Source organism: Dipodomys merriami, unplaced genomic scaffold, assembly GCF_024711535.1.
Source record: "Dipodomys merriami isolate MVZ:Mamm:240054 unplaced genomic scaffold, mDipMer1.0.p SCAF_775, whole genome shotgun sequence".
In the NCBI taxonomy this organism is placed as follows: Eukaryota; Metazoa; Chordata; class Mammalia; order Rodentia; family Heteromyidae; genus Dipodomys; species Dipodomys merriami.
In genome coordinates, this window is record NW_027206374.1 from 1 (window position 1) to 72,089 (window position 72,089).

Below are 72,089 nucleotides of genomic sequence, written 5' to 3' on the forward strand. Positions count from 1 at the left end.
AAAGGATGCCCTTGCATATTTGGCAGAACAGTGAACTCATATATGGTCAGAAAAGTGTCTGGCAGTGACTTCTAAAACATGTGGAGTGATTACAGGAAACTACCTGGTACCCACATAGTGCCACAAGAAGAGATGAACTTATGAATTACAGGATATTGAATAATCATAAAGGTCTTGCTTCAGTAGTACAGAGATAAACTTTAATAAACTGTTGTGAAAAAACTAACACATTATAAACCAAGACAAGGAAAATTATATGTATATATATATATATGACTCTACTGTGTGAAACAATAGAATTCAAGAAATCAAATTAAGTAATGTACATACCAAGTAATAAAAGTAATGCAGAAGAATAGCATAATTAAGGTAATCTTTCAACAATACGTATTTTATTTGAAGAGTGCTGTTTATGAATAATTTGCTTTCTTTACAGATTTTGAATGAACAAAAACAACAGCAAGAAACAAAACAAAACAAAAACACTTGATAATAAAGGTGGATGCCAGTATCCCATCAATATTCCTATATAAACAGGAGGCTAAGATTGAAAGATCAAGGTTCACAGCCTTTTGCAGTAGCAATCCATGAAACATTTATGTTCACTTGTGCAGACAAAGGCAGAGTGAAACCTTGGCTCAAGTAGTATAGCTTCAGTCATGAGTGAAAAAAACAAGCAAGAGTTTGAGGTTTGGAGTCTAATCTTATTACTACACACACACACACACACACACACACACACACACACACACACACACACACACATATTTGAGGCTTGGAGTCTCTCTTTACTACAGAGAATAGAGGGAGGGGGAAGGAGAGAGAGAAGGAAAGGAAGAGGGAGAGGGATAGAGAGGCAGAGGGAGAGAAAGGGAATATTAAGCTTATAAAGTGAATCTATTCTATAAAAATATCATTTTCAAAATAATACATCTGTAAGAATACATGTGAGGATTTCTACAGTTGAGTCATGAGACCTGGAAAGGGATAAGAGATCGAAAAGCCATCTCAAACAGCACTCAGAAGAATGAAAGCTATGCCCTGGAAGGGTCAAACAGTCAAGTGAAGACAGACACATAATTTTTTGCCTTAAATTTATTTAAGTTAGAGCTGTTAGGACACTAAAAGATTAAGGCCTTGGAGATAATATTGTTGTCTGTGTTACGGTTGATATGATTATTGCTCCCTTCTGCACCCTAACAGTAAGGGAGTTACATACACAGTGACAACTATGTATACAAACAATACCTCATGTTAATGACTAGATTATGCCATAGTTTGTGCACATACCTCTAACCACTGACCAAAACCCTGTAATAAAATGAATATAAAGCATATTAAGAAGGATTTTGGGATCCAGAACAATGAGCCTTCTGATCCCCAGGTGTCTTCTTTCCTATCCCTCTCTGTGATTTCTCAGTTCTTTGTCCAGGTATCCCATCATCTGTGCTGTTCTATTGTTGCAGTTAGTGACAGTACTGATATTCAGAACACCTCAAAATAAACTGTGGAAACACACTTTCCCAACTTTTCTTTTTCCAAAGAAGATCCTCAACAGTAATGATATGAACACCTCTAAACAAACTGTTGATACACTTTTTCCCAAAGAAGATACATAAAATTATATGAGCATCTGTACATTTCTGGAGTATTGTTACTTCTGCTAATATAAGAGATGGATAAGTGTCCCTTTTATACATTTGGTATGTGGTTTTGCATAAATTTTCACAAAAATATATACATTGTGAAATAATATGATTTATTTCATAGGTCACAAACTGACTGGAGTGAATGACCCTAAAGTCTTATCTCAGTTGCCTGAATCAGACTTAGATTAATCTGAATTGGTTAATTATTAATATTTCTCCATGAAACTCAACAACATAGAATGAAGTTTGAGGGTCGGGTCATCCCATACCTCTAAGGTTTATATGTGTATTAGAGTAATACACACCTACCCTGCTCACTGCTCACACTCATTGCACACAGAAGTGTTATAATTGTCTTCAGATCAGAAATATGCTAGAGCCTAAAGTAAAATGAGATGAGCTGTACATTCTCAACGCAAGAGGGAGGATCACCCCTGCAATTTTTCTCAGTGGAGAATACTTCCTATAACTTTTACTGACTTAGCTTCGACTCTGTACACTACCATTATTAGGGAGGGTCACACTGAATATGCAGCAACAATACTGCAGCAACCTTAGCTGCCTTTGAATTGTACCTCCAATGTTGAGACCAAGGTCAATCCTGCAATTTAATCACATATTTAATGACATCTGATCATTTCAAGCCCTGGTTTAAAATCCAGCTATCAATGCTCTTACCAGTGTGAAAGGTCTCACTCATTTAGGTTTTTTGTTTATCTTCTTGTATTTCAGATACTGATTAGATGTTGGTTTTTGAGATCGAGCTTTTAGTTTGCATTTGATTTGTGGAGGTGTTAGTGATTCCAGGTGAACTGCATATATTGTAATGTAAATAATTTGATGTTTTGACATATAAATTTAATTTTGGCAATTGAGGAAGTGAATACACATCACTTACAAAAGTTTCTTTATATGTGTTAGTATTGCTTTATTGTGAACTTCCTTAAAAGCAGTCATAGTAGCACATATCCTTAATCCCATCTCTTCTGTCACTGAGACAAGGCTTGAAACGTCTAGATCATTTGTCACTTCATAGTGAGAACCTTTCTACAAAGAAGGGGGAGAGAATAGCAAAAAGAGCAAATTAACCTACCATCAGTTTTGTTATATATTCCTTACACTTTGTCATTAAGACCACCATAATAGTACTTTTTATTATTCCTTACAATGCTCTTTCCCTGTTCTGAGCTATCCTTTATGGGTCTAAAAGAAATTAGAAATATACTTCAGGAAAGTATTAAGCATATAATATGCAATGTTTGCCTAAATTGTCTTGTTATTGGAAAGACACTTGTATTTTTTATTCTGGTAACAAAGATTATAAACTAAGTTACAATTGTATTCCAGATGGAACACAGACTAGAAACATGAAGGGCAGCACTAAAGAATGCTACTGGTACCACTAATATAGTAAATAAATTTAGGCAAACCTCCTTCAGAATAAAAGCCACAGGACAGCCCCAACATTACTTTCATTGTTTCATGTGAAGAATAGAACATTTTTTTTAGTAAAGACAAATTTTCACAGATATTACCATCAATTGGGTAAATATTTCTGAAGGCATTCAGAAAGGATGCTGTGACCATGGTGAGAGAAGCAGATTTATCTGGGACTTATTCAAAACACCATTCCAAGCACTGCACCTGCACTAGAGTATTTATAGTCCTCATGACAGTTCTGCAATTTAGGAAAGGAATTCAATATATCACTCAAAAAGACCTAGCCAACAAGGCCAAGCAAATTTCCCAAGTACCTAAGACTGACCATAATTCAAATCCAGTTTTCCACACGGCATATCTGAGGCAATTTTTTAAATGTCACATTCATTACCTTTTAAGAACTATGGAGTAGATGAAGCCACATTATCTTCTTCATTATGGTTATAATGGCAACAAAATTGCTACAGAATATAAATATTTTTAAATGAAAAGGGTATGGGTAATGACTTTGTATCAAATGATCTTTGTATCAAATAAAGATCGGTTTAATTTCTAGAGATATAGCTGAATGAACATCATACAGCTTTCAATGTTTGTGGAAGTAATTGGTGTAATAGTTTAAGGAGTAACAAATCCATGTCAACGACACCTATGCTTATGAACACAGGCTTTTATCATTAAGTACCTTGAATGCACATGGAATAGTTTGTTAGTGATATATAATCCAAAAGGAATATTTTTTTGTGAATAGGTACTTTGTTGTACTAAAAAAATCTATTCACTGTTCTAAAACATGTATTAATTTAATGGATAGTATTGTTATTACTATAATGTATGTATAATATATGTAATGTTATTATAATATATAAATGATATATGTATAGTATAATTACTGATATTCTATTACTACTATAAATTATATATGTATAAAATTTGTTTTATTATTATACTGTGAAGGATACAAGGAATGACTTTATTTAAATAAACATATTTGTATGTTTTAGGTGCATAAGTTATTTTTGTGCCAGTACTGAGGTTTGAACTATGGCCTGGTGTTTTCCTTGAACCATTTTGCTCAGTGCTAGCAGTTTACAACTTGAACCCCAGGACAACTTCATACTTTTTTCTTGGCTAATTGTCTGTATGAGTCTCAGAGTTATTTTCTGTTTGGGCTAGCTTCAAACAGCTATCTTCAGATCTCTACCTACTAAGTAGCTGTGATTATCCGTGGCATGTTCTTAAGTCATTATTATTGAGTGTTCAATAATATTTTGATATTTCATTTCTAAACCAATTCAGAATAAACAACTACTTATTGGGTAAAACTTTATTTTGCAACAGAAACTGTAAGGACCCTTACTTTAAAATCAGTTTTCAAAGGTATTGCTAGTATAATTCTTTGTCTTACAAGCAGAAAAATTACATAAACATCCCTATCTTAACCGTCTCATTTTCAACAGTATACAAACTACAATATAAACATTCATCTTCCAGAAATCACACCTCTCTAATTGCATATTCACCTTTGATTATTCTCCACATGATTATGAACATCCTCTAAGATAGGCTAAACTTATCCACTAGAGTCAGCCTACCACAGCAAACACATTGTAATACTTACTGAATAAATTTGCTTGTCCTCATCCTTATCAGATTTGCAGCTACTTCAGTAAAGAGTATTTTCTGCTGCTTTGCTTGTAGAAAACATCATCCTGTTCTATCTTCCAGCAAAGAAACTGTGGTTGGCAGGCTTGAGAACTGTTAGATTCAGAGGTTCTTTAGTTTTGAATTTTTCCTTTTCTTTCTTGGTAGGTAAGTTGGAATAAGAAAAAAAATTAAGCAGTGTAATTTAGTTTAAATGAAAAGACATTTATTTGAAAATGTATATGTCTGAGTCAAGCAGAAAAGTTCAGATAAGTTGATGTTAGGAAAATGAACCCTAAGATATGTATTCAAATGTTTTTTTCTTTCAGGTGATTTTTTCTAACACATTTATAAGATTATTTCTTTCTTGCTTTGTATGTCCCTCCCTCATGGTATAACCCCTGCTTTCACTGTATTTGAGGTTGGTATAATTTGTGGAGGGGAAGGGAAAAAACAAATCGTTTAAATAGGTATACAGGTGGATTCATTGCAACAATGAGATGTACAAGTAGTTATGTGGAAAAACGAACTTTACAACTTTGATGGGTGGGGAGACTAGGATTGGGGGAGGGGTGAGGGGAGGATGGGAAGGGATGGGAAAGGGAAACAAAGGAGGAGGCTACAATGCATGATTGGAAATGTACTTATTATCTTGACCATGTAATTGTAACACCCTCTGTACAGTATTTTCACAATAAAAATGAAAAAGAAAGAAAAGAAAGAAAATACTACAAGTTATTGTTATTTAAATTAATTTTTAATTCAAAAAGAATAGGGTTGGGTTTAGTGGTGCTTGACTTACTATTTAGAAGGCTGAAAGTTGAGGATCATAGTTTCAAGACAGACAAGCTAAAATGGACCATGGTACTCACAGAGAAGGTGAAATGGACTATGGTACCCTTACCTTCAACTAAGAACCAAAAAGCTAAAGGTGGATCTGTGGCTCAAATGGAAGAATGCCAACCTTGAGCAAAAAAGAAAAGCAAAAGGACCTGAAATTAAGTCCTAGCTCTAGCACATAGATAATATATATATATACATATATATATATACACACACACTATATGTATATATATGTATGTCAATATGTAAATTATATATGTATATGTATGTATATATAATTATATAATAAATTATTTGCAAGTGTCAACTATATAAAAGCAAGCATTTAGTCTTGCTCTTAAAAACAGAATCATACACAATTATGAATCCCTGTGATTTATAGGAGCCAACATATATAGAAATGTAAATGACTAGATTAGGAAATTAATAGAATGATTTTTGTTATAGAATAGACTGTATGCACAAGATTAGGCAAATGATACTAAGTCTTATAGTACAAGAAATCGCATTTAGATATGGACTATGCCACTCAGTAAACAGGTTGATCAGGAAAATATGATAGCTATATGCATATAAATATGCATATGTGTGTATAAACATTCACAGTGGAATTTTATTTATCCATTATAAAGAATGATAATGCATCATTTGCAAAGAAAGGAAAGAAATTGGGGGAAATCATGTTAAGTGAAATATGGGAAGAAAGTCAAACCCAGGGAGATATGTTTTCTTTTATATAGGAAGGTAGACATGATCAGGATCAATACAATATGCACACTTTGGGGTGGAATCCAAGTATACACATAGTTATGAACTGAAATATGGTTGGTTCAGAGAATTTAAATAATGTAATTCCTTAGACTAGCTAACTAACCTTCCAACAAAATAAACACCAGGAATCAAGTACTCAGAAGTAGGGCTGGGATCAAGGTAGGGAGAAATAGATATATGAAGCAATAAAGTGGGGATAAATGCAATGATCTAACTTAATGCATATCCCATAAAATGAAGAAATTGAGGAAAAGTTGGTAGTGAGAGCATTGGGGAAAATTATGAAAGAGGTGACATTGATCAAGATCCAGTGTACTCATGTACTCATGAATTGAATGTCAACTCCTATGTACATGTTGAAATCAAAATAAACTTTAAAAGCCCAATATTCGGTATGCTTATGGAAATATTACAGTGATGGTGGTTCTCTGAATAACTAACCAAGAACGAAGAGTTCAAGAAAGTAAGTAGCAGAAAGGAAATCATGTTCAGCTGGGGAAGAAGTTTAAGATGGGGCAGATTAATGAAAACAGGAAGGGATAGCAAATACAATCATAATATTAATGATACATATGTAAAAATGGAACCAGGTAACTTGGAGGATGGGTAGTGTTGGGAAAGATGGGGTAGATCAATGTAACACTAATCAAGATGCATTATACTAATAAACTCATTGAATTGAAACCTCTTTGCACAACAACTTTATGATAAATACAAATGAATGAAAACAAACACAAGAATTGAATTTGTATTCCATTTCTTATAGCACAAGTAATATATAGTAAGCTATAATTTGGACAAAATACAAAATTAATAAACTACATGACAAAATAGGAAACTGGAAATATGGGTAATATTGCCTTTGGAAATATACATGCCTTATACATTTCAAAAATATCAATATTGTGATTACTTCGATTTTCTTTTGAAAATAAAGTGATCTATAAACTTTGACACACGATTATCATAATGTTTAATAATACATAATTTAGCTAGATTTCCTAAGAAAACCATTTTTATTTATCTTATATTATAAAATATAAGGAACTGTTATGACACCACTATACTGTAACACAGATACTGAAGGTTCGCTCTTAAATCGCTTCACAGGAGACTGTTACATATAAGCTGCTACAAGTTGCAAAATCCCAAATATAAGTTAAATTACTTAGAAGGAAATGGTAGGAGGACAATTATTATCGTTCACAATCAATATCAGCCTTGGACATCCTGAAAGAGAGTAAGTCAGAGACAAATGTGTTTGTTTCACCAGGCCTCTACTTCCAAACTAGAAGTGTTGGAAAGACCCATCATGTCAACCTACTACTAAAAGCCAGACCACTAGATAGTCAGATCCTCTAAGACTCCTACATGGAAGACTATCTCTGACCCGCATGCTCTTCTTTTCACCAAAGAAACAGTGCATTTAGTAATTTATGTTTTTTGAATTTAGATAATGAATGAACATTTTTCATACAAATCAAGTTTGAAATACCTTTGATATATTTTCCCATGCTTAAAACTAGCAATACAATAAATAATAGTAGCCACAACTTGGAACTTTTATGCATCAATGGAAAAACAATCTTGAAAAAATGGATTCTGGGAAGAACCTATTAAATCCAGGGATGCATCTATTTTACACACAATTGTTCAAGTGGAAGGAAGGCCAACATAGTTTCATTAAAGTAAGAATTAGTCAAAGGTCTGCACATCCACACTTAAAAAATATTATATTTGTTTTAAACTTGCTGATTGTACTCTAGGTAGACTTTGTAGACTTGGTTATTGTTGACAGACAAAATCTACTTGAGTGAGACATAGGAACCTTAAGCAAGACTTCCTGATAAAGCACATGGTAAGTTAGAAGAGGAAACCAGAGTCAAAAAATGAAACTTACTTTTTGTTGGTCACAGCGCATGAACTCAGGGACTGAGTACTGTCCTTCAGCTCTTTGGTTCAAAGCTAGCCCTCTCCAACTTTGGTACAGAGTACCACTTCTGATTTTTTGTTGGGTAACTAGAGAGAAATCTCATAGACCTTCTTCTCAGGCTAGCTTAGAACCCCCATCCTCATATCTCCGTCTCTTGCATATGTAGGATTGTAGTTATAAGCCATCAGTATCCACCACCCCCAAACGGAAACGTTTGAGATTCTAATAAGTTCAATTTTCAGTGAAAACCTCAAAAAGTATGGCAAGGAAAGACCTCCTAGAATTGTTCTTGCTACTAAAGAATTGAAGCTACAGAGTGAGCAACCAGGAAGTTGTCTGTTTGTATAGATGCAAGTCTAGAAGGGTGCCATTAATTTCAGTTATTTTTTTCAATATGATGATCTTCAGTACAAACCTGAACTTGTTGTCACAATGCATCTACCTCTTGGCATGAGCTGAGCCTGGACCTATTCTACCTCAAATGCAAGAGATGCAAAAGAATAGCTCACAGTTTTGGAATGAGTTTCATCAATGTACACCAAATATGCATATACTTCAGTCGAGTTGACCATGCAGATGAATCTGTTTTTCTAACCTTCTTCCATCTTCTATCATTCACCAGCTTTTGATGAATCTCATTTTGTACCTCTTTATTCAACTTCTCAAGATAATTTCTTATTAAGCTTCTAAAATTGTCTTTTCCCCCAATTGTTGCCTTCTTAACATTGCCTCAAATTATAAACTATATATGATTGTCCTGTATGTGTTTACTGATATATTTAAATTTTGGTCTACCATCCACATATTATAGGATATCTTTAACCTGCTATAACTGCTCTGAAAATCATTATGGAGGTTCCTCACCAAAGCAAAAACACAATGCCATAAAACCAAGTGAAATTAAAATTGTGTATATCCAAAAATATTTTTGAAATGAAATAGTAGAAGCATTCACTTCTCTTATATCTCAGTATATGTTTATAGCTATGAATATTACATTTTCTTTATTCCCTCTTTCTGGTACACCTAGGTGGACTGCAGAGATTGATTGTTATGAATGCTCCTGCCATGAACATGGATATTCATGTTGAATCATATTCCTTCAATATGTATCCAAGTTGTTGTAAAGGTCATTAAAATATGTGTCTTTTTTGGCATTGTGTAAACTTCCATTCTGAGCTGCTTATGGGTTGCACTAGTTTATAATGCCACACAACTGAATATTCCTGATTTATTTCAACCTCTCCAGCATTTGTTTTTATTTGTTTGAGTTGTGATAAGTATTCTGATGTGTAATATGGAATCTCAGTGACTTTTTGATACATATTTCCTTTGTGGATAAGAATTTCAAATATTTCATTTATTTATTAAACATTTATATTTGTAATACATTCCTAATCAGTGACTTTCTTTTTTTTTGTTATTTGATCAATTTTTAAGTTTTAGAATTTGTGATTTTTTTTCCCATTCCAACTATTCACCTTAGTAAAAAAAAATTATCACTACAGTGCACAATTTACTAAAATCAAGCGATTGTACATTTATAACACTGTTTTTGTTTTGTTTTTTTTACAACCAGACAATTATTTCAATAAAGACGCCCAACTTCTTTCACTAGAAAGATAGATTGAAAGGATAGTATCTCATATTAGCCCTAAGCTAATCTCAGAATTACCAGTCACAGGGAAGGCCCCAAGAGTTGGGCTAAGTAAAATGCACTTACACAGTAAAAACAGCATTTCAAGTGATCAAAGGGCTTCATAAATTTTTTAAAAGGCACCACCTTCAACAAGCAAATGGTGCAGTTCACAAGCAGACCATAGGAATCTGAACATCCAGAAGATCCAAGGATAAAAGTATACAGAAGGGGGGCTGAGAAGGTGGTTCAGTGGTAGAGCGCTTGCCTTGCATGCCTGAGGCCCTGGGTTCGATTCCTCAGCACCACATAAGAAAAAAGAAAAAAGCCGGAAGTGGCGCTGTGGCTCAAGTGGTACAGCGCTAGCCTTGAGCTGAAGAGCTGTGGGACAGTGCCCAGGCCCAGAGTTCAGGCCCCACAACCGGACCCAAAAAAAAATTTATAAAGAAAGACAACTTTAGAACGTTGACTCAGAATTGGGGGGGGGGACAACCACTAGATACCAAAACTCAATGCTGAAGTGAAGAAGTGTTTTACCCCAAACCTCAGCTGTGTTTGATTCTCTCACATCACACAGACACAGACACACACAGAGACACACACACACACAGACACAGACACACACACACACACACACACACACACACACACACACACACACACACACACACACACACCCCTCATGTACACAAAGAACCCTAGGGGCAGTTGTTTCTGGGACAGTGAAGCTTTTTTATTCTTCCTTTTAGATAATCAAATGTGATGTTGTGGTTGGCTTCACAGCCACCCCACACCTGAGCAGGAGGGAAAGGATTCCTGAGACTGCAGGATGGCCTTGTGTACCCCTGGCTTCCTGTGTAAGATTGTAGTTCGTGGACCCCTAGGCCAAGCTGAACAGCGGGTACAGTTTGGCTGGAGGATGGCACCCCAGAGCTCTGCATGCATGCATGGGAAGCCCTGTGAGCATGTCTGGGATGGCCTTTCAGCAGTGTGGAGAAGTTGACACCTGTAGTTGGACATGGCAGCAGGCAGGAGAATAGCAGGAATCCTAAAGACAGGAGAGGCACAGGAGTGAATGCGCTTTTCCATGGAGAAACCTAGACTACACGAATGAAGTTCCCAGCCCACACAAGACGGCCACCGCTCAGGTCCCCAGATGCCCTATCTGGTCTTGTCCACAAAGCCTGGTCCTGATCTAGAGCTGGAACCTCCCCGGCTGTCCTGGGCTCAGTGCCGCAGGAGCAGTGAACTCCAGATGTGCTTCCTACGCCCAGTCATTGCAACTCAATGATTATAGTCACAATTCTTCTTTCCCTGGTATCCTAGTTTCTGCTACTCTGTTCTACTACCCATAATTCATAGTACCATGGCTCCAGCCACCTGATTCCCTGACACCCCTGACACTGATACTCCATTCCCTAAGTAAAAAAGTGCAGAGTGGGCACAGCCAGTCGACTTTGGTACTCCTGGCATCTTTCAGGCACATTGGGACCAATTATTCCTCAGGTATTTAACATGAGCTACTAACTGCAGGTGGAAAGGGAAAAAAGTTATACGGAGGTGACTAAAATGTAGAGTCATCAACATATCATCGGTTGCTAGGAAAAGAAGGCCTTAAGGTAAAAGTTAATGAGAAGAGAAAATTTTACAAAGAATATTGGGGATGATGAAATAGGTTTAGCTTAGTCTCATACTAGTGATCTGATTTATTTTATGACACAGATATGCAACTTTTGCATTTTAAAAATTGATGAAGATGCATATATGTGGTACTTATATTAATTTATGGAATAGTTGCATATAATTAATGCTATTCAATATTTTATGTTCTATGATAGTTAACTCATGAGTCTACCATTGTCAATATGAATTGAGCTATTAACAAATGGAATTTCACTGTCAAATACTACAAGGAGATTACTGGTGCTAGTACCGAAATGAAAGCTAGTAAAACTGAATAAAGCTACAAGTTTGAAAGGAGGGGGTAGTGTTAAGGACTTCTTCACCATGGAATCTGGGAAGACTAGAATGTGTTTTCTTGAAATACTTGTTTTTTTAACCTTGTTAGAAATCAGAACATTATTATTTATTCTTGCTTTTTGGGACCTTTTTAGTGAATGGTTTACAAAAAATTATCAACATGACTTTGAAAATTCACTGATGTGAATTATCAGATGAACATTATATGCAAAGCTTCCCTGAGATGCAGGCAAGCTGGATTCCTTTTCTATTAAATTAATGAAATAAGCTTAGTTTTGAATGGATGGACAGTCCATGACATTTGTTCCCAAACAAGAAAAGTTACAGGAGAAAATAAAAGAGAAAGGAGACCCAAGCCTCCTGAAATTAGCGGAAATATATAGAAATATAATTTAAAAAATCATGGTTCAAAGTAAACCATGGTTTTAAAGGTTGAAATAATATAGTTAATATATATTGCTGTAATAAAACATAATATTTCTATGTTCTGGTTCTGTTTATATCACTGAAGGAAAATATTAGAAAATAGAAAGTATATGTGGCACATGTTGCTTCCGGTCCCAAGAAGGGGAGTGGAACTTCTGAATGTGTGTCCTGGGAAGGTCCCCATCACCAGCCCACGAAGACCCATCAGAGGTCCGTGTGGTGACCTTGCAGGGGCTCCAGGGTACCACAAGGATACTGCATTGTATCTCTAAAGCCTTCACCTTTGTACTACACTGAGATTTAGGGAGTAAGAGGGTAATGGGGCTTAGAAAAAGAGTTGTGATATTCTAAGAGAATACCTAAAACACCAGTCCACAAATCCACATTTTCAGTAAGGTACCTTTCTACCTGAATATAGGAAAAATACAGTGAACCAAAGAAAGTGGGCCCTAGAACTAAGCAAAAGTTACTAACCAGATATGACTGAGGCAAGCAAATTTAACCTAACACATAAATATGCAAAATCTGCACTGTTTATATGAATACACTTGGAAACAAAATGCAATAGAAGATAGATACCTTGTATTAATACTTACTCAGCTAGGCCACGGTGGCTCGTAACTACAGTCCTATATAGGAAAATTGAGCTTTTGTGAATAACAAGTATACAAGATTCCATTTCACAAATAACCAGGAAAAGATTAGCTGGACCGGCACTGGTGATACATACCTGTAATCCTCCTTACTCAGGAGGCTGAGATCTGAGGATCGTGGTTCAAAGCCAGCCCAGGGAGTAACGTATGTTAGACTCATCTCCAAATAACCAGTAAAAAAACCGGAAGTGGCACTGTGGCTCAAGTGGTAGAGCACTGGCCTTGACTTGAAGAGCTCAGGAACAGCGCCTAGGCCCAGAGGTCAAGCCCCATGACCAACAAAAAAAGCTAGGTTGGAAGCACGACTTAAGTGGTAGAGTGACAAGCAAGCAAGCTGAATCCTTGAGTTCAAACCCTGGTACAAGCTAACAAGGAAGGAAACATATTCCCAACATTTTCTTTTCATTAAGGGAAGGAATGAGGTGGTTGTTCCATCAATCTTATCTAGGGAAATAATCAGTGATCCTTCTGGCAATCCCCAAGATGACAGAACCGATATCTTCTCTTTTTAAGAGAAGTTCTCTCTTCTCTCTCTCTCTCTCTCTCTCTCTCTCTCTCTCTCTCTCTCTCTCTCTCTCTCTCTCTCTCTCTCTCTCTCTCTCTCTCTCTCTCTCTCTCTCTCTCTCTCTCTCTCTCTCTCTCTCTCTCTCTCTCTCTCTCTCTCTCTCTCTCTCTCTCTCTCTCTCTCTCTCTCTCTCTCGTGTGTGTGTGTGTGTGTGTGTGTGTGTGTGTGTGTGTGTGTGTCCATTGTGGGCTTGAATTCAGAGGCTGGGAGCTGACCCTGAGTATTTTTGCTCAAACTAGTGCTGTACCAATTTGAACCAAATTGCCACTTTCAGTTCTGGTGGTTACTTCAAGATAAGCATCTCATGGACTTTTCCTGCCTGGGCTTGTCTTTGAATATCAATCCTCAGATCTCAGCCTCCTGAGGAGCTAGGATTATAGGCCTGAGCAACCTGTGCCCAGCTAAGGGAAGTCCCTAACAGGATGATCATCTGAATGCCAATGAACGATTCCTACCATTCTCTGTCTGATGTACTGTTAGACTCAAATTTTGTCTGAGTACTTACTAATAAGTTGTTTAACCCCTGTGCTTCCATGTAAGAAAGTTAACAGTTAACTGCTCAGAGCAATCCAGAGTTCAGTGAATTAATACACAGAAGTTCTATAAAGAGAAGATGTTGGCACACAGTAATACTTAGGAAATGTTATTTTTTATAACAAAATACAAGTAGTGACAGTTATCCTCACATATTATTGAACATATGGGACAAGGAACATTTCAACTTCCTCTAAGGAAGCAACATCAAAAAAGAAGAGCAACTGTGATTGTCAGTAAAAAGAAAACAGTATCCATCTAGAATTTATATAACTGAGAAGTGCACATTATATATTATTGAAAGCAGCAATGTTAAATCAGTATTAGGCAAGACTGAGATCAGCCAGTGTTACTGTCATTTGATATAGTTTTTCCAACTTTCAAAAGCTTGACAAGGGAGTACAGAAACAAGGATTTCTCAGCATGGTTGTCCAACGTGGCTACTCTATAGGGCAGCACCAGGAGTTCAACTAGATGCTTAGTAACAGCTATAGTCAGCAGAGATTTGTTGACTAGACCTCATGGAGATTGCCATCTCTCAGATAGATCACACAATCGTTAGTCTTTTATGAATGCTACAGTATCTCCATAAATATGAAGGTTAGGATGATGTTATAATTCATTCTGTTACTCACCCTTATATCACCCAACTATATATAAATGTTCATTGGTTCAGAAAGAATATTATGTGTTCCCAGAGGTATCCAGTTCACATAATTTCCCAACATTCATATAAATTTATATCTCTTTAGACAACTCATGGCTTAATTCATCATATTAAATATTAATCCTATTTTTCCAACATATTTTGTAGTTTTTGTTAAGAAAAATAGAAAAAGAGATAGGAGCAGGTTGGACTCTCCATCTTTTCAAAAAATATTTACAATATTTAATATACAAAAAGTAATAAGAATTAAAGATTAATTTTATAGTTGTTTTCCTTACTCTGATGTCTTTGTTTTTAATGGTTTCCTTTGTACAATTTAAATCTATTGTGTTATCCTATTTATTTAGGTCTGATACTTAAAAATGTTGTTTCTTCTTTCCTTGTATATAATTCAGTGACTGTGAACTCAGTTTTTCTCAGGTTTTCATGTGTTTTAGCCTTTAAAATTTTTCAGAAGTTTAATTTAGAAGTAAAACAGAAAGATCCTTGATAGAAGTCAGTACTATATTTTCATGTTTAGTCATTCTCAGAAAGAAAGTCGTCAATGAAAATATGTATTATGCAAAGTTATGATATGCTTGAGTGTCAAATTTCTGTACAAACTGGGGAGATGTTTAGGTTATTATGAAAACTGACATGTGCCATGCATTCACTTGATTTCAATCTCCTCCCACTCCAATCAGTGCCAAATTAAAACATCCTTTCTCTCCCACATCATCTGAATATTTCATATTTCTGATTTTATATCAAAACATACAAGTAAAAGAAGTGAAGTGAGAACATCATGTGTAATAAATAAAAGGATATCTGCTAATCATTTAGGTAATATAACCAATTTCCAACCTCAAAACAAAATTGTTTCTTATAGTGGCATGCAAAATTCAATATATTCTGGCCAGATACAATGGATTGAGGCTTATGTTTGTTTTTTTTTTGTAACACTCAGGGACTTTTACATGCTAGACAAGAGTTATACCACCATGCCATACCACCAGCCCACAGGGAATAACCCTTGCTTTCATTGTATTTGATGTTGGTATGAATTGTGTAGGAGAAGGCAAAAACAACCCATTTAAATAGGGATACAGGTGGACCCATTGCAACAATGATATATACAAGCCATTATGTTGAAAACTATCTTTACAACTTTGGCCGGGCAGAGGGGCAAGATGGGAAGGGATAGGAAGGGGAAACAAAGGAGGAGGCAACAATGCTTGATAAGAAATATACTCATTACATTTCCCATGTAATTGTAACCCCTCTGTATGATATTTTCACAATAAAATCTTTAAAATAGAAAAGAAAAAAGAATGTAGTAAATCTTAAAAGCTGATATAAACTTATAACAGCTCTTACAGCCTCACCCACTCCTTGTCGGCTGGTGGTATGGCATGGTGGTGGACTCTCCATCTTGACAGGCTAGGACTACTTACTGAGAATCAATAAGGGGCAACCAAACTTCCTGGAGGAATGGAGGCTACAAGGAGGTGGGGTTGGAGGTGGACTTTTGTGGAGTCTCAGTCAGGGGGCAGAGGTTATCAAGGAGGTTATCAAAAGGCTATTAGGGCTGAGAGATGGGGACATTCAATCAGCTCACAGTGGAATGTTGGAGGCCAGGCTTGGGTCAGACTGCCCTGCCTGCACATCAAGTCCACACATACCTGGGTTTTGCTTGGTGTCCATATGCACCTGGGACAGTAGGGGGGTGGTCAATCTTTCATATTCCATCCTTAGGTATATAAGAAGTTTGGGACAAGACGGGAGAAGTAAGTCCTTAATATAGGTCTTTGGATAGATAAAAGGATTGGGCTGGAAGAAGAGATCAGGAAAGAGTTGTTATACTCTTCTTGGAGATCCTTCATCTGGTCCTATTGGGGATTTATTATCCAAACTGTTCTGTTTGGAATTTATATTCCATTTGGGATTTTCTAACTGAGGTATCATCCTAGTCGTGAACTTCCCTTTGCTTTTCTTTTGTCAGTCATAGGGCTTTAACTCTGGGCCTAGGTGCTGTCTCTCAGCCCTTCAGCTCAAGGCTACTTCTCTACCACTTGAGCCACAGTGCCACTTCCGGTTTTCTGGTGGTTAATTGGAGATAAGTGTTTCATGGACTTTCCTGCCTGAGCTGGCTTTGAATTGTGATCCTCAGATCTGAGCCTCCTAAGTAACTGGGATGACAAGAGTGAGCCATCAGTGCCCGGCTTTGGTCTTGCACTTCAGATGGGGTCAGGGATGAAGTACTCCTGAAAACCAGGAAGGACCCGGAGGTGGGAGGGGTGGGAGGTGAGTGATCATGGGAGAAATGTGGAGTTATGAGAACAAAGCAGCTTCCCATCAACTTTGAATAGCAAATTAATTCTTCTGATAATCACCAATCATTGTGGCCTTTTTATTCTTATAAGTCACAGTGATAACATTGTTATTTCTATATCTATATCTATATCTATCTATCTATCTATCTATATATCTATATATATATATATATATATATATATATATTCACAGTGATATTTCTATAGTGCTAACCAGATGCTAGGCATTATGTGTACATTCTCTCCCTTACACATACACACACTCCTTATAACAACTCTGTAGCATAAGTACTGTATTATTACCATTTTACAGATGAAGAAAACAGAACTACTGAAGAAAGATTAAATAAATTTTCCAGTCTGGTGAGTGGTGGAGCTACAATTTGTACTCAGCACTCTGCATCCAAGTCTATGCTCTTTAGACACGCTTCCTTAAAAGTTCTAATGGTTTGAAGGTGAAGATGAGTGGAAGAAGTATAGAGAACAGGAAATCAATACTTGTGAAAGCATGTCAGATGTGAGGATAGTAGGAGAGGACAGGTATATGTCTGAGATTAAAAATAGGAGACATGAGGTGAACCCAGGGAAGGCACGGGTGGAACTGCGGGTCCTATGGGGGAATGACCATGTAGGACTGTGTAGGTCAGGTCAGAAACTAAAAAAGAGAAGGAAATCACTGGGGGGAGGTATGCAGTGAGGTAGAGGGAACAGCAGTCTGAATGCCACTTTGGTACACAAGGTGAAAATGCAGGGAGCCATGTGACAGCCAGATGACTGTGCTGTTGGAGGTATGGTACAAATCACACAGAACAGAGGGACGGATTGAATTTTGGAGAGGGAGTCACAAAGGGAGTTCCATAGGTTATTCCTAGGCTTCTACTTTGTGGAAACAACTGAGGAGGCTCAGAGGCTTGTAATGAAAGTAATTTGCTAAATCCTGGAGATGTGGAGTACAAGGAATATATGGGATCAGGGGAGGTGGCCAGAATTATACTGAAGGAAGGACTCAGAGATAATTCTGGAGATATACATGACAGTTTAAGGCACAGGATACATAAGATCCCACAAACGGGCTCTAGAAGAAGAGAAGCTGAAAGAGATGGCATTTTAAAAGACCTACAAGGCAAGGATGAGCCTTTAAAGGAGATGTTGAGACACAGAAGGAAAACCAGTACTGTGATATCAGAAGCCAGTTAGAGGACATGTTTAAGAAATCAATAAAGTCCAATGATTCTGAGAACCAAGAAGACTCAGGTTGAAACATCCATTACATCAGGAGACATGGTGACAGCTTCCAGAACACAAAGAGGGCAAGAGTGAAGTGAGGAATGAAGATGGGGTATGTAAATGAAGAAAGAGTGCACACAACTCAGAAAGAGGGAATCATGAGAGAATGGAGGCTCAAGAGAAGGGTCAGCAGATTTCTGAGTGCCAAGCACCAGTGCCTCACACCTGTAAGCCTAGCTACTCAGGAGGCTGAGATCTGAGAACCACAGTTCGAAACCAGCCTGGGTACACAAATCCTTCAGACTCTTATCTCCAATTAACCAGCAAAAATAGCAAAACTGGAGGCATGGCTCTAGCAGTCATGAGCAAAAATCCAAGTGACAACACGCATCTCTGAGTTCAAGTCCCAGAACCAGCATGAGAATGACTGTGTTTAAACTGTTGATTCCAAGACCAGAGCAGGGAGAAATGAGATGAATACAGAAGGGAAAAACCTGACATATGAAGCTTCTATGAAGTAGAGAGAGAAGACCAAAAGCTCTAAGAGCTGTGAGAAGATGGGCTTTTACCAGGAAGGCAGGAACTTAGGAGATGAGTGGCTATAGACAGGTTTGTACCTTTGACAGGGAAAAAACTGTGAAGTTCCCATCTGATGACTCCCACCTTGTTTATCACACAAAGCTGCACAGGGAGAATGAAAGAGGAGGTGTGGGGCAAAAGGGAAAGGGTAGTGTCAGAGTTCTGAGTAGATAAGAAGGACTAAGCTGTAAGGTGGTAAAAGTGAAACCCTGAAACAGATTGCTATGTGGAACTGAGGACTCATTTTAGAATACTGGGGGTCAAGCCTTGCAGAGATTTCAAATGATTACAGTGCCTGCCTGTGGGTACAGGCACGTAGGACAACTGTGAGAAGTCATCCTGCTGGGGTTTGGCTAAGCGAGATCCCATACGAACTCCAAAGGAAAAGTGGACTTAAGGTATAAACCTGCTAGATACGGACCAGGCACCTAAGCAACAAGAAGTAAAGAGAGAAAAGAGGGACTTGGTGATAATAACAGGAACAGAAAAAAATGAGTTGAACAGCTACTGATGGAAAGAGGTGGGTAAAGAACAGAATATTTGAATTTAACCCATTAATTTCATTAAAACCCATTAGAAGTAGACACAAGTGGGTCATGCTTCATGTTAGCTCTTCAGAAGACAGATACAGAGGATTGCGGTTTGAAGCTGGCCCAGGCAAAAAGTCTACTAGACTCCATCTCCAAAATAACCACCAGAAACCAGGAGGTACAGCACTAGCTGTCAGCAAGCTGAGCAAGAGCTCAAGGCTCCAGTTCAAATCCCAGTACCTAAAAAAACCACTCATTAGCAATTGTGTAGATTTTAAGTCAAAGCCCAGCAAAATAAGAACCAGGAAATGGGTGCTAGTAAGAAGGGAAGGGGGAGGGGAGGAGAAGGAAGGGGTTGATGAAGGGGGAAGGTTGGAGAATGCAGGCAAGAATCCAAGCCACAGAATTGAGACATAATAAGGGAAAGGGTGTGTCAAAAGGGTGTGTGTGAAGATGTGACACAAATCAAGATGCAGAGTACACAAAAACAGCTTTGGTAAATTGCAAAACTTTCCATACATAACCTAGAATTAAGATAAGTAAAGGAAGGGGTGGCTTGGAGAATTGGGGGAGAATGCTGAAAAGGTAACATTGATCAAGACACATTGTATTCATCAACTGCTTTGTACAACTACCTAAAGATAACAAAAATATTTTTAAAAGGAAACTGAGAATGACTATGGTCATAATGCAAGACACAATGCTATCTACTGTTAAGACAGAAAAAAATGGGAATGCAAGTTTTAGAACCCAAATAAGATGATTATGCTAAAAAAATTACTCATTAGATAGCTTGAGCTGGATTGCTCCTTATTAATACATTAAGATGTATGAAAAGATTACAACCTAATGAGGAAAATACGTGAAACACCCTACTTAGTTGGAGACTCTTCATCCAGGACACACAGGGTCTCCTCCACTGAGTCCTCTTCCTTCAAGGCCATTAACTCCACGCCATTGAAAAACAGCAAAAGCCTCTGCAGTCATATGAATGCGTTTACACTAATGCTTTTACAACCATAAGATTGCAAAAGCAAATTTTAATGGCCCATTTCTTCTTTTTCTAAAAAAATGTTTTATTAAATTTTAAACTTAAGAGCATTGCACTGAAGCAAAATTTTCCTACTTATGCTTTCTGCATAGCTGAGATTACAGATGTATATCCCCATGTCTGGCTTGTTGATATTCAGTCTTTTCCCCCAGATAACCTCAAACCATGATCCTCCCAAGTTTCTAGAAATTACAAGTGGGGGTCACTGAGCTCAAATTTAGTGTCTTATTTCTTAAGTGTTTGCTTTTCAAGGAGTTATGTGCACATACAGTTGCCACAGTAAAATGAATTTTTCATCCATATAAATTTCCAGAATATGAAAATTAATTTTATCACTAGAAAATTCCATAAAATAAGAATGGGCTATATGCCAGGCAACAGTGGCTCATGCCTATACTCCTAGCTACTCATAAGGCTGAGATTGAGAATCACAGTTCAAAGCCATCCAGGCAGGAAAGTATGTGTGAGTCTTATCTCCAGTTAATCACGAGAAAACTGGAAATGGAGCTGTGGCTCAAAGTGGTAAAGCACTTGCTTTAATGCACTAGCCTACGTCCTGAGTTCAAGCCCTACAACCAAGAGAGAGAGAGGGGGAGGGAGAATGGACTATAAATAAATCAAAATTCTTATCTTAGAAAATTCCAGCTACTGAATCCTTAAACGACTTGTTTGTCCCCATCTACTCCACATGTTATACTGACATCAAATATAGTGAAAACGGGGGTTACACTGTGGGGGAGGGACATACAAAGCAACAAAGAAATAATCTTATAAATGCATTAGAAATACATGCATGAAAGAAACGAAAACATTAAAATACATATTTAAGGGTTCATTTTCCTAGCATCACATTATCTGACCTTTTCCGCTTGACTCATACCTATACTAGATATTGCAAATAAGGGAAACCATGGGACCTATGCTTCTTTGGGCCTGGCTTACTTCTGTTGCAACAATGAGAAGTACAAAATGTCATGTCAAAACCAGCTTTACAATGCCGGTGTGGGGGGTGGGAGGGGGGTATAATTGGGTGGGGGGAGGGGGGTAAAATTGGGTGGGGGGAGGGGGGAGGCGGGGAAGGGAAGTGAAGGGTAAACAAAGGAGGAGGCTGCAATGCTTGGTAAGAAATGTATCCATTATCCTGCCCATGTAATTGTAGCCCCTTTGTACAGTATGTTCTCAAATAAAATAAAATACAATTTAAAAAAAAAAAAAAAAAAAAGAAAATTCCAGCTACTTAAAGGAGTCATAAACTGAGGTGTTCACACCTGTAATCCTAGTACTCAGGAAGCAGAGGACTGCAATTTGAAGCTAGTCCAGGCAGGAAGGTTTGTGAGACTCCAGTTAATCACCACAAAGGAAGTAGAATGGTGGCTCTAGAGGTAAAGCACTGGTCTTAAGCATCCAGGTCCTGAGTTCAAGCACCATGGTCAACATGAGAGACAGAAAGAGAGACAGAGAGAGGGAAACAGAGAGGACATCATAAATATTATTTTTTTGGTCAGTCCTGGAGCTTGAATTCAGGGCCAGAGCACTGCTTCTGAGCTTCTTTTACTAGCACTCTGCCACTTGAGACACAGCACCACTTCTGGTCTTTTCTGTTTATGTGGTACTAAGGAATCCAACACAGGACTTCATGCTAGCTAGGTGAGCACTCTACCACTAAGCCACATTCCCAGCCTCAACCATAAATATTCTTAAACTACAAGTATTAAAAATACTTCCTAAAAATAAGACTATGTTGGGCCTGGAACTACAGTAGAAGACCAACAAAATGCTGTGGCTTAAGTGACAGAGTGTTTGTTATAACAAGCCAAGTTCAATTCCCAACACTGCTGTAAAAAATTTACAGTCACATATGGAATGCAGCATTTTTTACAACCTGGTTCAGAAAAAAAATTTTCAGTGATGGCTTTTTAAGGTTTAAAAGTACATATAAATTATATTGCATTAATAAAATACATCTCAACTTAAATATTTTTTGTTCTAAGTATGTAGAAACAACATTCAATTTTTAAAAACACTCACAATTAAAAGAGGTATTCGTAAGGAAGGGACCTAAAGGTGCAATGAATGCCTCTGTGCCAGTGAACATATAAAATAATATTTATCAACAGGAATTTCAGGAAATTGCAACAAGTTTTTAATATATTTTTTCCTCTTGTTGATGAAGATGGTGTTTTTTTCTTTTTTCTTTTTGGTCTTTGTTTCTTGCTTTTTGCCTGTTTTTCCTTTAGCTGTCTTTGGTGGGTAATAGGAGGCAAAGCAATGGAAGAACCAATGGTGAAAAAATGCAGCAGTGGTACTCAGTAGACACTAACAGGAAAATGAACTGTGGAACTATACAATTTGTAGGTAGAGATGGGAGAGGGAAACGGAGATAACAAAGGAAGGGGTGAAATTGCCCCCAAAGAAAAAATTCATTACATGCTTATGAAATGGTAACCCTTCTATACAACTCTTTAATAATTAATAACAATTGCTGGGAAGGTGGATCAGTGGTAGAGTGCTTGCCTTGCATGCATGAGGCCCTGGGTTCAATTCCTCAGCACCACATAAGCAGAAAAAGTTGGAAGTGTTGTTGTGGCTAAAGTGGTAGAGTACAACCCATGAGCTGAAGAGTTGAGGGACAGTGCCTAGGCTAAGGTTACAGGCCCCATGACTGACAAAAAATTTAATAACAATTTTTTAACCTCACAGTTTCTTTTTGCCATGAACTTTGATAAAATTCTACTTTAGTTTTGTTTTTCTTTTGTTGTATGGGTTCCGAGTCTTGAATTTAGGGTCTCTCTCTCTCTCTCTCTCTCCCCTCGCTCAGCTTTTTCTCTCAAGGCTGGCACTCTATCACTAGAGGTACACTTTCACGTCCAGCTTTTTATTTTTTTTTCTTGTTTAACTAGAGATTCGAATATCTATCTCAGTTTCATTTGCCTGAACTGGTTTCAAACTTTTAATTCTCAGATCTCAACCTCCTGAGTAGCTAGGAGTATAGATGTGAGCAACAAGTCCCTTCCTTTAAAAAATTATTATATATTAGTTATACAAGGGGAGATTTTGTTGTGACATTTCCACACAATGTTATCCTTCTCCCTCTTCTTAAAACAATTTCAAAAAGTTTCAGTTTTACTTTGACAAAAATCTACTTAACCATATTCATTCTCTTTCCCCTTAGTTAGCCAACCTTCTTGCTAGTTCTCTGCCTCAGCCTCTCTCTCTCCCCCCAACTTTCCATTGATCAACAGTTTTCATGTTATGTTCATATATAATTATAATGTATCTCAAAATTATTCACTCTCTTTTTCCCTTTCCCTTCCCCTCTTAAACAGTCCTGTAGACTCAATTTGTAAATCTGCCCATATACACAAAGGTACAATCATGTCTATGAATATATATGCTCTTTAGGCCTAGCTTCTATATCGGAAACAAACACATATCTTGTGTTTTTTTTTTATTTTTATTTTTAGCTTGGTTTATTATGATGTCCTCTGTTATATCCACTTTTCTGAGAGCGACATGATTTCATTTTCCTTCATGGCTGTGTAACATTCCATGGTACACCTATATTACTTCTTCTTTATCAGTTCAAGAAGATTCCAGGTGTCTGATTCCATCATTTGGCTATTGTGCACAGTGCTGTAATAAACATGAGTTATGCTGGCATCTTTCAGGTATATTGATATATTCTACTGACATACGCCTCATATTGGTATAATGGAGTCTTTGGAAGGGTCTGTTTCTAGACTGATATCCATAGTGGTTGCACTAGTTTGCATTCCCACCAAAAGAGTATAAAGATTCCTTTTCTAATTCATCTTACCACATTTTCTTGGTGGCTGTCATTCCAACTGAAGTAGATTTAATCTTATTGCAGTTTTAATTTGCATGTTCTCTATTATAGCTAAGGCTGTTGAACATTTCCTCATGACTTTATTAGCCATCTTTTTCTTCTTCTGAAAACTATGTAATTAGATTATTTCTGGGTTTTTTTTGCTGTCTAATTTCAGCCCTTTATATAGGATGGATATCAATCCTTTATTTGTTGAATAGCTGGCAGCCCTAGGAAACTCCAAATTGTCATTACAGTGTTTTCAGCATGAACAAGGGATGAACTGCACATCTCTTGGCTTTCACTTCCGCATGGATCCAAAGTTCACATGACAGCACTGACTGCACATTAGCTGATTAAAAACAACAGGAGGGCCTGGGGACTTGCTCAGTGTAAGAGAACTCATCTGGCAAGTGCAAGGATTTAAGTTCAGACCTCAGCTCTGAAAACTACAGAAACAATTAAACAACAATCAAACTCAAAACCACAAAAAGTGAGTCTTACCTGATGCTGGTGGCTTATACTGGTAATCTTAGCTACTTAAGAGGCGGAGATCTGAGGATTGTGGTCCAAAGCCAGGCTGGGCAGGAAAATCAGTGAGACTCTTATCTCCAAAAATCCAGAAGTGAAGACAAGGCTCAAGTGGTAGAGTGCTAGCTTTCAGCATAAAAGCTCAGGGTGAACACCCAGGCCCTATGTTCAAGCCCCAGATCCTTCACACATTAAAATGTCTTACTCTAAGACTGATTTATTAACTATCAACACCTAAATTCCTGTCACAAAGAAACCCAAAATGAATGCCAACACCACTCCTGGAAGCCCCACAAGTGACACAGCCACCTCTTCATACATACATATAGATATTATGTGTATATGCGTATATATGTATATCTAGATACATACATACAATTGAAGTAAGAAAAAGATCATTGAGAATATGGAATTCCAGATTGAGTAACCACTCAAAAAGTTTCTCTTCAGGTTCTATAGAAGAGAATGGTAGTAAAACTAATGTTACATTTGGCATTATTATTTTATACATTTGTCTTTTAGAACAGATACTCAAAGAAGTATAGTTCTGCCTGGCATTGTGGCACATGTCTGTAATGCTAGCATTTAGGAGGTGGCAGTAGTAAGCTAACAATTTAGAGACCAGCCTGGGACACAGAGAACTCCAGGTCACCGTGGAACTGTCTGTATCCAGAATAATACTAACAACAAATAAAAACAAGATTGCATAAAAACTTAGACTCTTTAAAAGAAGAAGAATAGAAGTACAGATGCATCAAGTTTCTAATTTATGGAAAGCTGGTCTTGCACAGTTCCTTGCTCTACATCATCCCTTACCCTACAGTAAATCCTACCACTTGGTCAGCAGACACCATGAAGGTCAACACCCCTGTAAAACCAAATACATACCTACTCTAGCAGAACTGGCAAAGATCGAAAGTATCATTAAACCATAAAGAAATGTCTAACAGGAGGAAGATACAGGAGAAACTTCTCTTGGAGCTGCAACCCACATCTACAAATGACTATAAAGTAAGAAGCAATACCAAGAAGCTAAAAGGACTCTGAAAGGTCTCCAAAAAGTATATAATATGTGGGAATTAAGAAAGCTTATTAAGACATACATAAATATGCCAGGCCATATACTTGTTTGGGCATCAACAAGTATGTAGACATCTGTCACAAATCATTAGCTAAAATAAAATACGAAAAGATCCTTAAAAGCAGTTTCAAATCTAAATGCAACAGAGCAAACTTGTTTTAAAAAGTTATCACCTAGAAGCTGGGCACCGGTGACTCAGGCCTGTAATTCTAGCTTCTCAGGAGGCTGAGATCTGAGGATTATGGTTCAAAGGCAGCCCAGGCAAGGAAGTCTGTAAGACTCTTATCTCTAGTAAATCACTGAAAACTGGAAGTGGCACTGTGGCTAGAGTGCTAGCCTTGAGCTGAAGAGCTGAGGGATAGCACCAAGGCCCAGAGTTCAAGCCCCACAACCAAAAATATAAAGTTATCACCTAGGTCCTTCACCAAAAATATTATGTCAGTAAATCAAAGCCCCAAATCAGTCTCTGCTTAAGGATACATAATTATAAAGCATAATTCAGTGATCACAATTCTCAATAAAAGCAAATAAAGGTACATAGATTTACACTACATCGTAGGCTCTCAGAAGACACACATTCACCCCTTACCTGGTCTCTTTACCTAATCCCCAGGTACAAGCTCCATATCTACCTATGCAGTCTTCAGTTCTAATAGCTCTAGAGAAATGAATAGTATTCCTTTAAGCTACTACTGACGCTCTAGTCAATTTCTACATCAGAAAAAGCGATCATAAAAGTTGTCCCAAGATAGCCTTTCAAAAAGTAATAGCATAATAGCATACTGATATGAATTTGGCTAAATATTCATACATAATGAACAGATTCATATATTATTGAAATTTATGTAGAAAATAGCACATATAAAATGACTTACGTTTTATCATTCCCACTGTATGTTTCAAAATCTTGTTTCCGTGTGTGGTCAAATGCATCAAAACCTCTATTCCTGGGACCGCCTCTCCCTCTGCTTCTCATGCCCCCTTTTGGGCTTCCACATCCTTTCAGCGGCCTGTCTCAATCAAACCTGTCCACTGGTCTAGTCAAAGATGACAATGCAATATGATAAGAGAGCCCAAGCCTCTGCCCGTGTTCTGCCTCATCCAGGCTCCTGTATGGTGTGGTACACTACCAGGATCTGGTGGTGTAATCACCTGCCCGCTTTCCCTTCTGCCCATCCTTGTGCTTTCTGAGGACCTACTTTTTTTCTACTAGACTCCAAGATGTAGTTCTAAATGAATACATCTTTTTAATCATTTTAACACCTTGTTTATTAACTTTTTAAAATTTGTATAGGCTTTCCAAAACATTTTCCCTAAAAACAAATTACTTATTTAAAAGAGATCCTGGCTGGGCGCCGGTGGCTCACGCCTATAATCCTAGCTATTAAGGAGACAGAGATCTGAGGATCAAAGTTCAAAGCCAGCCCAGGCAGGAAAGTCTAAGAGACATTTTATCTCCAATGAACCACCAGAAAACTGAAAGTAGAGCTGTGGCTTAAAATGGTAGAGCACTAGCCTTGAGCAAAGAAGTTCGCAGAAAGTTCCCAAACCCTGAGTTCAAGCCCCATGACTGACCAAAACAAAAACGGATCCTGAAATCAAGTAATCCGGATTATTAATAGCTTCAATACTTGCACCAGTAAATTATCCTACCATTCTCTCATGGCTAAGAAAAGCCATTCTTACCACAATAAAAAAAAAGATCGAATTTACAATTTTCTTTTTTTGAAAACAAATGCAGAAATGAAGATTAATCTTACATTTTTCATATAAAACATTATGCTAAATAAATTCTCTACATTGGCTTTTCTACCTTCTAACAAAACCCAAACCAATTTTAAAACAGAACATTTTTTTCTGATTTAAAATTCTATTCTTTTCCAATTTTCTTTATTAGCATTTAATGTAATTTTGAGAAATTATTTTTTTTTAATTGTATTTTATTTTATTTGAGAACATACTGTACAGAGGGGCTACAATTACATGGGCAGGATAATGCATACATTTCTTACCAAGCATTGCAGCCTCCTCCTTTGTTTACCCTTCACTTCCCTTCCCCGCCTCCCCCCTCCCCCCACCCAATTTTACCCCCCTCCCCCCACCCAAATATACCCCCCTCCCCCCCCCACACCGACATTGTAAAGCTGGTTTTGACATGACATTTTGTACTTCTCATTGTTGCAACAGGTCCATCTGAATCCTTAAACGACTTGTTTGTCCCCATCTCCTCCACATGTTATACTGACATCAAATATAGTGAAAGCGGGGGTTACACTGTGGGGGAGGGACATACAAAGCAACAAAGAAATAATCTTATAAATGCGTTAGAAACACATGCATGAAAGAAATGAAAACATTAAAATACATATTTAAGGGTTCATTTTCCTAACATCACATTATCTGACCTTTTCTGCTTGACTCATACCTATACTAGATATTGCAAATAAGGGAAACCTATCAAAATTCCTTACGTAAATTATACTAGACATAGAAATACAGAAAAAAATCATAGCACATTATGAATTGTTAGAATATAGTCCAAAGGCTAATAATTTTTAAAATAATTTTTATTGAGATTCAGTGATTACATAAAATTCACAAATTTCACAGTATTGTGGGATAGTAATACTTAAAGTCATATACACATTTTAACCTTTACAAGGCAAATTGTCATTATCATGGTCTATAAAGTTTGTGAATTCTATAAGTTTTGACAATACAACTATTTCTTCCAAATCGGTTGATATGTACCTTTCTTTCCTTTTGTTTAGTGTAAGCTGCTCCCTCTTTCCCTCTAATTCTCTCCCTTCCATTGCTGCCCTTGAATTCCTTAGTTCATTTTCATTCAATGTCCAATGTAGCTGATGTGCCCCTCTGTTATATAGTCTCCTATTTTCCTCTGATTCTGTGTCCTGCTCCTAGCTCCCCTCAGATGTGCACATATATATGGTAAATATATATGGTACATATATATGGTACATATATATGGTATCTATCTATCTATCTATCTATCTATCCATCTATCTATCTATCTATCTATCTATCTATCTATCTATCTATCTATCTATCTATCTATCTACCATATATAAGGTCGAGAACATGGAGTCATTTAGGAATGATATGACAAATTAAGTAGAGGTCCTTTGTTTCTTGAATCCTGTTTATTTTGTCATATCTCTTTGCATTTTGGATTTAACATTCACATATCAGGAAGCCATGTGCCAATTGTCTCTCTGATCTTGGCTTACCTTGCTTGAAATGATTTATTCTAATTCTATCAATTTCTGGTGAATACCATTATTTTATCCTTTCTAATGCCTGCATATTTCACTGTATGTATGTACTACAAATTTTTGATACATTCATCTGTAATGAGGCATCTGGGTTGTTTCCATATCTTAGCTATTGTGAACAGTGCTGCAATAAACATGGAGGTGCATGTGTCCTTGTATCCTGGTTCCTGTTGCTCAGGGTAGATGCCTAGGAGTGGTATGGCTGGGTCATATGGGAGGTCTATATTTAGCTTTCTGAGGACCCTTCAGACTGCTTTCCAAAGTGGTTGTGTTAGTGTACATTCCCACTAGCAATGCAAGGGTTCCTCTTTCTCCATATACCCTCCAGCATTTGTCATTGGCTGACATTAGGATGTGTTCCATTCTGACTGGTGTAAGGTGGTATCTCAGTGTTTTTATTTGCATTTCCTTTATGGCCAGGGATGATGAACATTTCATGTGTTTCTTTGCCATTTGTATCTCTTCTTCTGAGAAGTTTCTCTTTAGCTGCTTTCCCATTTAATATTTGGTTGTATTTGGGAGGATTTAGTTTCTTGCGTTCCCTGTATATAATGGATATTAGGCCTTTCTCTGATCTATTGCTGGTGAATATTTTTTCCCATTTACTTGGTTATCTTTCTAGTTTGGTTTCTATTTCTTCATCGATGCTGAAATTTTGTTTTAAGATAGTCCCATTCTTCGAGTCTCCAATTTGTTGTGACCCGGGGACTTTGTTCAGGAAGTTCCTGCCTGTGCCTGTAAGTTCAACTGTCTCTCCTACTCTGTCCTGCAATAGTTTCACAGGTTCAGGTTTGATGGGAAGGTCTTCAATTCATTTTGAGTTGATGCTAGTGCATGGAGACAGGTTGGGGTCCTCTTTTAGTTGTGTGCATGTGGCCACCTTGTTTTCCCAGCACCACTAGTTCTTCCACTGTATGTCTTTGGCTCCTTTGTCAAGTGTCAGATGAATATAGGTATGTGATTTTACTTCTGGATCTTCTAGTCTGTTCCATTGCTCTTCGGGTCTGTTTTTGTGCCAATACTAAGCTGTCTTTGTTATTATGGCTCTGTAGAAGAGCTTGAAATCTGGTATCGTGATTTGTCCTTCATGTTTCTTTTGCCTATAATTGCTTTGGCTATTCTCGGTTGTTTGTAACACAAATCTTTAAAAAAAGTCTACACAATACTTGAACAGCAAACACATACATGGGAAACAACATCAGTGAAAATCAGTCCTACATTTATAGAAATCTAGATCAGATAACAACAAAACACCAAAGTCTTCTCAAATATATTAATGATAGAAACCAAGCCTAAAATCATCCCTGTGTATATTGTAATCCTTGAAAACAGTATATATTCCATATACTTTTTTCCCATTTCCTTTGTTGTTGTTGTTGTTGTTGTTGTTGTTGTTGTTGTTTTGAGTTTGCATTTTTTGAAACGTAGTCTTCCTAATCTAACCCAGGATACAAACTTGCAATTATCCTGCTTCAGCCTCATAATTACTAGAACAACAGGTGTGAAGCAGCACACCAGGTCTTCTGTATTTTAAAACTTGATGAAAATTAAATAATCTTGTACTCAAGAAGTTTAATTCTTGACAAACTCCAACACAAAATGCAGAAGATTAACATATGGATCATGAAACCTGAGCTGGGTGTCAGTGGCTCACACGTGTAATCGAGCTACTCAGGAGGCTGAGATCTGAGAATTGTGGTTCAAAGACAACCTATGCAGGAAAGTTCGTGAGACCCTTATCTCCAATTAACCACCAGAAAACCAGAGAACACTGCCATTTACATTTGGTAGGAGTATCAGAAGTTGTGTCCTCTCAATGGGTCATGTGAGAAATACGTATGCTACAAAAATAACTGGTCTACACTTTATTCCAGATTAAAGAAGATAGAACACTTCGTGAAATTTGAATGCAAATTAAATAATTTAAAGAATCAGATAATAGTGCTATATCAATATTAATTACTTTAATAATTCTCTCATGGTTTTTGGCAAATACATAAAGTATTTAGGGATAAAGGAACACTCACAAATCTTATTTCTAAATGACAAAGAGAAAACTGTAGAAAAGGAGAGAATGGTAAAGCAAATATGTTAAGAAGTTTATATTCAGGGAATCCAAATGAAGGGTATAAGAGAATACTTTATGTAATTCTTGCCATGTTTTTATAAATCAAATTACTTTAAAAGAAATAAAGAAATGTCACTTCATTGTCTCATATCCCTGTGCCCCTACCATTACATATGTTATTTCACTTCACAGACAGATTTTCATGTCACAAAAATCTATCTTTTTAAGCCTACCATACTTATTAAAAAAAGAAAAACTGACATGTTCAATTATACTTTTTAAAGTTCCATACTTTTTAAAAATGATGGCAACGACGGTTTCTGCATTTGAACAAAAATTTCATTTTTTCCATAGAATAAAAGTCTGAGTAGAGAAAAAATACATAAACCTTTCAAAAATTTAGTTCTGCTCCAAGAAGCTTTACATATAAAAGTGGCCATTACAGAGAAAATTTGAAATAATCACCAAAAATAAAAAATAAAGTGAGCTTTTCCAGAACTTTCTCTAACCTTGTGAGAGATCCACCAGGTTGTGCATTGCTGTTTTATGTGTCCCTTCTAGTTAGTCACCATATGCACACCACTTCAGATGTGCTGCTCTCTGCTACAGGTCCTTTATTTACTTATTTCTAATTGACTCTAGCAGGGATGAGGTACACTTGACCCATGGGCCCTATAAGGCCTGAAAAATCATTTAGTACATGACAGGTTATAAATATCCAAATAGCGCTTGGTGGAAAATGGTTCCTTACTCCAGCCTTATAAAGCCATGTTCTTTGACTAAGACTTTGTTTCGGACAGGGTCCTAAATGAATTTGGATGGCAGGAAGTCAAAACACTTTGAGAAACTTGACTCCCTGAATACAGAACTATCTTACTAACAGGAGGCATAAGCAAAATAATAACTACGTTTGTAGAAGGCTTTGCTCTGACTCAGGAGACATGGTAGAATGCACCAGTCCTATGCATTACTTCACACCAGAGAACTTTCCAGAGTTTGGTATCATGTATCATATTAGACTTTTCTTCACATGTCTCATGATAGCCTACTTAGCTGATCATAGAATTAAGAATCTGTTTCAATCTATTTAAGAGACAGAATTCATAATGCTAAATCAAAACCCTAATTATATCCCTACTCTAAAATTAGCTCCTTAGTGTAAAACTTCAAAGTAAAATTTTAAAGAATCCAATATACTCACCTGTTTTGGTTTTGTTTTGTTTTGCTGTGCTGGGGCTTGAGTTAAGGACTGTATGCTTGCTACAAAGGCACTCTACTTGAACCATGCCTCCAGTTCCTTTTGATTATTTACTTGTTTATTTTTTTCTGGTGTCAGTATTGGTCCTTACACTCAGGACCTTGAGCTTTTACTTACCTTTTTTTGTTGTTGTTTACAGCTGCTGCTGTATTAGGCCTCAGTTCTAATCTGGCTAATTGGAGAGAAAATATTATGGATTTTACTGCCTGGGCTGACTTCAAACTGTGATCCTCAGATCTTAGCCTTCTGAGTAGCTAGTACTACAGATGTGAGCCACTAGAGTCCAGCTATTTTGTTACTTTTGTATACTTGCTTTTGATTAGGCCAGCCTGGACCGCATATTTATGCTTCCCACATAGGTGAAAGGCATGTACCAGGACACTCAGCTTTTTATAAGTTAAGGTGGTGTCTCGCAAAACAGCTATGTTAACTCGTGTGAAACACTGCACTGTGTGCTTCTCATATTATGGAAAATATTTTTTTCCTTTGCAGTGGAATTAGACATTGATACTAGGGCCTTGTATATTCTAAAGGGCTCTCCCAATGCTCTACTGATAAAGTACATTCCAAGCCCATGGTTAATTTATTATTTATTTATTTTTGTTGTTCATGGGGTTTGAACTCTGGGCCTGGGTGATATCTTTCAGCTCTTCATCTCAAGGCTAGCACTCTACCATTTAAACCATAGCACCACTTCCTGTTTTCTGGTGGTTAATTAGAGATAAGAGTCTCAAGGATTTTCGTGCTTGGGGTTGCCTTTGAACCACGATCCTCATATCTCAGCCTCCTGAGTAGCTAAAATTACAGGCATGAGCCAACAGAAACCAGCTCCACATTTAGTTTTAATTATACAACTGGCCCTGAATCTTGATATAAGGTCATCTCTGAAATACATGAAGATCTTTCAGGTGTCATCTAAAATAATAATGACTTGTTGCCTAAACTATCAAAATGTTCCTAAGATCTGTAATATGGAAAGGTCACAAAGGGTTATGGCTGTTCTGAAAAGTCCTCTGGTTCCCCAACCAACCCAGTTGAGGACTGTACATACATTTCAGCTGAAAACTTCTCAGCTGTAAAGTCGGCCTGCCTCTTGGCCTCAAATGGTCCATATTCCCTGTAGGATCTCTGCTCAGCTCTATTAAGTATCACCTCTTTTCTCCAGCTGTCATTCCAGCATTGTTGCTCCCCTTTTCTAGGAGTCCATTTCTGGCCTGCCAGCAGAAAACCAAAGCAGAGGGCTAAAACACAACATCCATGAAACACTAGGTACAATTCTATAGGTTCCTTAAGATTTCATTTTTCCAAAAACCAGTTGGAATACCACTGGATAAATGGGAATTTCAGGGGAAAAAGTTGCTGATGTTATTTTCTAGAATTTATTCATTTTAATAAAACCTTATTACTATTATGACTTCACTTATGTTTTAGAGAGTATACAATAAACCATATACTTATAGGTATCTTTTTCTTTCTTTTTGTTGTTGCTGTGTTTTGAAATAAGGTCATTACATATGTTTGAGATTAGCCTGGAACTCACAATCATTCTGTATCAAGACTCCTGAGGGTTAAAATCATAGGCATGCACCACACCTGGTTAATTATAGATGACCTCTATTAACACAATTTAATAAACTAACTACATTTCACATTTCAAAAGCAGCTTTATGAAACCATAGTTCTAAACCTCATCCAGGAAAGTAGTACATACCAGTACCTTTGATTGTAGTTTAAAGTACAATATTAGATTGTACTTAACATTGTATTTTAAAAAGATTTTCCTTCCCTTGAATGGGATTTATATATTTGCTATATGTCTCTAGTGTGGGCCTCAACTCAGTTTTCAACTCACTCAAGAAGGTATCTTTTTTTTGTCCATTTGAGAATCCAGCATCCAGGTGAAACAAGGACAAAGTGCTAACCCTCTTTTGTCTTTTCTCTTCTGCTGCTTTAGAATATGCAATCAAATCCTGTATTTTAAGCCATCTAATAAGTTAGTAAATAAATTTTGAACTTTGTCATTTCTTAAACTGTCTTCCAAAATTGTCTTTTTCCCCTTAGATTTAGAAGGGTCCTCAAATATTATTTATAGCTTTTGCTATACTTCTTTGATTTTCCTTAGGAGTAATTACACCACGCTGATAGTACATATAGAAAAATATTAAAATTTATTCAAATAATGGATGTACATCTCATTAAATTCCTCTCATGTATCCACAATAAAAATACAGGCATAGAGCTGGGAATGTGGCTTAGTGGTTGCCTACCATGCAAGATGCCCTGTACCACACAAACAGAACAAGGCAGAAGTGGCACTGTGGCTCAGTGGTAGAACACTACTCTTGAAAAAAAGCAGTTCAGAGACAGTGCCCAGATCCTGAGTTCAAGCCCCAGGACTGGCAAAAATTACAAACTTTAAAAATACAGGGATTTTTTTTCAGTTTTCTCATTATTATTTCCTAACTAAACTTTATACTCTAACACAAATAAGTAAGTACTATCAAGTCTTAAAATAAAAATCCTGTTTGTACATCACGAATATAAAATTATGTAATTACCTTGAATATAAAATGTTTTTGAGTGTCAAATATTGCACAAGGGATTTAAGTTCACTCTATGGCTCTAATATCCTATAATATCAATAACTATTTAAATCTAACTTACATCACTTTATGATATTTTCATAGAGGATTATACTTCTACTGTAGAAACAAATCAGATCAACCAAAATAGAAGGGGTAGTTGAAATCAGGGGGAAAATGTCACTAAGTTGTTAATAAGTTGAGCCAGGCACTGGTGGGTCACACCTGAAACCCAAGCTACTCAGAAGGTCAAAAGCTGAGGATCATGGTTCAAAGCCAGCATGGCAGAAAATCCATGAGGCTCTTATCTCCAATTGAGCACCAGAAAAACTGAAATTAGCACTGTGGTTCAAAGCGGTAGAGTGCTAGGCTTGAACAGAAGATCTGAGGGACAAAATCCAGATACAGAGCTCAAGCTCCACAACAACAAAACAAAACAAAACAAAACAACAAAAAAAACAAGTTGAAGGTGAGTACTGGTGGCTTATTCCTGTAGTCCTAGCTACATGTAAGAATGGAATTTGAGGAGCAGAGTTGGAAGCCAACTTAGGCACAAAAGTTATGTGATCTCTAAGAAAGCCAGAAGTGGAGCTGTGGCTTCAAGTGGTAGAGCACTAACCATAAGCAAAAGAAAAAGCTAAGGGACAGAGCCCAGGCCTTAAGTTCAATTCCTAGAATTAGCACCTACATAAATAAAGTTAGCAAAGTGAAAAATTAAAAGATTTGCTGTAGATTTTCTATTTGCAACCCATAAGCATTTGTGTTTTACCATTATAGTATCTCCATTCAACTACAGAATTACTTCATTGATTATTCTACCTTCTTTCTGCTATCTCATTTTTAACTATATCAATTAAACTTGCTTTATAGTAAAGTCATTTCCATCATTTCTGTATGTATATTGAAGTGTTAAATAGAATTGGCTACTTACTAGGATATTTACCAATATCCTGCAAATACAATATTCTCCCTCTAAATCTCCAAAGACCAAAGCTAATAGTGACAGACATTTTCCCCCCAAATCAGTTGTAAGAGGCCAAAACTGCAATTGAACCCACCTTGCTTTTCCACACTAGAACAGCAGCTTGCATTTCACCAGCCTTTTCCAATAAAAGGCTTGCATTAGCATTGGATCACTGATCTAAACACAAGCTTAGAAAAGGAAAAGAATACAGTAAAATTTCCAGCAAGAGTTCCCATAAAATAGTTGCATTTTGGCTCAAAGGGTTTCTAGGCTCTGAAGAAAGCTGAGGAAAGCGAGCTGAAACAGTCTCTGATGGTTCGAGAATATACTGAGCAAAGGGCCTCTCATAGGTTTCTGTACAGCTTTGGATAGTTTAGTACAGTAAAACTTCCAATTCCACGGGGCAAGCATCTAATTCCCACATTCTGGAGGATTAATGTTTCTGGTGTATGTCAAAAAGTGTATTCCCAAATGCTTGACATTTCTCTATGCTAAGCATTCACTCAATCTTCAGACTAAATTTAAAATGTTTCATTTTGCCTAACATCAACTTATCTGACAGTTTCTGTTTGTCTCAGACATATACTAGTTGTTGCAAATAAAGGAAACCATAGGATCTATGTTTCTTTGGGCCTGGCTTACTTCACTTAATATGAGTTTTGCCAAGCATTTCTATTTCCTAACTAATGGGGCAATGTCATTGTTTCTGATGGAGGCATAGACTTCCATTGTGTATACATACCACATTTTCTTGATCCATTCATCTATTGAGGGGCATCTGGATTGGAACCCCAAGATAAGGATTCAAATGTTTCTTCTTTTCTTTTTTATTATGAGAATACCGTACAGAGGAATTACAATAACATGGGCAAGATAACGAGTACATTTCTTATCAAGCATTGTAGCCTCCTCTTTGTTTCCACTTCCCATCCCTTTCCATACTCCCCCCTCTCCCCACCCGACACTCCCCCCACCCCTCACCAAAGTTGTAAAGTTCGTTTTTTGACATAACGATTAATACATCTCATTATTGCAATGAGTCTACCTGTATCCTTAGTTAAACGATTTGTTTTTTCCCTTCCCCTCCACAAATTATACCAACATCAAATACAGTGAAAGCATGGGTTATACAGACAAGGGACTCATATCTAGAATATACCTAGAACTTAAAAAATTAAATCCCCCAAAACCAAATCTTCAAAGAAACAACTGCCCAATAAATAAGTGGGCTAACGACTTAAAGAGAAACTTCTCTGAAGAGGAAAGGATAGTCAATAGATACATGAAGAAATGTTTTTTTTTTTCTCTCCTGCGGTTGTTTCGAACATATTTGTAAGATGATTTCTTTGTTGCTTTTTATGTCCCTCCCCTATGGTATAATCCCTGCTTTCACTGTATTTGATGTTGGTATTGAAAGGTTAAAGTTTTGAGGCAGTGACCACTTGTTGCTTGTTTGTAGCAAAGCAACAAATGGGGCTAAACTGCACTGTTGTGTGCCTTTATAAGACCTGAAAATCCTTAGCTCAGGGCTCTCCTCCTGGGCTCCGCTGTGTCGGAGTTGAAGACGAGGCCCAAGCTGCAGCCTGTTTAAATAAAACAGCTGTAGAATCTGACTCTCGGTGAGAGGTCTATTAGGGATCTAGTAGCCGTGGCAAAAACAGGAAAGGAAGGACAGAAAACATGAAATTGAGCGTGAAAAGAGAGACTGGGTAAAGGAAAAGAGGCCAGACTTGTTGGAATCGCCACTATCACATGCTGAGCATACATGGTTCACAGAGGGCAGCAGTTTCATTTGAGATGGAACAAGATACGCAGGCGCAGCAATCATCACGGACACTGAGATAGTGTGGGCAGAAGCACTCCCCCAGGGAATGTCTGCACAAAGAGCAGAGCTAGTGGCACTAACAAAAGCCCTACAAATGGGAAAATGGAAGAGACTAAACATTTACACAGACAGTCGGTATGCTTTTGCCAACGTGCATGGCCATGGAGCCATTTCCCAAGAGAGGGGGCTGCTGACAGCTGAGGGAAAATATATTAAAAACAAACAAGAAATTTTAAGCCTCGGCTAGATGGGAACCAGCAAATATTGCCATTATGCACTGCCCTGGCTATCAAAACGGAACTGATTCTATAACCAAAGGAAATAACTTGGCCGATCAGGCAGCTAAGGAGTTGGCCCTCCAGCCCAGAGCTGACTCTAGTAGACCCAGGGCCACGAGCTTTGCCTCCTGAGCCTCAGTATCCCCAAGAAGACTTGCAGTGGATAAAGAAAATTCCCATGGCCTATAAACCTCTGGACAGAGAAGGAAAACTGGTGAGGGGAAAGTTATCTTGCTAAAAAGATTGGGGAAGGGGATTCTAAAGAGAATCCATTGCGTCCCTCACAAGGGAACACGAAGACTGCAGGACATGCTCTAACACTCCAAAGTAAAAATCAACTCATCAAGGACATTGTTAAAAATTGTGAAGCCTCATAGCTAGCAAGATCAATAGAAAACCCACCGATTGGGAGAAGATCTTTACTAGCCATACAACTGACAAGGGTCTCATATCTAAAATATACTTGGAACTCAAAAAATTAAACCCCCCAACAACAAATCCTCAAAGAAACAACTGCCCAATAAATAAGTGGGCAAAAGATTTAAAGAGAAACTTCTCTGAAGAAGAAAGAAGGATGGCCAATAGACACATGAAGAAATGTTCAACATCCCTAGCCATAAAAGAAATGCAAATCAAAACAACATGGAGATATGACCTCACTCCAGTTAGAACGGCAAAAATCAAGAACTCTAACAACAACAGATGCTGGAGGGGATGTGGACAGAAAGGAACTTTACTTCATTGTTGGTGGGAATGTAAACTTGTTCAACCACTTTGGAAAGCAGTATGGAGGTTCCTCAAAAGACTTCACATAGAACTCCCCTATGACCCAGCAATCCCACTTTTGGGCATTTACCCAAATGTATACAAACAAGACCACACTAAAGCTACCAGCACAACTATGTTTATTGCAGCATTATTTACCATAGCTAAGATATGGAACCTACCCTGATGCCCCTCAGTAGATGATTGGATCAAGAAAATGTGGTATATATACACAATGGAATTCTATGCCTCCATCAGAAAGAATGATATTGCCCCATTTGTTAGAAAATGGAAAAACTTGGCAAAAATTATATTAAATGAAGTAAGCCAGGCCCAAGAAACATAGGTCCCATGGTTTCCCTTATTTGTAATATCTAGTATATATATGAGTCAAGCGGAAAAGGTCAGATAATGTGATGTCAGGAAAATGAACCCTTAGATGTGTATTTTAATGTTTTTTTCTTCCATGCATGTGTTTCTTACGCATTTATAAGATTATCTCTTTGTTGCTTTGTATGTCCCTCCCCCACAGTATAACCCCTGCTTTCACTATATTTGATGTCAGTATAACTTGTGGAGAAGATGGGGAAAAACCAGTTGTTTAAGGATACAGGTGGACCTGTTGCAGCAATGAGAAGTACAAGTTGTCATGTCCAAAACGAGCTTTACAACGTCGGTGTGTGGGGGGGAAGGAATAGGATTGGGATGGGGGGGAGGGGGGAGGCTGGGAAGGGATGTGAAGGGTAAACAAAGGAGGAGGCTGCAATGTTTGGTAAGAAATGTATGCATTATCCTGCCCATGTAATTGTAACTCCTCTGTACAGTATGTTAACAAATAAAATAAAATTAAATTTAAAAAAAATTGTGAAGCCTGTCAGCTCACCAATGCCACCAATCAACTGGTTACAAAGGGAGCTTGCCTCCGTGGAGATAGGCCAGGTGTGTATTGGGAAGTAGACTTCACAGAAATTAAAACTGGAAAATTTGGATATAAATATTTGCTAGTTTTTGTAGACACTTTTTCAGGATGGGTTGAAGCCTACCCAACAAACATGAGACTGTGAAAATCATGGCTAAGAAGATCCTGGAAGAAATCCTACCCAGGTATGTCTTCCCATCCACTGTTGGGACAGATAATGGATGGGCCTTCATCTCAAAAGTAAGTCAGGGAATAGCCACAGCACCTGGGATGGATTAGAATGTGCACTGTGCTTATAGACCCCAGAGTTCAGTGCAGGTAGAAAGAATGAATCAGAAAGGAGACCTTAAATAAATTGGCCTTGGAGACTGGCGCAGATTGGGTATCACTCCTTCCTTTTGCCCCTGTTTAGAATAAGAACTTCACCCTATCAGTTTGGCTTTACTCCTTTTGAAATAATGCATGAACCCCCTCCACCCATTATCCCTAGTCTTCAGACTGAATTGCTTGCTGATTTGGATGATACTGAATTTCTGTGTAAGCTTGACTATTTACAGCTGTTGCATAAGAGTATGTGGCCCCAGCTTAGAGCATTATGATTCTGCTTCTATTCCTACCCCCCATTTGTTTAAACCAGGGGACTGGGTGTTTGTTCGAAGGCACAACTTGAGATCTCTGGAACCACGGTGGAAGGGACCTTACATGGTGCTACTGACTACTCCTCCTGCCCTTGCTGCTTGGATCCACTGCTCCCATGCCAGACCAGCTGAACCCTTTGCCCTGGATGACCGTGGGGAAACATGAGAAGTCTGCAAGCATCCTACCCAACCACTCCGCATACACCTCAAGAAAAGAAAAATAAACTGATTGTTATTGATATTATTGTTTAATATTATGGCTAAGGTCAGAGAGGGACTATACCCGTTCAAGTTCGAGAGGTATTGGAATTTAGTTTTGGCCCAGAGCTACAAGATTGTGTCTCAGGACTATAAGTCAATGGGGGGGAAATGAAGGGTTAAAATTTGGAGGCAGTGACCACTTGTTGCTTGTTTGTAGCAGAGCAATAGGTGGTGATAAACCACCTGGGTGTGTACCTTTATAAGACCTGCACATCCTTAGCTCAGTGCTCTCCTCCTGAGCGCCACTGTGTCAGAGTGTAAGATGAGGCCCAAGCTACAGCCTGTTTAAATAAAACAGCTGTAGAGTTCTTCTTGGTGGGGGTCCTGTGACCTTGGCATAACATGTATAATTTTAAAGGGGAAGGAAAAAAACACATCGTTTAAATAGGGATACAGGTGGACCCATTGCAACAATGAGATTTACAATACATTATGTTGAAAAATGTACTTTACAACTTTGGCAGGGGTGGGGGTGGGGTGGATAGGGGAAAGGACGGGAATGGGAAACAATGGAGGAGGCAACAAGGCTTCATAAGAAATATACTCATTATCTTGCCCATGTAATTGTAACCCCTCTGTATGGTTTTTTCACAATAAAATAAATAAATAAAATATTTAAGTAGAGAAAATCACAGACCTTCATAACAGGGCTTACAGAAATTTGTGTAGAACTTTAACACTCATTACAGATAAATTTAGTACAGTAACTACATAAATGGAAATTAATGAGGTGCTTTCTTCTATTATGCACCTTGAAAAAAACTACAATGTTATTCTACCTATAAAATTACCTCAAGATTTGTAAATATATATCTCAAAAGCCAGATTGCCTAGACTCTAAATGGACAGAAAAGTTGGTAGTGCACTGTCAGGCAGGAAGTGGACTGCATCCCAGATTATATCACTTAAGTTTTGAAAAAAGAAAAAGCACTGTGCATTTATGTAATTAAATTTGTGTATATAAATTCACAGTGCTGATGTCAGGAAAAATAAAGGGTGTTCATTCAATGTCATACATGTTTAAAATTTCCACCACAGGGTAGGACTATAGTTCATTGATAATGTCCTTTGGCCTGGCTTGCTTGAGGCCCCAAGTTTGATCCTCAATACTATAAGAAAAAAATGACAAAAATTTATTTTAAAATTGAAAACTGTGAAAAGTCAGCTTATTAGCAATACTAGCTGCAGTGTCACACTCTTCTAAAGGACACAACATTTTCATTTGTTTAAAAAAATGAAGCTAGACATGAAGTCATGATGGCATGCACTTCTAATCTCAGCTTTGTAGGAAGCATAGGGAGACAGCTATATCTAAAAATTAGTGAGGCCATCAGTTCAAACTATTACAGCAAAAACTACGTAGATCAGTAAATAAATGGAGAATCCTTGCCTCATTTAATTTTATATTTCTCTAATTTGAGAAAAAAAGTAAGGTAAAAGTGCATTATCTCATTTGATTAAGTAAGGTCATACACTTACTGACATACCGAATAGCATTTGGTTTTCAGCATCTTTATTTTACAGATTTTATTTTACAGACTTCTGATTCTCAAGCAACAAATCTTCTCCACACAGATAAAGGTAGAGTCGCGATTTTCACAAGTCAAGGTGCTAGCACTTAAAATTTTCTGACAGGGCATGAACTCACACTTTGTGTGTGTATGTGCACACATGTATATGTGAGTGTGCACGCATGTCCATGCTCAGGCCTGAGCACTGTCCCTCAAGATTTCTGGCTCAGGGTTGTCACTCCACCAATGAACTGCAGCCCCACCATGGTTAACAGGAGGTAAGTGTCTCCTGAACTTTCCTGCCAGGCTGTCTTTGAACCTTGATTCCGTTTTAGCATCCTGAAGACCTAGGAGAACAGGCGTGAGCTTCTGCTGCCTAGAAAGCAGTGGATGAGTCTTGACCAAGCCAGGAATAGGCAAACAAGCTCTGCTAACGATAACAACTACACACCTAAGATCACTACTCAGAACATTGACAACTACACACCTAACTGCAGTACTCAGAACAGTGACAACTGCACACCTAATCTCAATACTCAGAACAGTGACAACCACACTCAAAACTACAATACTCAGAAAACTGAATACAGAACACCAAACCTCAATACTCAGAACAGTGAAAACTACACACATAAGCTCAGTACTCACAACATTGACAACTGCACACCTAAATTCAACATTCAGAAAAGTGACAACTACAAATCTAATCTCAGTAATCAGAACAGTGACAACTGTACAGCTAACATCAATAATTAGAACAGTCAAAACAGTGACAAATGCACACCTAATCTCACTACTCAGAAAAGTGACAACCACACACCTAACCTCAATACTCAGAACAGTGATGACAGCACACCTAACCCCAACACTCAGAACAGTGACAACTACACACCTAACCTCAACACTCAGAACAGTGACAATTGTACACCTAATCTCAACTCAGAACAGACACAGCTACACACCTAATCTCAATACTCAGAAAAGTGATAATTTCACAGCTAACCCCAGTACTCAGAACAGTGAAAAATACACACCCAACCTCAATACTCAGAACAGTGAAAACTACATAGCTATACTCAATACTCAGAATCGTGACAACCACACTACTAACTTCAATACTCAGAACACTGACAACAGCACACCAAACCTCAATACTCAGAAGTGACAAATATACACATGAACTCACTACTCAAAACAGTGGCAATTACACACCTCATTTCAACACTAAAAACAGTGACAACCAAACACATAACCTCAGTACTCAGAACAGTGACACCTGCACACCTAACATCAATACTCAGAACAGTCAAAACAGTAACAAATGCACATCTAATCTCAATACTCAGACTAGTGACAACTGCACACCTAACTTGAATACTCAGAACAGTGACAACAGAACACCTAAACTCAACACTCAGAATGGTGACAACTACACATCTAACCTCAACACTCAGAGCAGTGACAACTACACTCCTAACCCCAGTACTCTGAACAGTGACAACCACACACCTAACATCAATACTCAGAACAATGACAATAGCACACCTAACCTCAGTACTCAGATCAGTGACAACTGCATATCTCAAACACTCAGAAAAGTGACATCCACACACCTAACTTCAAAACTCAAAACAGTGACAACTGCACACCTAACATCAATATCAGAACAGTCAGAACAATGACAACTGCACACCTAACCTCACTACTCAGAACAGTGACAGCTATATACCTAACCTCAGCACTCAGAACTGTGACAACCACACACCTAACTTAAATACACACAAAAGCAACAACTGTACATCTAACTTCAGTCATCAGAATAGTGACAACTACATACCTAAACTCAATACTCAGAACAGTGACAAATACACACCTAACCTCAGTTTTCTGAACAGTGACAACTACCACATAACCTCAGTACTCAGAACAGTGACAACCGCACACCTAACCTCGACTCAGACCAGAGATAACTACCCACCTAATCTCAGTCAGAACAGTAACAACTACACACCTAACCTCAACACTCAGAATAGTGACAACTACACATTTAACCTCAGTACTCAGAACAGTGACAACTACACACCTAACTTCATTTCTCAGAAAAGTGACAACCACATACCTAACCTCAATACTCAGAACAGTCACAATTGCACATCTAACCTCAACACCTAGAACAGTGACAACCACACAGCTAACCTCAACAATCAGAAGAGTGACAACCACACACCTCACCTCATGAAAACCACTCGCCTCACTCAGCACTCAGGGAAGAAGTGGGAGGCAGGTGCAGATGCCTCAGGCCAGGGCGGGTCAGGTGGAAGTGTTTTCTGAGGTGCCCTTCCTCTTCCTGCACCAGGCCATGGTCTGATGAGGCAGGAGACATCTAGTAGCTTGGAGGTGCCAGGGTTAGGAACGCCTGTCTTAGAGCAGTCAGGGGTGATTCAGGAATGCAAGTGCAGCCAGGCCAGCGCCAGTTAGAGAAAGGCAACCCCACCCCCCGTCCTCTGTGGCCCCCCACCGGCCACCCCCTTCCCTTCATGCTGGTAGCACCAGCCCGCTCCAGACTTGCTTGCTGGCTCGGTGGCACCCCAGGACCACCTGGGGCGCCAGCCAGGCTCCCCGTTTCATAGGCTCCCACCTTCCTGGCCAAGAGCACTCTTGGCACATGAAATGCCTCCAGGGCGCTCATCCTCGCTGCACACAGTGCCTTGGTCTCATGCCGAGGATCTAGGCAGCTGGCCTGGTTGTCCTGCACCCGGTGCCCTTCCTCTCCTCTCCTACCCATGTACCTGGTGGCTGAGGGCCTGGGCTGTCCTGCCAAGGCTCACCGGGCACCGGGAGGCTCTTGAGCTCCTTCTGAGACTCCCTGTGGCTGCCGCCAGCGTCCAGCCTGGGAACCTAAGTTCCTGTGTAGCTCCACCGGAGCTGCAGCCACCATGGCGGTCTTGTCTTGCTTGCGGCTATGCAGCTGCTGCTGCTGGCGAGAGCGATTGGCATCGCACAGGATGTGGAACTGGTCCTACTCACCTTCCAGCAGCTGGTAGAAGCGGTTGGCCACGACCCAGCAAAAGCTCTCCTGCATAGAATCGCTGGTGGTTGTCACAGGGCACCAGAACACCTTTATCCAGCTTTGGTCACTGCAGGTCTAGGCTGGCAGCCCACACAAGCAACGCTCAGCACATCCTGTGGCAAGGACCCATTCCGCCTGCCTCCTCCCTCTCTGCTGGGCTCTGTCCAGTCCCTCCAAGCACCTGCCCCTGCCACTGCTGCTACCGCTGCCTACCCAACCGCAGTGAGACAGCCAATCAGCACCCAGAGACATTCCCCTTTCCCAACCGGCGAGCCAGAGAGCCCAATCACAGGCCGGTGGCTGTTACTTCACTTGACCTCTGCACCCCACCCCCGGCCCATTCCGGAGAGATGGGGCCAGAGGTGAAACCACAACAGATGGACGCAGGTGACTTGCACTGCCAACCAGGGGGTCAGTCTTGGCTATCCTGTAACCGCATGGAATTGGGGTACTTTCCATGTCTGCCACACTTCTGTTAAGGTTACACATTAACATAGCCATTCAACAGCCATGTACTTAGCATTTAGTGTGTTGTTGAAGAAGCACCAGCTGCTTCTTGTTATGGACCTTAGACCTTAGTCTGCATACTGAGAAAAAAGAAGGAATCCTTTCTAACTTCCAGTCCAAGGTTCTACCTTGAAGATGTGATTCTTAGTGCAAGGAAATAGCCATGAGGACATGACTCCCAGCACAAGTGCAAGGATCTAATCATGAGGTCGTGACTCCCAGTGCAAGGATTTGACCATGAGGATGTGATTCCCAGTGCAAGTGTCTGACCATGAGGATGTGACTTCTAGTGAAAGGGTCTGACCATGAGAATGTGACTCCTAATGCACGAATGTGACCATGAGGATGTGACTCCAAGTGCTAGTGTCTAGCCATGAGGATGTGACTCCTAGTGCAAGGGTCTGAGCATGAGGACATGACTTCTAGTACAAGAATCTGACCATCAAGATGTGATTCCTAGTGCAAGGGTCTTACCATGAGGATGCGTGGGAAAGCTTTCCTTTGGAAATGAAGGTTAAGGTGAAAGGGAAAAGTGATAAGGGGCAGATGAAGACGTCTTGAGGTGGGATGGAGTGCAAACCTTATTAAGCTCAAAGGAAAGCAGTGTGACTGGGACTAGAAGGATTAGACAAAGACCTAATTTTAGTCTTTCTTCCAGGAGCAGTGCCTTAAACACAACCAATTTATATTTGAAAGGACCACTCTAACTGTGCTGTGAAGAAACTACAGTGGATTATCCAGGGAAGAACTGATGAGGTCACTTGGACTTAGGATGGTAGCAGTGGATATAAGTAAGAGTGACTAGATCAGCAGGACTTGGGACTGTGTTTGGTATGGATGATAAAGCTGATGTGACGATTCTTTTGCTGGCATGGGCATCTGAAATGGGAATGCTTGTCACAACTAAATACAACACTGGGAAGGGACCATGAGTTTCATCTTGGGCAAGTTGAGGTTGGTGATTGGATAGTTTTGTTTGTCATTTCAGACATTCAGTTAAGGCCTGGAGCTCAGAACAGATGGGTTTCTTTCAGGAAATCTTTCCCACATACTAGTGGCTGCCCCATCTTACAGACATCACTTTCTCTTACATTTTGGATTTTGTTCAGGTATCAGGTAACTGTGGACCACAGGGGAAACAGGGCCCCTTCCAGCCTCAACCTTCATTAATCTTACATCATTCATTGTAATTCCATTTCTTTGCCAGCAACTGCTGAGGAATAGGTTGCCTTGAATATCTGGCAGAGCAGATTGGAGGGGGAAAATTCAGGGCAAGCTTTTCTTATACGTAAAAAGAAATTGAAGCTGGGTACGGGTGGTATGCCTAGCATCCTAACTACTGAGAAGACTAATATGTCAGGATCGTGGTTCAAAACCATCCTGGGCAGACAAGTCTGGAAAAAACTCTTCTCTCCAACTAACCCTTCATTGCAACTACACATATGGAGAAAGCCTAGATCCTGAATTTTTTGGTACTTCCAACTTAACCCACTTGGGAACCTCCCTACCTCCCTACTTGTCATTAAATAAGTTCACCAATAAAATAAAGTGGGAAAAAGATAATATGGACAGAAGGCGTGTTTCATTTTTTACTTTTTTGTGGTCATGGGGCTTGAATGCAGGGCCTGCTTGCTGCCCTGAGCTTTTTTCTCTCATGGTTAGTGCTCTACCAGTTTGAGCCATACTGGCACTCCTAGCTTTCTGGTGGTTAATCGGAGATAAGAATCTCATAGACTGGGGTTGGGAAGGTGGCTCAGTGGTAGAGCACTTGCCTTGCATGCATGAGGCCCTGGGTTCAATTCGTCAGCACCACATAAGCAAAAAGACAAAAGCAGGAAGTGGCACTGTGGCTTAAGTGGTAGAGCACTAGCCTTGAGCTGAAGAGCTGAGGGACAGTGCCCAGGCCCAGAGTTCAGGCCCCATGACCGCACCAAAAAAAAAAAAGAATCTCATATCTCAGCCTTATGATTAGTATTACAGAAGTGAGCCACTGCCTTCTGGTTGGACAAAAGGTTTTGATAAATGCAGTGACATAGTTAACCTCCCAAACACTGTATTAACTAAAAGAAGCCAGAGGTAAAAGGCCATTTATTGTATGATTCCACTGATATAAAATATGTGTAGAACAGGCAAATCCATAGAGACAGAGTAGATTGGTGCTAACAGGAATTAGGAGCAATGTAATGTTGGAGAATTACTCCTTAATAGGTCTTCTGTAAGGTAATAAAAATACTCCAGAAATAATGCAACAGTAACACAAAATTGTGAATTGCTAAATGTCACTGATTTACACATTTCACATTGTGAAAATAATAATTTTTAACCACAACTTAAGGAGAAAATGTACTTTGTACCCAGATCAAGATTTGAACCCTGTCCTGCCACCCATTAACTCTGTGATTTTGGACACGTATTTCTTGGCCTTGTTTTCTCATCCATAAAATGGAGACATCACAGTCCCTACCTCCAAGGGCTACTTTGAAGTTGGAATGAGATCATTCATATACAGTGATCAGCACAGTGCCATCACATAATAACTCATCATGAGAAGTCTTGTTATTAAATGTTATTAGTGTCATTCATCATCGATCACATAATTTTCAGTCAGACTTAATAGCAGATAGAGTCATCTTAAATTTTCTTAAGATTTGTTTTTGTTTCTGTTTTGGGGCTTGATCATAGAGCCCGAGCGCTGTCGCTGGACCTCTTTGTGCTCAAGATTAGTGTTCTACCACTTGAGACACAACTCTATTCCCAGTTTTTGAGTGTCTAATTGGAGATAAAAATCTCATGGGGACTTTTCTGCCCATCCAGCGTCAAATCTCAATCCTCAGACGTCAGCCTCATGAGTAGCTAAGATTAGAGGTGTGAGCCACCAGCACCCAAATTCTGAAGTTTTCTTTTTTGAATTGTGCTGATACTGGGTCTTGAATTCAGGTCCTCTCATTCTTGCTTTGCTTTTTTTTGTGAAGTTTGACATTCTACCACTTGAACCACAGCTCTACTTTTGGCTTTTTCCTGGTTAATTAGATATATTAGTCTCACGATTTTCTACAGAGGCTGGCTTCTAACCTTGATCTCCTATCTCAGCCTCCTAAGTAGCTAGGACCACAGGTGTGAACACAGGTGTGAACTACCAGAAGATTATTTTTTTGGTCTGTTCTTTTTTGGTTGTGGGAATTGAACCCAGGACACTGTGCTTGCTAGACAATCACTTTGCCACTGAGCTACATCCCATCCTGAAGATTCTTTATGCAACAACATTAATACCTGTACAAGAGACCATACTTTGTGAAGAACGGTAGCAAGCCAATGTTGTCTCTGGTACCTTTAAGCTGTCACTATACTACCATAAAACCATCCACTTGAGAGAAGGAGTTATTGTTTTATTATTGGACTTCTGGAATCAGACAACGTCCCCCAGTTATTCCTATTTTCCTTCCAGCAAGGTTAGCATACAAGTTCTTAGGGCTTGTCCTATGAGCATTGAATCTTAATGTCCAAATCACAAAGGACCATAATAAGTGTAAGTAAACCAATCCTATTTGCTTCAGAACTAAGAACTGCTTTAAGATGGCTGAAATGGAGATAAGTTGTCTCTTGCTGATATTATCTGGTCACTGGTTTCTGAATTTACTGTAGACCTTATAATAATAGGTCTCACCTATTTTACTGATCATTTTTCTGCTGGGAGATTGCAATCTTAAATACATTCATGAAATACAATCAGACTGCATTAGCATGAGTTACTTACAACACTGTGTTTGATGTGATCAATTTTGCAAACATCAAATAACTCAAGATGTGAAAATGATCTGTAGTAATTATAAATAAATACACACATCCCCATGAAGTAGAAAATATATATATAATATTATATATATCCCAGTGGTTATTACAACCAATGGATACACAGTTAAGGTAAACTGTACACAAAATGTAAAATGCTTTGAGTTTCAAAAGTTTCATTAAATATAATATAAAATTGCCAAGTACCAGTGGCTCATGCCTATAGTCGTAGCTAATCAGGAGGCTGAGATCTAAGGATTGTAGTTCAAAGCCAGCCCATGGCAGAAAGTCTATGAGACTTTCATTTCCAATCAACCACAAAAAAGGCCCCAAGAGGAGCCATGGCTCAAATCTTAAGCTGAAAAGCTTAGAGGCAGTGCCCAAGCCTTACATGAAAGCCTTGGTGCCAAAATCTTCAGATAGACTTAGAATTTAATTCAATTGAGAGTTCAACTCTCAATAGTTACTCCTTGCAATTACATTTTGGTGAAGCCAACGAAGAGCAGCTTCAAGCGCCTTGAAAGTCACCTTTCTTTCTGTAATTATTTATTCTCTGGATGAATGAATTTCTTGTTTGTGTGTCTTTGCTCAAGGCAAATATTTTTAATGTGTTAAAATTATATAAAGGGCTAGGTGCCTGTGACGTATTCCTGTATCCTAGTTACTCAGGAGGCTGAGATCTGAAGTTTAAGGTTCAAAGCTAGCCCAGGTAGGAATGGCCATGAGATTCTTATCTTCGATTAACCACCAAAAGCCCAAAGTGGAGTTGTGGCTCAAGTGGTAGAGCACTAGTCTTGAGCACAAAATCTCAGGGACAGCACCCAGATCCTGAGTTCAAGCCCCAGGACAGGCAAAAAGAAAAAAAGCATAAAAATTCAACAAATTAATATATGACAAACAAGATACATAACAGGATCAAGTGGATGTGATACTGTTTATTTTTGCTGGTAATTGCAGCTGAATCTTATACAGTGCCTACTAAGTGCCAGTCATACTTCTGACCTGCTCGTGGAATCCATGTATCTCCTTAATGACATGGATGCCTTCATTTCCCCATGTTCTGTGGCATGAGTGTTCTAAGAAGAAGAGCTAGGTTTGTCAGTCCAGGGAGAGTGTACTGAGTCTTCTCTCCTGACCTGGTGTTTTAGTGATAAGCACTGAGCTAAAAGTTGGGGTTTTAGTAGGGCAAGCTCTTCTTAAAGACCTATTTACAATAATAATGGGAACCAGTGCTCAAGCCTGTAATCCTAGCTACTTAGGAGGCTGAGATCTGAGGATTGCTTGTGCAGACAAGTCCATGAAACTCTTATCTCCAATTAACCAGAAAAAGAAGTATGGCTCAAGTGGTAGAACACTGCCTTGAACAAAAAAGCTAAAGCCTCACAACCAACCAAAAATAAAAATAGAAATGAAGGAGGAGGAGGAGGAGGAGAAGGAGGGGCAAGAGCAGGAGGAGGAGGAGGAAAGCCTATGTAAACAAGGAACAAACAATATTGTTAGCTGGAGGTACTGTTTTTCAGAAACACCTTAAAAGCAGACTTCTGTATAGATCCATAATTCTATCATTAATCCAAATTATATAAAGGAGCTAGTGGGTACAGACAAGATACTTAGATCCTCCAAAATACTGTTTTGCTATCTGAAAACTATACCAGGTCACTGCTAATGCTGGATTGTCTAAGATGCTGAAATATAGCTGCCATTCTACATCTATTTCAAATTTGTGTTCAGAAGTAAGCTAATACCTTTCTCCTCCAAGGATGATTTGTTGACCGGCAGAATTTCAGGCCTACCTTAAGAGCTGCCAAATATGAATTTATACTTTATAACATCCCTAGGAAATTCCAGTGCTCTGTAAAACTTGAGAAGCTTTTAGCTAGAGCAAAAAAATACAAAGTCAGCATTTGGATCTCTCAGAACCATCTTTTGGGAGCCCAATCATCATGTACGGCTGAGATATTTGCGTTGGTCATTTTTGTGTAGTTATATCCATGGTATTAGAGATGTTAGCTCATCATGGTTGAGGGTGGGATAGAGTAGAGCAGCCCACATCACGAAGGCCACGATGCAGAGAAAGGAGAGGAAACTGGAGACCCTGTATAACCTCAAAGCCTCCGCGCTGCCCAACTTCCCCTGTAACCTACTTCCTCCAGGCAGTCCTCCCTCCCAAAGATTCCATGGTCTCACAAAACAGCAGCACTAGTTGAGCACTATGCCTTGAAAATATGAGCTGGTGGGGGACATTTCATATTAAGGTATAACATTCTGACCCTGGGCCCTGCAGGCTCATGTTCCTCTCACAAGGCAAATTCTCCAAGACTCTCCAAAGTCTTAACAGTTCCAACAATGGTCAAGAGTCTAAATATAAAGTCTTTTATAAGGCTCAGGGAACTTTAGACTCCTGTAAAAAAAAACAGTAAAATCATAAATACTTCTTCTGGATTCTGGTGCTCACATCTGTAATCTTAGCTACTCAGAAGGCTGAGATCTGATGCTGCTTGTGGTTCAAAGGTAGCCTGAGCAGGAAAGTCAGTGAGACTCTTCTCTTCAATTAACCGCCAAAAAGCCAGAAGCAGAGATGAGTCAAGTGGTAGAATGATAACCTTGAGTATAAAAGCTCAGGGATAGTACCCAAGCCCTGAGTTCAAACCCCAGGACCATTACGTACATGCATACACACACACACACACACACACACACACACACACACACACACACACACACACACATACTCACACACACACACATACAGAAGAATTTTTGTTTTTGGCTGGGCAATGGATGGATCTGATGTGCAGCAACCAGGCTCAGAAAGATAAGGAGCTCATGTCTTCTCTCATATGCAAATCTTTTTAAACTTCTTTTTTGTTGCCAATACAGGACCTTGAATTCAGGGTGCTGTCCCTAATTTTTTTCACTCAATGCTAGCCCTCTACCACTTGAGCTACAACTCCATTCTTAGGTTTTGGCTGGTTAATTGGAGATAATAATATCACAGACTTTCTTGCCTGACTGGCTTTGAACTACAATCAGACCTCAGCCTCCCAAGTGACTAGAATTATGGCCATAAGCCACTAGTGCCTGGAACACATGTGGGTCTTACACCTAAAACAAATATATATAAATACATACAGGTCTTACCAAACTTACTATGGTATAAGCTGGCATGACATATATCTAAAACATAAACATATATATGTAGATATCTATCTATCTATCTATCTATCTATCTATCTATCTATCTATCTATCTATCTATCTATCTATCTATCTATCTATCTATCTATCTATCTATCTATCTATATATATATATGTATGTCATACCAAATTGACTAGAGTATGGTACAAGCTGTAGTGAGATTCCATACCATAACCCCATCAAAAAGCTAATAGTTTAACAAAAATGACTATCAAGAAACTGAAATGTGTCTTGACTAGAGCAGGTGGATGCTAATGGGAGTGGAAATGAATATAAAGAAGAATGGTGGGAGAATGTACATATCAGTCTCAATAGATGTATGTGAAAATGGAACTTGGAAACTGAATGAGATAGGTGAGTTTGGGTTTGGGATAGGTGCAGGAACAGAAACTGATGGAGGGAGAATGATTGTTGAAGAAGCGCTATGCACATAAATCAAAACTCTTCTGTAAAACTATTTGAAGGTAGCAATAAGAAACATGGTAAAAATTAGGCAAAATTCATCCAACAGGTCAAAAAAGACCCTGTGGATATTATGAGAGGTACAGGGAGAACATGCCCAACACCAGTGATTAGGGAAATGTGGATCCAAATTAACATTAAATTCATTAAAGTGACAAAATCAGAGAGGACTGATTGTGCTAGATTCTAAGAGGTGATGTGCTTAGAGTTTCCTGGAGGTTTACAGAGCAGAGGCTTGTTTTCCAAATGGCGGTGCAGGGAGATGGTATGCACCTCTAGCTCCCAAGTGCATGACAACAGCAGAAGGCAGTGACACACACCTATGTGCATACTACATTGCTCACCATAGTCAAAGAAGCCAGAAGCACCCTAAGGACCCCTTGGCAGGTGACTGTGCACAGAGAACATCACATGTATGAACAGTGGAGTATTTAAACGCCATGGGCTGTACACAGAATATGTGCCCACACTGGAGTATTGACACATAGTGGGCTATACAGAGAACATGACATGCACACACAGTGGATTATTTACACATAATGAGACTCGGAGAACATGGTATATGCACACAGTGGAGTATTGACAAACAGTGGGCTGTACACAGAGACATGGCATGTGCACACAATGGAGTATTGACACACAGTGGGCTGCACACAGAGAGCACAGAGTGTGCACAAGTGGAATATTGACACACAGTGGACTGTACATGGAGAACACAGCATGTGCCCACAGCGGAGAACTTATACACAGTGGACTGTACATGGAGACATGACCTGTTCACACAGTGGAATTACAAACTGTGGACTATACACAGAGAACAGGGTGTGTACACACAGAGGGGTATTGATACACCATGGGGTGTACATGTAGAACACGGCCTGTGCATGCAGTGGAGTATTTACACACAGTGCACTGTACACGGAGAGCGTGGTGTGTCCATGCAGTGGAGTACTGACACACAGTGGGCTGTACATGGAGGACACAGTGTGGGCACACAGGGGAATACTGACACACAGTGAACTGCACACAGAGAACACAGCATGTACACCCAGGGGAGTATTGACACACAGTGGACTGTACACGGAGAACATTACATATACATATAGTGGAGTATTTACATACAATGGACTATACACATGGAACATGATTTGTGCATGCAGTGGAGTATTTACAAACAGTGGACTATACCCACAGAACATGACGTGTGATTGCAGTGGAGTATTCACACATAGTGGACTACGTGGAGAACACAATACATACATGCAGTGGAGTATTGATTCTGGGAAGAAAGGTAAGAGGCTGACTGTTGGGCCTACAATGGCCGTTCCTGAGAATGGTTGGCACTGAGGACCTCCTGGACTTCTCGGAAATCCTGTCTCCTCAATCCGGCTGCCTGAAACCTCATTCTGGCCCTCAGCCCCTCATCCCAGCTGCCAGGGGACCCCTGTTGGCCCTGGTCACTCATCTCATGGTACCTGCAGATCCCACTGGCCAGCCTTGGGCCACTTTCCCTGGGTGGCCCAACACACTATCTGGACCCCAGATCCTCTGCCCAGGTTGTCTTGAGATGCTGTCTGGCCCTTAGCCCATGACCTCCCTAACACCAGAGCTGGAAGACCTTTGACCCCTTGCCCTGGAGTTTTCCCAGTCTCAGCCAGCTGGCTCTTGGCCTCTTGCCAAGAACATGTCCAGCCCTCAGCCCCTAGACCTGGTCTGCCCAGACACCCTGCCATTTGCATTCCTCCTATTAGAGGCTCAGCATGCTCTGAGCTGTGCACTCCACATTGAAAGGGTTACCTTGGGGCTCAGGGTAGCCCACTGGGAGCTTCTCTCAAGTATGTAGACTCATGAAGGTACTGGTGTGGCCAGGCTGTGGCTGGCAGGCTTCCTGGCCATGTGTAGATGTTTTCTATGAAAGACATTTTGTTTTATTTTGTGAGAAATGAGACAGTGTCTCAATCAAGCCCAGGCCATCCTTGAACTTACATTCCTCCTGAGGAAACCACCACACTGTGCTCATTTCTTTGCCACATTATAGGGGCAGTGTGCCTAACTCCCAGTGTGCTGCTGAGGAAATGCCTTGGGCAGTTGGCAGTGGGCAGGAGAAGCCACAAGGTCTCTGAATTGATGAAGTGGATGTGCAGCCTGGCCTGGCACCTTGTTGCAAGACTAGAGGGATCAGATTCCTGGAAGTTGAACATGCACAGTGTTTTGTTCTGGTAAGTTAGCCCAGGCAGGTGTCAGTGATGTGTAGGATAGGAGGACTTTAAATGTGGTTTTCATCCGGTCTTGACAACTGAATGGATTTAGGATTAGAAGGGGGGAGGGGTGACAGAGTTCAGTTGCCTCTGACCACATACATGTGCTCATGTGTCTATCCTCTCTGCCCACCCCATTTTTTCTTTGTGCTGTGTATGGGGAACTGATGCTAAAGCTCTTGTTAAATGTGGAATTCAGAGGTAAACAATCATTCTTCTCTTAACTATCTTGAGAACAGGTCTTGCTCTGTGCCTTAGGCTGGACTTTGGTGTAGCTTTCCTCATGCCTCTTTTTCCCAAGTGCTTGGATTATGGGGTGGCTGGCTCATTTATTTTAATTTTTGGCAGTACTGGGGTTTGAACCCAGGGCATTGCCTTTGGTATATAGGCATTTCAACCTTAGCACCACACTTCCCACCTTGGCCCTTTTTCCATTATTTTTCTTATAGGTTCTCACTTCCCCCTTCCTTCTACCTATGTCTCCCAGGGAGCTGAGATTACAGAAATGAACTGTCATACTCAAAGGAGTCTAATTTTTAAAATCTTTTGAAGTATCCTGGTGAGAGAAGATTTTAGGATACGATTCTTTGTATTTTACTCTAAGCTTGCTGATTAGCCTAGCTTCTTTTGCCTTCTGATTGTTTTCATTAATTTATCAGAGATAGCAGGAACGAATAACCAGATCCTACAATGGCTACAAGATCTTATACATCTGACCTTACCTCTGCTCTTTCTTCTCTACTTCTACCTCTAGTTAGCCTGCTTTGAGCTTGAATTATGTTCCAGATTGGCTTTTTCCACTTCTGTTAACACAGAGCTATAAATTAGGCATACAAGTTTTGCTTTGACTTCAGTAGCAATAACAAAAATCACTTTTCTTGCAAAGATTACTTGTGTCAATTTTTCCTTGTTGTGGCAATTTTTAGGATGTAATATCACTTAAGTGTTAATACCATTCAGTGTGTCAGCAGCAGCGATTCCTTTGCTTTGATCATTGTTCTAATTGTCTATATTGGATTTGGAACATTTCGGTGTTCATATTGTTGAGTCTTGAAGTCTTCCCTGTGTTCTAGAATTTCCTTAATCTACACCTGAGGTTTAGTTTTTGTGAGGCTTGTTGATCATGGATGTGTAGTTTTAAATCAGAAGGAGTGGTGGACTGGCTGTTGTTCACATTTAACCACTGCCCTTGTCCTGCCTTTGCAGGCATTGATTCTGACTCCCAGAGGCCATACATTTAGTGGGTATTCCTGTGGGGGTTGTGCCACCGGGTTGCTGACCACCTCTTCTGTGCCCCATTCTGTGCTTGGACTTGGTGGCACGCTTGTTTTCCTAATTTCTCTTTGGACACAGACAGTTTTGGCTCAAATAACTGTGAAGATTGTACCTGTGGGCTCAAAGGGGGTTTAGGGGAAGAGGTTATCCAAAACTCTGATGTCTGCAACAGTTGATGGGGTGTGGAAGGTTGGCTCTGACCTTTCTTTGCCTTCCAGAATGATGTTAGCCATGGAAGACTTAGGGGGGAAACACTACCATCTTTTCCAGCACGAGGACTTGGAACTTCATTTCTTAGACATTGGAACAACTTTTCCACTTCTGTTCCAGGTTCTCTACAGATGCAGTAGCAGCAGAGCAGGCAGGTGAACTGTGTATGCCCTGTGAGATGTCTGGGTAGATACATGGGCATAGAGAGGCCTGGCAAGTCCTGAATAGCTCAGGTAAGCAGCCCAGAGGGATAGGCTGGTAAGGGTAATGTTTAGGGAGAAACTTGGGCCTAAGTAGGGCTTGTTCCCATACTATGTCATTGAGGCAGCTATCTGTCCTCCAGATCTCATCCTGGTATACTGACATATTTTGGGTGATTGTAGGAGGCCAGGGAATGATGTAAACAATTGTTATAAAGGCTTCCTCACCCTGATGAGTGCTCTTTTCCTCATGAGTGCTCTTTTCCTGGTGAGTATGTGCTCTCCTCCTGGTGTATATGTTCTCCTAGTGAGTGCTCTCCTCCTGGTTGAGTGTTCACCATTTTACTCCCACTCGTGGACTAGTGGATGCTGATGACATTCTTGGAGAGCCTGGGAGGAGGAGCATCAGTGTGTCTTCCTCTTCTTTTTTTTAGAAACAAAGGACTTTATTAGTCACAGTAATAGCAGTGGCCCAAGAACCCCCATCTTCTTGTCCTGGTTCTCTGAGACCCAATTCACGCAGCAGGGTAACATGAAGACAGCTGAGTGATCACTGCTCATGCAGTAAGTTGTATGGTGAGAACGGAACATCAACTTTAGGAAACCTGAACACTTTATAATACAAAATAGTATAGGTGTTCTTTATCCAAGGAGAGACAGTGTCTTCTATAGTGGTTCACAATACAAAAATATTTTAGAAGTTAGTTCCGGACTAAAGCAGTCATTGCCTTTTGTGGCAAAACATGGACATTGAGAGCTATGTGAAGAACTGCCTCCTCAACAGATGTTTCAAATAATTTATTGAAAAAAACTAATAAATTCTGTGTATCATATATGATACTTTCCCATAAGAAAAATTTTAACTTGATTTTTGAAAATTTCACAGAACTGTAAACATTTTTATTTTTACTTTTTTTTCTTTTGCCAGTTTTGGGGCTTGAACATTGGGCCTTGGCACTGTCCCTGAGCTCCTTTTGCTCACAGCTAGCACTTGAGCCACAGCACTACTTCTGGCTTTTTCTATAATTAATTGGAGGTAAGAGTCTCACAAACTTCTCTGCCCGGATTGAGCTGGCTTTGAACCCTGATCCTCAGATCTCAGCTTCCTGAGTAGCTAGTATTACAGGTGTGAGACATCGGTGCCCGGCAAAAGTTTGTATTTTTAAAAAGATGACAAAACAGTGAAACTACCACAGTGTTATATGTGTTTTCTTCATTTTTCTTCTTAGGAAAAAGGCTAAAAACATTTAATATATTTTCTCATGATTTTTCTGCTAAAAGGATATACAAAAGTGGATGAATCTATCTTTTCTTTGTTCAAAATATTTTAAACATTAAAGTCTAATGACATGTTACAATACATATATTTGTATGATGTTCCTATTTCTATAACAGTTTCTCTACACTCTATGAACAGTGCATACATGATTCAGTGTAAATCCTTACAGTGTTTCATTGTTACAGAACTTGAGTTCAAGTCAAATAAGGGAAAGACTAGGTCTAAGTCAGTCCTCACCTGTTTTCACAGCCATAATGGAGCCTGACCAGGTGATGTGCTGTCAGCCCAGCTTAGGAGGCCTAGAGGTAAGTCAAGCCACCCTTTGAATTGCAGATTCACCTTGTTGTTAAACACAGATAGGATATGCAGATATACTGTGATTAAGCCCCTGGGAAATCCTGCCTCTCTTGGTGCCTTTTGTTTTATGTTGGGGTTTTGTCACGACCCAAGCATGAGGTTTTGGTCTTTAAAAGTTTGGTGTAAGCTCTAGTCTAGGCTGCTGGTCTATGAGACAGGAGTCTACCATGTAGACACGTGCCTTTAAATAAAGATTCCTGATTTGAGCTTTCAAAATGTGGCTTATCTGGATTTGCATCTGAGATACCTTATAACACAAGTGGATGTTAATGAACATGACCAAAGTCTTTGTTAAAATATTATTATAGCACCAGTAGAATTTGACAAAATGTGAACCAAATTCATAATACGTTCTCTAAAATCCTATTCAACAACTTGAGGTTTGTTATGTTTGTATATCTCCTGCGTATGAGAGAAAATAGGTTAATTCTGTAGCAGGACACCACAAAAAAAAAAAAGAAAGAAAGAAAGCATCATTTTTTTCCATATGTAACTAAACTATTGTGCTAATATATGTGCTATTGTGCTGTATATGTGCATATAATTCAAAAGTATTGAAGAAAGAATAGCACCTTAGAAACAACCCTAACATAAATAGTATAACAAAAAAATTTAAGTCTAATAATCTCTTTACAACTCTTTTCTTATTTGTTTCCTGGACCTAGCTCATTCACTTACATAAAATTATTTACGGAGCCCTATATTATAAATCAAATGTTTGTATAAACAAAAATCACATTAGATGTTTGGCAAGCAAAAATAAATTAATTTGATTAAATTACCATAGCTAAGATATGGAACCAACCCAGATGCCCCTCAGTAGATGAATGGATCAAGAAAATGTGGTATATATACACAATGGAATTCTATGCCTCCATCAGAAAGAATGACATTTCCCCATTTGAAGGAAATGGAAAGGCTTGGAAAAAATTATATTAAGTGAAGTAAGCCAAGCCCAAAGATACAAAGGTCCCATGGTTTCCCTTATTTGCAATATCTAGTATATGTATGAGTCAAGCAGGACAGGTCAGATAATGTGATGTTGGGAAAATGAACCCTTAGATAAGTATTTAAATGTTTTTTTTCTTTCATGCATTTGTTTCTAAATCATTTATAAGATTATTTCTTTGTAGCTTTGTATGTCCCTCCCCCACAGTACAACACCTGCTTCCACTATATTTGATGTCGGTATAATTTGTGGAGGATATGGGGAAAAACAAGTTGGTTAAGGATACAGGTAGACCCGATGCAACTATGAGAAGTACAAGTTGTCATGTCAAAAAGAAACTTTACAACTTTGGTGCGGGGGGGGAGGAGGGTTAGGATTGGGTGGGGGGGTGGGGGGAGGCTGGGAAGGGATGTGAAGGGTAAACAAAGGAGGAGGCTGCAATGCTTGATAAGAAATGTACTCATTATTTTGCCCATGTAATTGTAACCCCTATGTACAATATGTTCACAAAAAATAAAAATTAAAATTAATAAAAAAAGAAGAATGACCAAAGATTATATTCAGAGAACAACATTTCTTCATTTGAGTGGAGGTTAAGTGTTATGTATACATATGTTAATTGTATTACTCTGTATTTGCTGATGCCCAAAAAATTTAATAATATAAAAACAAAACAAAACAAAAAAGCAGTCTGGAGATTGACTTTGTGGATATTCACCAACATTAGACTTTCAACCAAGCAAGGAGAGACATAAGAATCATGAAGCTCTTCTCAGAATGATTTCCTCCTTCAAAACTAACTCCATTATCCTGGGTATCTAAGCACATTCACTTTGTTCTGAACAATAAATGGGGTTTGTCTTTTCTGTGGAGTGAAATGTGTGGAACAGCCTTTGCTGAAATATTGAGAATTATTTCTACTATAACCCGATTTTTTCTTCAGAAATAGAGCAATATCCAGTGATTGCATTGTTTGTGGTTATTTTTAAATTGATTAAAGCTTCCACTAATTATGTCACACACAAAAAAAAACCAAAAAAATCATTTAGTGCCAGGTGCCAATGGCTAATGCTTATAACCCTTGCTACTCTGGAGGCTGAGATCTAAGGATCATGGTTCAAAGCCAGCCTGGGCAGGAACATCTTTGAGACATGTATCTCTAAATAACCAGCAAAAAGCTGGAAGTGAAGCTGTGGCTCAAGTGGTAGAGCCTTGAGTGAAAAACTAATAGATTGCACCTGAGCTCTGAATTCAAACTCAAGTACAGAAAGAAAGAAAGAAAGAAAGAAAGAAAGAAAGAAAGAAAGAAAGAAAGAAAGAAAGAAAGAAAGAAAGAAAGAAAGAAAGAAAGAAGGAAGGAAGGAAGGAAGGAAGGAAGGAAGGAAGGAAAGAAGGAAGGAAGGAAGGAAGGACGGAAGGAAAGATTTACTCAACAGCTGATCTGTGTATAGATAGATGATGACAGAATGGACCACATGTTCACGAACTTGTGGTAAAGGGATGCAGAACAGGCAAGTGGCCTGTACACAACAACTAAGCAATGGAACTCTCATTAGAGCCCAGGAGAGGGACTGTGTGGGACCAAAGCCAGTCTCCGCCCAGCACTGTGAGGGCCAGGACTGCATGACTGTGTGGGAGGCAGGAGTCTGGTCTGAGTGCTCAGTCAAGTGTGGCAAAGGTGTTCATCATCGGACAGTGAGATGTACAAACCCAAGAAAGAAATGTGCCCTCTCCACCAGACCGAGGGAAGCTGAAGATTGTGAGGATTATTCAAAATGCTATGTGTGGCAGATGGGTAACTGGTCTAAGTGCTCAATTACCTGTGGCAAAGGAATGCAGTCTCGTGTTATCCAGTGCATGCATAAGATCACAAGAAGACATTGAACTGAATGTTTCTCTTCAGAAAAACCTGCAGCATATAGGCCATGCCACCTTCAGCCCTGCAACGAGAAGATCAATGTAAATAACATAACATCACCTAGACTTGCTGCTCTGACTTTCAAGTGCCTAGGAGATCAATGGCCTGTTTACTGCCGAGTGATCTGAGAAAAGAACCTGTGTCAAGACATGAGGTGGTATCAGCGATGCTGCGACATGTGCAGGGATTTCTATGCCCAAAACTTCAGCAGAAAAGTTAACCTCTAGGAAGCTGGCCAATCACTCCCTCTCTTTGCAATTACATTATTTATAAACACCCCACTAGCATGTTCGTCCTCTTTCACGAGGAAGCTATGTTGTAAGCACAGTGAGAAAACTGGGCCAAGAAGCAGGCATTTCACCACATGAGCCTGTGGGGGCCATTTGTGTACTGTGCAGTGATTCCAACTACAGGTTGGCCCTGATTTGAGTTCTGTTTAACTTCACGTTCTTGGGAATGCTTACAAAGTGGGCAGGTCTCCTGGAGGAGTCCAGATTCTAGGGATGGGGGTGGGGTGGGTGGGCTCAATCCCAGTTGAGACTAGGTCATTGGGACTGAAGGGGTACTGTGTGTCCTGGGTACCACTGCACTGACTGCTGTACCAGACCTCTCCCTGGCTTTGCCTTCAGCTCCTATTCTTATCACCTTCCCCTTCATGTATGGAGCCATTCTGCAGTGGTGTCCTAAAGCAGATGAGGAACAGAGGAGGTTTATTTGCACTGCCTGCTTAGTGATGGAGTTAATGTTCCTTAGAGCTCTGTATTTTATACTACCCTTCACAACAAGCACTGTCTTCTGATGAGAGGTCCTCTATATTTTTTTGGTGTTAAAACATTTCTATGAGTGATAGTTGATAGTTGTGTGATGACTTGTCACTGAACTAATTGGTAGCCTTTATCTTAAAAAAGTCTTAAGTTGATGCAAATATCTGGGGATTAGTGGCCTAGCTGGTAGAGCCAGAGGATCCTGGAACCTGAATTGGACTGTGGTGTTCCTCGCTGCTCATTGCCAAGCATTCTGCAGGTTGGCACCAGAGACCTAGTGCAGTACCAGAGAGGGGCTGTCATGTCCATAGGTCAGTGCCTGGCTTTGGCTGTGTCCTGTTGGATTCCTGGCTTTGGCTGTGTCCTGTTGGATGCCTGGCTTTGGCTGTGCCATTCCCGGATGTTATTCTTTCTTTTCCCATGGAGCTCCCTGAGTGGCAGCAAGAACCAGAGGACAGAGCTGGTCTGGGGAAGCTGAGCTCCAAGTGTGAATGGGTGTCTTGCCTTCTTCCTTTTGCCTTGTACTTCCTTCTTCCTTGTCCTTCTTTCTCATTTTAGACCCTTTGAGTTGGAAATGGACGCATATACTCTATCATTCTTCGGTGTGTGTAAAGAGAAAGAAAGTGCAATTTCTTTGGGATATAGTTGGTGCTCTAGAAAGATGGAGCAGGTGTGCCTGGGCTCCTGACACATCTGTCATCACTGTGGGGTAGCGTCTACCTTACTCTGTCAGAGGCTTAAACTTGCCATGGAGTGGCAGCTGAAGGCTGATGAAGGTTAAGGGTAAACTTAAGATCCCCTGGATAACAGTGAGGGAGGCTGAGATGTGTTGGATGTAGGAGGACTAAAGAAACAAAGATCATGCATAGGTGGTGGGATAGAGGAGATGGCTTATATTGGTCTGGGGCTTCTGTGAATTGGCTTGTGAACTCTGGGGTGTGCAGCAACACCCCTAGCTTCTACCCACCATGTGTCAGTGACAGGCAAAGGCTACTGCTCCTCTGTGGCAAACAGAAGTGCCTCTAAAGAGTGCCCAGTGTCCTTTCTTATGGGGAATTGCTACAGTAGCCCAGTGGCTCTCCTAAGTCTTCTGGTAATGTCTCTAGGAGGTCCTGAGTTAAGTGAGCAAGTGTGATAGAGTCCAAATTCTGTGAGTTTGCCTTCCCAGGAGTGTATGTACCTGGGTGACACTGAACGAACCCCAGAGTCCTTTCAAAAATTGTGGCCCTGGGTTAGGTGTATTGTTCAATTGATGCAGTGAAAGCCTAGCAAGCTTAATAGGCTGAGTTTTAAAAAATCTTAGTATTACCAAAAAACTGTGGTCCAGCTAAGTATGGTGATGCATACCTGTAATCTTCACATTTGGGACCGAGCAGGGTCTGTAAGATGCAGTCTGGACTTTGTAATAAGAGCTTGTCTTTTTTTCTTTTTTGTCAGTCATCGGCCTGAACTCTGGGCCTGGGCACTGTCACTCAGCTCTTCAGCTCAAGGCTAGCACTCTATCACTTGAGTCATAGCACCACTTCTGGCTTTTTTCTGCTTATGTGTTGCTGAGGAATCGAACCCAGGGCCTCATGCATGCAAGGCAAGCATTTTACCACTGAGCCAACTTCCAAGCCCAGAGCTTATCTTTTTTTAAAAAAAGCAAGAGGTGGTTTGGTGGGAGGGGAATGGAGAATGACTGGATGTAACTTCTTTTGCAGCTCTGTTACCTTGACTACCTTCAAGTCTGATTCATCCTCCATGGGGCTGCAGTCCTATGGGTGCTCTTATTAACCTTCATTGGTCTGGGTCTGGAGCATCTTGGATATGACATAACGTCTTACTCTGAGTCAGACTTGAACATGTTTCCTAGTGTGATAAAAGCTTCTTTTCTATCAAATGTACGTTTATTATTTTCTGTCAATCTTGTGAGAATAGTTTTTCTGGAAAATTTCCTTGTTGTCCAGGTGGCTTGGCCTTTATTGATTACATTTTGGTTATATTTTTGCCTGCTGCACTTGAAGAATCCTATTCAAAGCTCCTTGAATGTTTGTGAAATCCTGTTAATTCACATCCTTTTGCATATTCTGTATCTGAACTCAGCCAGTGTGAGCACATGGGCAAGGTCTCTTGGCTTAGGGAATAAGAGTGAGCAGTGCCTGCTGTGTGTGCTTACTGGCCAAATTTTTGGTTGATGGCACACCCTTCTGCAGGAGTAAATTTTGTCTTGCTGAGTTCCTTTGGAGTTGATGTTCTTATTCCTACAGGACAGCCCAATATCCAGAGCCATTTCTAACAGTACTGACTCTAGGATACCTTCAATGGGCAATTTTCATGAAGACTTTCAGGGAGAGAGCAGCAATACTGGGTTTGGCTGACCAGCAACCACTCTTGTTCTCCTAGAATCCAGGACCTGCCCTTTGCTCCCTTCCTTCTCTGTGGCTGACATAGACTCTGTCCGGTCCCTGTAGATCATGGAATGAGAGCAGAGATTACAGTTCTGTCCCCTCCTCCCCAGCTTCTCCAAGCTCAATGGTGGGTTGTGGCTCTTAGGTCTGTATGATGTGCCCATTGCAGGCCCAATATAAAGTGATTGTGTCTGCAAGTCAGTGAGTGTGTGTGTGTGTGTGTGTGTGTGTGTGTGTCTTGTGTGCATGTGCACAGACTAATACTGATTCTTCAACTAAAGGCCTCTTGCTCTTGCTTAACTTTGTTGCTCAAGGCTAGTGCTCTATTACTTGAGCCATACCTTCCCTTGACTTTATGCAAGTTGCAATGCTCAGATCTCAGCCTATTGACTTCTCCATTTGTAGAGGTGGTTTTCCTGTCTCCTAGAGCTCACTGTCCCTGTCCTTTTTTCCATGCCTTGCACGGGACCTGAAGCAGAAGCCATGCCTGTTAGAAGGAGCAGGATGCAGTTGTCATGAGAAACATGAAGACTGAGATACTGTGGCAGCACAGGGTGTATGGGAAGCTGAACCCACTCCAGTAGAATGTTTGCTTGTGTCGAGGAGCTTGGTGTGGCTGTGCTGCTTTGGCAGGAACAGAACCACTTCAAAAGTCAAGATATTTGGCTTGGTCATTGTCACCATCAGTTTTACATGGTATTTGTTTGGCCTGTGGTGAGGGGTCTATAGTTGTTGTCTTTTCAGAAGCTGCTGGTGAAGCTGTGGATAGGGGAGACACTGGAATAGACCCTGAGGTTGGGCCTCAGGTGGGTGGGCCTCAGCCCTTGTCTCCTCTCCCCTCAGGTGGGTGGGCTGCTGCCCTCACCTCTGCCTTTTGGCAACCAGCATCCACCGTAGTTCTGCCCTGGCAGAGAGCCTCAGCACCTCATCTAGAGTATTTTTCTCTCTCTGAATGAGGCAGGGGCTTTTGTTCCACACTGCCCAGGTTTCTTCTGACAGCGGGAGGGAAGTAGAGCTGAGGTATGCAATTTGTTCAAGTCTTAGCAACTTTGTTGAAAACTCCCACAGTGGTGAGCAGTGTCTGGCCTGTGCTGCTCAGGACTGTGTTTGCTGAGGAAGCTACCACTCTGGGAGACAGTCGTTCCTTTTAGCAATGATAATCACTGTGGATAGAACTATGATTTAGGATGAAAGAATCTTATCACAGTGAAGATTCTTGACCCACGTTGGCCCCTGTAGCAGACTGTTGCTGATTGACAGCAGGTAGGTAGAGGGATGTACAGTGGGATGTAGGCTGGAACTGTTGGGTGGCTTGCCCCTAAGTGCTGGTATTGTGATACAGCACAGGGCTGTTCTCATTACCCATCCTTTCTGCCTGCATTTGCATCCTTTTGGGGGACACAGTTTATGTTCTCCAGCTTAAGTTCTGCTTTCCCTTCTGCTGTGCTCTGCAGACAGGTCACCTCCCATCATGACTACCCTGGTCTCAGCGAGGTGGAGGACTCACCATTCCAGATGAACCCTTGAGCAGGGCCCAGGCCCAATGAGTTTGTCTGTGTTCACGGTTATAGAACCCCCAGATTCCTGGCTCTCTTTCCTGCTGTTCTGGGAAATTGAGATTCTTATAGAGATGTGCAGTCTTTATTTATGGTGTTCACCACTGGCTCAGATATCTGCCTCTGCCCCATGGCAGAGCTTCCTTCAGTTCTCTGTCTCATAGCTATACCTCTTGATTTTCTTTTTGCCTTGAGAGCTCAAAGGATACAGGCTGGGCCAGCATTCCCTTTGAACTCCACCTGTGGAACAGGCTCGTGGATGCTGTCCCAGCAGGTTGTTGCTGGGGGCTTCCTCTTCTTCTCTGTGAAAGTCAACTACCCACAGGTGTTCCTTCTGCTCCTGGGGCCACTCTGGTCTGGTGAGAAACCTCTGAGTCTTGTTTCCTGTTAGGAAGAGCACAGACCCTTTGTGCCCATCTGGACCAGCCATGTTGAATAAATGGCATGCTAGTGTGCCCAGTGTCTGCCACATGGCAATGTGCAGCAGGCAGTTCGAGCTGCCGCTCTGGCCAAAGTAACATAGGCTTCCAAAACTAGCTGGAATTTCCACTTTCTTCTTGAGTCCTTTGCAACTATTTCTATGCCCAAGAACCCTGTTATAAGCATAGCTGGTCCTTAGGTGGCCATGTGTAGCATCAAGTCTTATGTTCTCCCCTCAGTCCTGTTCTAGGCTCTGAGTGGAATTGCCTGTGTGTCCTCCAGGACTGAGCAGGAGAGAGGAGCTGGATTTTGTACTGCACTTCTTGTCTTCATTAAGAAAAGGGTGTCTTTTATGTTCTGGTAACACCTCCCTGTAATCCCAGGAGACTGAGATATGTTTTTATGTTTTTATGATTGTGTTTTAAAGCCAATCAGGACAGAAAAGTCAGGGAAGCCCTGTCTCCAATGAACTATCAAATCTTTTGGTACTGGCATCAAAAACAAGACAAAGGTTTCATCCTCAAATGGAGACTCCCAGGTGTCAAGACCCTCCCCGGGCGATGAGACCTCTCCCACTTAATCAGGTTCCCTCAGATGAGATGAGACACCCCCTCCTTGGATGGCTTACCTGCTTCAGTGGCAGGATGAACACGAGAGCACAGTATTGATTCTGCTGTGATGACCTGGCAGGATTACACCCTGTACTAAGGAAGTTTCTCCTGGTTGACTGGTCTTTCAGGGAGGCAGAAGGAGTAAATCTGAGGTGGTCCTTGTCTCTGGAAGCTCCTTGGGGAGAGGATTCTATGTAGGGAAGATTCTTCTGTGCTTCACCTGTTGTACTGAAGCATTCCGGCTCACTGTGGGGAGCTAGTATCTTGGAAGCTTCCGTGCTGTGTGCTCATCTCCTTGTGTAACCCCACCATGTCATACTTGTTATAGGTCAGCTTTGAACTCAGTAGAATTGGGCTCCACTCCCATGTTATACTCTTCTCATGGTGGAGGCAGATCTACCAATTTTAGTCTCACCAGAATCACTTTGAGCTTGAGGGAAGCCAGGACATGTGCATAGCATGTGTGAGGCCCTGAGTTCAAATTATGTGCTTCTTTCACAGCACCAAGAAGGGAAATGAAAAAGATTTCCACTTTTAGGTAGCGTACCTGAATTTACCAGCTACTTGGGACACTGAGTCAGGAGGACTGCTTGAGCCCATCTCTTCCCTGCCAGCTGGGGTGATACAGTATTGAGTCCTAGGTACTCCCCAAACAAACAAATCCCTTGGAGTTTGGAGAAAGAGCAGATTTTTCTTCTTCCTTTCCTTGGAGGTGGAAGGTTGGCAGTTTGAGGACACCTAATAGAACCTTCTTGCAAGGAGAAACCTGTACTAATGAGATTGAACATGGTTCTGGGACTGGGTGGAAGGAGTAGAAGCAGGGAAAAGTTGGTCCCTCTGCTCTGGCTTGTGTCCCTGCAAGAAAGCTTACACATTAGCAGGTTTGCAAGTCACGCACAGGTATGAGTGACTGCTAGTTCAGGTACCCACTCCTAAAGCTACCTCAGAGAAACTTCATGAGGGGCCTGGGAATGTGGCCTTGTGATGTGTTTGTGTGTCTTTGTGTGTGTGTGTGTGTGTGTGTGTGTGTGTGTGTGTGTGTGTGTGCGCGCACGCGCGCGCGTGCGTGCATGCTTATGTGTGCCAGTACTATGTCTTGAACTCTGGGCCTGGGCAATCTCCCTTAGATTTGTTGCTCAAGGTTAGCACTCTATCACTTGAGCCTTTTAGTTTTTGTGGTGGGAAATTGTATATAGGAGTCTCACAGACTTTCTTTCCTGGGCTGGCTTTGAGCCATGATTCTTACATCTAGTCTCCTGAGTAGTTAGGATTACAGGCGTGGGCCGCTGGCACCTGGCTCTCTTTCATTCTACTTATGTTTTTTTTTTTTTTTTTTTTTTTAGTTGTCAAGGGTCACCATTCGTTTTGAGTACAGCACCTCTTATTAGGTGTTTTTAGGTCTTTCCCTCATTTGGAGTAGTCTGCCCAGCATTGTGGGTTCTGAGGTATTACTACCAATAGGTGGTCCTGTGATCACAAAGGCACAATAGGTGCCTTTGTGATCTGGCTTTGTTACTGTTGGTTGTGGGGCCTGAACTCTGTCCCTGAGCTCTTTTGCTCAAGAGCTAACATTTTAACTAAAACACCACTTCAGGTTTTGAGTGGTTATTTGGAGACATGAGTCTCACAGACTACTGGCCCAGGCTGGCATTGAATCCTGATCCTCAGATCTCAGTCTCCTGAGTAGCTAGTTAGGATTACAGGTTTCAGCCACCAGTTCCTGGCCAATGCAGCTTTCTTAGGAAGACTGGGATTGCCTCTTACAAGCCTTCCTCAGCCTCATCTCTTTCCCACAAGGAATTTCTAGCTAGCTAAATTCAGAGTCAGGCGGAACCCCGGATTTTTGGTTTTCATGGTGGCTTCATCATGTAGGCATGAGCAGTGATGTGAGCCACTGATGATCAACTCTGCCTTGGCCTCTGTTTCTCCTGGTGAAAAGCCCCAGCCTTTTGATGCCGCCTTTTGCTGTCTGGGGACCAGCCCCAATCTGAGTCTTCATGAACTATCAACCATCAGCCAGCTTAGCAAAACACAGCAAGTGTCATCACTGGGATCTCAAGGGTTGTAGCAGCTGATCAGAGAACGGCTCTGCCTTATCGTATCATAAGAGTCTATGTTTATGTAGTGGATGTTCAGAGCTGCCAGAGTGGCAGTTTATTAAACTATTTCCTAGATGGCTTTTTGGAATAGAAATGAACAAACCAATTTCTAAAGTTTCTATAGATGTGCATAGGATCTGGAATGGGCAGGATAATTTTGAAAAGGATCAAGTTCAAAAAATGTTACAAAGTGCTTAGGACAATGAAAGTTTGGGACATTGACAGACAGGTAAATGAATAGAACAGAATGGAAAATTGAGAAGTAATTGAAGAATATAATGTTCATTGATTTTTTTAAAAATGAAAATGTCTTGATGAGAGAGATGGTTAATCCAAATCACAACTTGTGTGGAAGGAGAAGTGCCTGAACTGTGGCCTCTACACCAAATATAACTCCACGTGGCAAGTGAGACTATGGAGGGAAGCCAGAACTCTGAAAACTAATGTTTGACAAGAAGGACATACAGAACATGAATTAATAATACTTCGGAAAAAATAAGATGCATTGGACTTTAGTTTGCTTTCAGAGAGCTAGCAAAAGGACAGACTATAGAGAACCTGTTGTCAATGTGTCTATATCTACATATTTATCTGCCTGAAGAAGTATACAAAAACCATATAATAATTTCTTTTTCCTAGTATTGAGGATTGAACTCAAGTCCTCAGCACTTTCTGAGGCCAGATTAGAAAAGGCAGAAGATGGGGCTCAGTGGTGGAGCACCTGCCTAGAGTGTACATGGTCTGGATTTTGAGCCCTATCACTGCCAATAAAGGACAAAAGCTTTTTTTAAACAGTTTCTATATGAGATGTGGTATATGAATGTTAAACGAGGACACAAAAAGCTATAACAGCAGTATTCATTAGAGAAGTCACGTGTTAACATCACAGGGTGCTCAACTGGGATGAGTGTCCCTCAAAGACTCATGGTGGTAGTGGAAGGGGTGGGATCATTGAGATGTAGGGCTTGGTGAATGGATGTTACATTATTGGGGTGTGCCCATGTAGGGGATACTGAGGCTCTCCTCTCTGTCTTTACCATGCAGCTTCTGGGAATTGAGCCATCTCACTTCTGCCAGGTTGTAATGTGTAGTCACAGGCCCCAGAGGAGAGGTGCCAACTGACACAGACTGACACCATGCTCAACATGCAGATTGCTGTTGAGCAATAGAAAATGGTACAGACAGTCACTCTGGAAATGGACAGCTTTTTGTGCACGTAGAATGTAACAGCTATTTTGCTCCTAACTATTTGTCCACACTACAGTGTGGCCTCATGAGGACTTGTTTGAAGATGTTTATAGGAGCTTTATTTGTAGAATCAGCCAAAGCATGGAATACTCAGATGTGTGCCTGCAGGCGACAGGAAATGAGTGGATGGTACATCTACACTATGGGGTAACATACAGAGCAGTGAAAAGCAACTTGTGCTGAATAGTCTAGCTTGAATTCAAAAGGGTTGTGATTCCATAAACCTGAAGTGTTATAAAAGGTCACACCAACCTAGAGTGACAGGAAATCAAAGTTCCTTGAGTCCATGCTGGGAATCTTCTGGGTTGTTGGTACTGCTGTCAGTAGAGGCATGAGGTACAGCTTTAAAACGGGCTTCATTGAAAAGTGTTTTTATCAAGGGTGAAGTATACCTCCAAAAGAGACGTTACCCAGAAAGAACAGAAAGACCACTGCAGTGACTTGGATTGGTTTAGGGAGAGATAGGGTTAAGCCAGAATACTTGGGGGAGGAGCTCATCCCTTGAGTTGTCAAAGGCCTTGAGGAACCTGAACCTCTTAGGCTTTTGAGATGTGCCCAACACTGTCAGCTGACCTGCATCTGGGTTTGCTCCTTGGCACCAGAGGCATCAAGGTAGAGCAAGAGGCAGTCATCGCTTGGAGAGGAAGAATTTAACTTCTGAGGTGGCAACACAATACTGTCTCACTGTGGAGATGGCTGAGGAAGATTAGCAATAAATTTTTGACATGTGCAAACTCCTTTTCAGTTCTGGGTACCAAATAGCCCTCCCAGAGTGAGGGAGGAGGATCAGGCTACCACCTTGGTTGTCAGTGCACTGCTGTTCATCTGCTTTTTAACTGACAGGAATTGTTTAAGAGTCTTTGTGGAAGACATTCAGATGTAAAGTTCTCTGTATTCCCATTTGCTCCCTCTGGCTTTTAGTTTTTTTTCCATCTTGCTAGCTGTTCAATTTTGGAGTATCATGCCCCAGTCATCTTTTAGACTAGACAAGTTTAGTAATGTTAATTTTAGTATTAGTTTCATTTAAATCAGATTTTATGTATTTTTTGACTTATTAAAAATTGAAGTTAAGAGAGTCACTCACGCCGGGCGCTGGTGGCTCACGCCTGTAATCCTAGCTACTCAGGAGGCTGAGATCTGAGGATCGCGGTTCAAAGCCAGCCCGGGCAGGAAAGACCGTGAGACTCCTATCTCCAATAAACCACCAGAAAACCGGAAGTGGCGCTGTAGCTCAAGTGGTAGAGCGCTCGCCTTGAGCTGAAGAGCTGAGGGACAGCGCCCAGGCCCAG

At 40.1% G+C, this 72,089-nt stretch overlaps 1 protein-coding gene across 5 annotated transcripts; it reads right to left on the reverse strand.

Annotated features, from left to right (window-relative positions):
• Nucleotides 1–1,061: 1,061 nt before the first annotated feature.
• On the reverse strand, nucleotides 1,062–45,396 carry LOC138818540 (intracellular hyaluronan-binding protein 4-like). 5 transcript variants are annotated; one of them, XR_011369186.1, is made up of 5 exons: nucleotides 45,268–45,396; nucleotides 33,549–33,711; nucleotides 32,615–32,665; nucleotides 4,711–4,893; nucleotides 1,062–2,696 (listed from the first exon to the last, which is right to left on the reverse strand). XR_011369186.1 is itself a non-coding variant. In XM_070009442.1 (4 exons), the coding sequence occupies exons 1-4, from the start codon at nucleotides 45,320–45,322 to the stop codon at nucleotides 28,080–28,082; spliced, it is 342 nt and encodes a 113-aa protein (XP_069865543.1). In that variant the 5' UTR covers nucleotides 45,323–45,396; the 3' UTR covers nucleotides 28,015–28,079. The 5 variants fall into 5 exon arrangements, 2 of the variants coding, with proteins under 2 accessions (XP_069865543.1, XP_069865544.1); XM_070009442.1 differs by lacking the exons at nucleotides 1,062–2,696; nucleotides 4,711–4,893 and adding an exon at nucleotides 28,015–28,152; XR_011369187.1 differs by lacking the exons at nucleotides 1,062–2,696; nucleotides 4,711–4,893 and adding an exon at nucleotides 36,138–36,231 and having other exon boundaries at nucleotides 31,991–32,669.
• Nucleotides 45,397–72,089: the final 26,693 nt, after the last annotated feature.

What these genes read in the sequence shown, in the direction of transcription:
- LOC138818540 (XM_070009442.1), bottom strand. Translation starts at nt 45,322, where the DNA reads ATGCAGGAGAGCTTTTGCTGGGTCGTGGCCAACCGCTTCTACCAGCTG. An exon ending in CTTCTACCAGCTGCTGGAAG is followed by an intron (nt 33,712 to 45,267) that starts GTGAGTAGGACC and finishes TTCTGCTGGCAG; the next exon opens with GCCAGAAATGGACTCCTAGA. An exon ending in GAGAAGTTTTCAGCTGAAAT is followed by an intron (nt 32,666 to 33,548) that starts GTATGTACAGTC and finishes CCAATTAGCCAG; the next exon opens with ATTAGAACTGAGGCCTAATA.